Below are 72,089 nucleotides of genomic sequence, written 5' to 3' on the forward strand. Positions count from 1 at the left end.
ATAGGTGCTGTGGCACATGCTCACTTAGCCTTACACCTTCACACAGATTAATAATAAATTAAAAAATTTGAATTGATAAAAAACAAAAACTTGTACCACTGACTCAAGAAACATAAGTCCTTTTAGATTTTGATAGCACCTAACTCTGTGGCTGCCACCGCCAGGGCAGTGGCATGCCTTTGGGCTGCCTTTGGGAAGTGATTGAGTACAGCAGGGACATCACTGTGGCCCTTCCTGCCAATGATGCAACAAGGGTCGCCTGGTCAGAGCAGTTATCTGGGCCCGTTCTAGTCTCCTCCCCTCTCCTCACTTCTGTAACCCTAGCACATGGGAAGTGGAGAAAGTGGAGGCAGGAGCAGAAGTTCAAGACCATTCTTGACTACTACTAAATTCCAGGCCAGCCTCAGCTACGTGAGACCCTGTCTCAGAAAAAAAAAAATCAGCTAAGAACCCTCATAACATTTTACAACTGTCCCTCCAACCATAATCCCTATTCAGTTTATTGCTCTGGAATCAAGGTTGTCTCAATGTTGCTGATAGCAGGACATACAGTCAGCGTGAATGGCTGGCTCTGCTGCCCATTTGTTTTCAGAGATCTCCAGCCAGGTGAAGCTGTGATCTTTACTGACGAAGAAAAGATTTTCAGGAGGAATTGGTATCAAGCAAAGCTGGGACTTATTAGGCCAAGCATGAGTTTGTTGAGTAAAAACATTGTGTGGTTTATAAAGAAAAAGCACATACAGATTTCAGCCCAGAAGTTGCTGAAGAGTTGCCTAAGGAAAGGACAGCAGCACACACCCAAGATAAGGGGCGGGAGTGGGCTTCTCCAGAGAGATGCAGTCTTGAGTTTTCGGATAGCAAGACTGTGCAAAATGGAGCGGGTATTATTATTTATGTGTTAAAGAGGGGAAGAGGTGAGGAATTCTGGGAGTGCGATTTTCCCAGAATAGGGTTTCCTCAACTTTTCTATATTATGTTATTTTCTGGATGTATCCTGTCATCAGATACATGATGAGAGCAGGTGGTTCTGCCAGACTAATGCTGTGTAGATCATTATGAAACAAAGAACAGTGGTTGTGGTGGTTTGAATAAGAATGGCTCCCATAGGCTCATATTTTGAATGTTTAGTCACCAGGGAGGGGCTTAGAAGAGTTAGGAGGTGTGGCCTTATTGGAGGAAGTGTGTCACTGAGGTGCTTTGAGATTTCAAGACTCTGAGCCGGGAACAGTAGCTCTCCTCTTCCTGTTGCCTGTGGATCCAGATGTAGAACTTTCAGCTGTCTCTCCAGCACCATGTCTGCCTGCATGATGGCAATGAACTAAACCTCTGAAACTATAAACAAGTCCCAGTTAAATGCTTTCTTTTATAAGAGTTGCCATGGTCATAGTGTGTGGTGGTATTGTGTTCCCCAAAATATTGTGCATCCTAATAAACTTATCTGGGCTGTGCTAGAGGACAGAACCAGCCACTAGATACAAAGGCTTAGTAAACATGCGTGGCACTCACACCTTTTAATCCTTAGCATTTCCAGAGGTAGAAATCCATCTGTTCAAGGATACAGCCAAGCTTGGTGACTCGTGCCTTTAATCCCAGAAAGCGAGCCTTTAATCCCAGAAAGCGAGCCTTTAATCCCAGGGAGTGGTGGTAGAAAGCAGAAAGATATATAAGGCGTGAGGACCAGAAACTAGAAGCATTTGGCTGGTTAAGCATTTGGCTGGTTAAGCTTTCAGGCTTCTAGCAGCACAGTTCAGCTGAGAGCCATTTGGATATGAGGACACAGAGGCTTCCAGTCTGAGGAAACAAGACCAGCTGAGAAGTTGGCCAGGTGAGGTTAGTTGTGACTTGTTCTGTTTCTCTGATCTTCCAGTTCACCCCAATAACTGGCCTCGGGTTTGATTTTATTAATAAGACTCTATAAGATTCATGCTACAATAGTGTCTCTTCACAGCAACAGAACACTGACTAAGGCTCTGGTCTTCTGAGTTAGCTGCATTGGTCCCAGCTGGTTTGGGATGGTCTTTCTGTAATGTGACTCTGACATTGCATTAACCTGTTAAACTGGGGATATAGCTAAGCTGGTAGAGTGTTTACCTTACATTTTTGGGGCTCTGGGTTCTGCCCCCAGCACTGCAAAAACAAAACAAACTATATGTCAGACTACATGTAGATTGCCTCCTGTTCCTTACCAGCCTTATCAACAGCTCAAGGAAAGTAGCTGGTGGAATGAACTCAGCCTTACCTTTGGGTCATTCTTGGCAAATGACTGAGCAACTGCCACTACCTGTGCTCAGTTCCCCTCCTGCCCGCCCTGTGTCGGTGTGCTTCCTCACAGCATGGCATATGGCAACTTCTCTGTCATAAGCATATAGCTTGGGGGGGGGGTTGCACACCGTGGGTATTCAGTAAGAGTGACTGTAAATAATTGGATTGGATCAGATGCCCAGAAGAAAAACGCCCCTTGCTTTAGTGCTACCAACAATAAAACTCTTCATGCAAGCCAAAGCAGATGCGATGCATTGTTCAGTTATGGCTCAGGCCTTGGCAAGTATCTGAAGGTAAAGTCCATCCAAGAAATCTATGCTAGGGGTGGGGATTTAGCTCAGTGGTAGAGCACTTGCCTAGCAAGCACAAGGCCCTGGGTTCAGTCCTCAGCTCCGACAAAAAAAATAAAATAAAATAAAAAAAGAAAGAAATCTATGCTGGCAGCAATTATAGCAAAAGTGCAATTTTTCATCTTAAAAATCAATGTCCTTGGCTTGGAGGATGTAAATGAAACTTTTTTCTTTAAACACAAAAAACAAAGGCTATATTATCTCAGAGGGACTTTGTTATCAATCCATATCTAGGCTATTTAAAGTAACCTAATTGAACACTAGAAGTGATAGGACATTAGAGGCATATGACAATTTTATCTTCATTTTTGGGAATTTCTGTTTGGCCATGTTTGTCAAAGAGGCTGAAATTACAAAGTGTCACTGAGTTTACCTTTGGAGCAGATTCGAGGAGATGAGGAAGAATCCCCTCTACAGAGCACACTTCCCAGCTCTCCTCCTTCAGCAGGGCCTGAGAGACTGTCAGTAAAATGGACAGTTTGGTTGTGAAGTAAATATTTTGAAGTAAATATGCCTTTTGATTTGAGATGTTTCTTTCTTTCTTTTTTGTTTTTGTTTTTTGTTTTGTTTTTTGAGACAGGATTTCTCTGTGTAATTTTGGTGCCTGTCCTGGATCTCTCTCTGTATCTCTCTGTAGACCAGGCTGGCCTCAAACTCACAGAGATCCACCTGGCTCTGCCTCCTGAGTGCTGGGATTAAAGGTGTGTGCCACCACCGTCTTGCCGAGATGTTTCCTTTTTTTTAACTACATAAAATTAAGAACAATGTTAGCAAATAGCAAAATTTGTGTATTGTTTTCTTCTTTTCTTTCTTTCTAAACTTTATTTTAAATTATGTGTATTTGTGTTTGTCTTTGCATGGCTATGTGCATATGGGTGCAGATGCTTGTGGAGGCCAGGAGAGGGCGACAGATTCCCTGGAGCCCCTGACAGTTGTGTGCCACCTGACCAGGTGCTTCCCAAACAAGCTCTGGTCTCCGCCAGAGCAGCAAGTGCTCTTAACCATCGAGCATCTCTCTCCCTTTGTTTTTTAACTGGGGATTGAATGTAGAAGTTGGTGTGTGCAAGGCAAGTGTTTACTGCTGAGCTATGAGCCATGCTTTTTTTTGAATTTGTGATCCTCCTGACTCAGTTTACACACAAGTAGCTGGGGTTACAGGCCTGTACCAATAGGCCTGGCTACTGTTGGTATGTTTTTGTTGCTTGTTTGTTTGATTTTCTTTGTACGTTCTAGATTGGCCTATGTTCTGTGTAGCTTAATTGGTCTTGAACTTACCATAATTCTTTTGCCTCAGCCTCTCAAGTGCTGGGCTTACATGGGTGAACCACCAGACATGGTGTTTGGTGTTTTTAATTTTTCTGTCATCTATATATTCTCAGAGTGAAATGTCTGACCTTTTTCTTCTCCTCCTCCTCCTCTTCCTCCTCCTCTTCCCCCTCCCCCTTCTTCTTCTTCTTTTGTCAACTTTTGTCTTGGATTATAGCATTCATTTATTTATTTCAAGGAACAGGGACTTCCTGTGTAACCCAAGCTGGCCTGGTACTCTCTGTGTAGCCTAGGCTGGAACTCATAATCCTCTTGAGCCAGCCTCAAGAAGGAGGGCTTTTCTACTGAGCTGAGGCCAGCCCCCTGTCTTTCTCTCTCTCACTGTATTTTCTCCATCTAGGGCTTACCGTGATTCTTGGCTCTCAGTAATCCAGGCTTGTTCCCTAGGTAACTGGACGTCATGCAGGTTTATTTGATTATTATTCCTCAGAGAGATTTCCCCAACTTTTCTCTCATCCCAGCTTTTGCTTTACAGCACTTACATAATACAATGCATTACCTATCAATTTGTTTTTTGTTACTGCTTCTTCCAGTTTTCAACTCTACCAGAAGCCTGAAGCCAGCTTACTGCTTTATCTCCAGGGCCTAGTTAGCATTCAGTAAATAATTCGTTGCCTGACAAGATGAAGGGATGAATAACTGTAAACCTAAATGACAAATTTACTTCTTAACCAGGTGTTTATTATGACTTTGAGCGCCCCTTTTTGGGAAGCCAAGTTTGCTCAGGAACAAAGGTCGTGAATCAAAACCTTAGGATGGGAAATAGGAGGCGGCCATGAAGAGGCTGATGAAACCAGTGCAGGTGGTTAAATCCTGGAAAGCTTCTCCCTAGAACAAGAGCTTCCTGTGATTTCTATGGGTTAGGGGAGGGAAATAATTTGCACCTCATTCCGTGTGAGCTCTCTCTCTCTCTCTCTCTCTCTCTCTCTCTCTCTCTCTCTCTCTCTCTCTCTCTCTCAAATGGAGTCTTATATAACCTAGGCTGGACTTGAACTCCTGCCCTAACTTCCCAAATCCTGGAATTATTGGCATGTACAACCTCACCTGGCTTCCTCATGAGTTCTTAAATATCCACACAGCAACTTACCAATTGTTTTTAAATGAACATCTACTCAGAGCCCAAGCTGTCCTGGAACTCACTCTGGCCTTGAACTCACAGTGAACTGCCTGACTCTGTCTCTCGAGTGCTGGGATCAAAGGCATGTGTCACCACACTGGCCACAAATTTATATTTCTTTGACAACTTTAAATTTTGCTTTAAACCCAGTAGTAACTTTATTTATAGCAAGTCATATGAACAAAAGAAGGGGAACAGGTCAGTTCTCCGCTTCATGACCCTTGTTTCTCAGGCATCTGCTTTGCTTTAAAGCTCTAAGAGGCCTCCAGGAGCTCTGAGTTCCTGGGCTGAGAGATGAAAAGCACTGCAATGGTTTCTAACTATACCTTGTAGTGATGTGTGGTGTAGAGGAAGTCCCCACCAGGGTTGATCCAGCAGATGGGCAACTCCTATCAGCCTCCCACTTTCTGGTTGTAAGGATTTGTCCTGTGACTACCCTTCCCTTTCTCCAGTATTCTAAATTCCTGAGAAAAGCCAAACCTAAATGATTAAGATGCTAACTGATAATTTTTTTAAATAACCAATGAAATCCAGTATCTCTGGTGATGTCCTGCTAACATCAAAATGTGTCTAGCTCTGAATCAGCAAACACAAATCAAGCACATTGCTAAGAGGTTGAATGTATAGAAAAGTACCGTAGGGAGTCAAGGTTAATTGGAATGTTCCATCCCTGACTTCCCTAAGATAACCTTTATGTGGATGATACTCCTCCACCCCCAAGTTCTTTTTGTTTATTTTGTTTATTTATTTTTGTTTTTTTTTGAGACAGGATTTCTCTGTGTAACAGCCCTGGCTGTCCTTGAACTCACTCTGTAGACCAGGCTGGCCTCGAACTCAGAGATCCACTTGCTTCTGCCTTCCAAGTGCTGTGATTAAAGGCGTGTGCCACCACCGCCTGGCTCACCCCCGAGTTCTTACAGTGCTGACTCTCAAATATACTGGATTTCTTGCCCATTAACATTTGTCTCAGGGGTATTGACTTTCAAGTGGTAAGCAGATAGACTTGGGTCTGACAACAATTTTGGACAACATTCTTTAGAATTCCTAATACTGTATGGAAAGAAAGAGATGGGAAGGTGAGAGAGGGATAGGATAAATCTAGATGTTTTTACTTCCCTGAGTTGGCAGGTGGTTCTAAGAACTTATTCAATTCAGTGTATATTGAATTTTTATGTGCTCAGGGCTGAATGTAAGGTAAAGTGAATGTTTTTAAATGTACTTTGCAAACTGAAAGAAAAAGTATCAAACTTATCATACAATCATACAGTTGGTCTGGTTGAGAGCAGGGACCAAGTCATTCTCAAACCCATTCTTTTCCCAAAACACCAACTGCATGGCTGCCTGCATCCATAGCCCTGCCTGAAATGATTTGTAGGCTCCATACCAGCAGGGGCTTCCGATGTTTCTGGGCAAATTCCCTTTGCCCTCTTCCACCTCAAGGACTGTCCTGCTCCATGGTTCAATCAAGGCTGTTACTCCTCACACACCCCTACTGTTCCCAACCATAGCCAGACTAGCCTGTAGGCTCAGTTTCATGGGAGCTTGCATTCAGTACACACACACACACACACACACACACACACACACACACACACACACCACGCACACACACACACACACACACACACACGATTGTAGGATACACTGCTGGGACTTCTCAGTTGCCTCTCATCAATACTGAGGTCCTGTAATCTAAATACAAGGCTGGTTTGGGATAACTAAACATACTCGGCTTAGTCTAACTTGTTGCTTTAACAGAATGCCTGAGAATGGTTATTTTGTAAAGAAGGGTTTATTTGGCTTGCGGTTCTGAAGGCTGGGGAACCCCAGGCCATGGCACTGGCATCTGCTCAGCTTCTGGGGTATGTATATGTGTGTAAGTGCATATGCTCACGTACATATGTGTGGAGGCCAGAAGACAGTTCAGGTGGCTTTCCTCAGGTGCCCCCTACCTTTTGAGACAGGGTCCTTCACTGGCCTGGAACTTGTCAAGTAGGTTAGGCTGGCTTGCCATTGAGCGACAGGGATCCACCTGTCTCCACCTTCCTAGTGCTTGAATTATAGACATGTGCCACCCTGCCCAGCTTAAAAATCTCTTCTAGGTAAGTGCTAACTCTTGGAGAGACGGCTCAGCAGGTTAAAGCGCTGCTGTTCTTGAAGAGAACCCCGGTTTGTTCTCCAGCACCCGTAACAGCTGACAACCACCTGTAACTTCAGTTACAGGGGAGCTGACGCCCTCTTCTAACCTCCATAGACACCAGACATGCATTTAGACAAAACACTCATACACATAACATAAAAATCTGAAAAAAAGAAAAGAAAAAGCTAGACATGTGGCTATAATCCCAGCACTGGGGAGACAGAGCCAGGTGGATCTCTGTGGGTTCGAGGCCAGCCTGGTCTACAGAGAGAGATCCAGGACAGGCACCAAAACTACACGGAGAAACCCTGTCTCAAAAAACAAAAACCTGCATTTCTGGCCTGACTCACTCACTGCCACAGACCTCAAAATGGATGGCAGAATATAAGACTTTTTTTTTTTTTTCATGCTGTGCAGCCCAGGCTAGCCTTAACTCACAATTCTCCCTCAGTCTCCTAGTGTGGGATTACATGTGTGTACTACCACACCTGGCTAGGACTGATTATTTCAAACAACATATTTGCTTCCCACAGGGCATGGCGTCAGATGAGAGGGAGGAGGCTGCAGCAGAAAGCCTGATCTCCTATGTAGTGAATCCTTGGTAACAATGGAAAGGGAAACCACTTAGCCCATGTGGAGTTTGTCAAAACAGCTGTGAACAGGGAGCTCCATGGAAACGGCACAAACAGCAACAGCATTAATAACTGGATATGCATGTACTTTGTATATCTTTATTTAAAAAAGTATAGGAAATGAATAGATGTTATTTAAAATGTCTCTACATTAAATAAATTATTTTCATGTATGCATTGCAGATCCACAGAGACTGAGGTTATGGCTGATGGACTTTGGCTTGTCCCCATGAAGAGCCGACCCTTTTCTTTCATATGCAGCCACAGCCCAGCCAATGGGTGCAAAGGCTTCTTGGGCATCAGCAGAGCCAAGGTAGAAAGACACTGGGCTGACACACAGTAAGAACCAACATATGAGATTGATTGTCTCCCAAGGGGCATTTGAAAGTCAGTGGAGAGGAAGCACACAGGGCCCCCACCCAGGATAGTGATTCCAAGTGAGGGAAGGAACCACAGCTGCCCCTGGCCCTTCATGGAGGATGGTCAGCATCTTGAGTAGCTGGGTAGGAGTTAGCGGAAAGCTTTCAGAAAGGAAAGTGCAGGAGCAGCACCCTCCTTTCTGGAGAGAACTCAAGAGGTCTTGGAGTTCAAACCTTCCAGAAGATGCTGGTAGAGCTGTCTCAGAGGCTACGTGGGCAAGATGACGAGATGCTTTCTAAGGTCAACTCCCTGAACATAATGGAGCACATTCATTTCTTGAAGGTTTACCAGAGATCCTGAACTATACTACCACAGCTTTCTCTCTAGATCATGGCAGGAGGGATTTTCCACTACCTCCTCCCTCTGTAAATCATGGGAGCTCCACTCTTTGCTTTTCATACAATTCAATGTCAATTTACAGCCACAAGCACACAGCATCAAAGTACTGGCAACAGGGAAATTTTATATATATATATATATAGACAGGATTTCTCTATGTAGACCAGGCTGTCCTGGAACTCACAGAGATCCACCTGCCTCTGCCTCCTGAGTGCTGGGATTAAAGGCGTGCGCCACCACTGCCTGGCTTATTTATATATTTTTAAAGGATAAAATTATTCTCAAAATTTGTTTAAATGTCAAAGTACTGCTGCAACTGGGAGAGACACACACCACAGAGGAAATTTCTCTTATTTCTAAGAGTAAGGGATGAGAGGATCTGTGGTCAATTCTGCAGGGGGATAGCTGTATGCAGCAAAGGAGAACTGGGAAGTCTCTTACACATGCTCTCTTCTGGCTGGGTAGATCATCAATCATCCCCATAGGCGCACATTTATCTAGTGGTCTGCAGAAACTAAAACACAGCTGTCCAAACAAGTTAGCAAGAGATCAAACCACTACACTACATCAAAGGAGCTTAATTTATGGGGTTTTTGTTTTTTTGCTTTTTTTTTTCAAGACAAGAGTTTCTCCATGTAGTTTTGGTGCCTGTCCTGGATCTCGCTCTGTAGACCAGGCTGCTCTTGAACTCACAGAGATCCGCCTGGCCCTGCCTCCCAAGTGCTGGGATTAAAGGCATGTGCCACCGCTGCTGGCAGTTGGGATTCTGCTGTGATCCAGCTGCATGACCTCGGCTCAGGAGTTGGGCAGGGGGGCTTGTCTTGCATCGCGCTGGTCAGTGCATATGTGGTGTAGCTCTGTAGGCCCACCTGTGCATGTTCATCAGGAACCCTTGAAGGCTACACACAGACCCCATCCTCTTTCTGTTCTGCTCCCCCCTCACCATCTTTCTCTCTGCCCTCCACACGTGCTCTTTCCCAGGCCTGGTTCTTCTCCCCCTCCCCCTTTCCTAATAAAGCTTTCTGCTACCAGGTAGCGTGGCCGTGGCTCCTGACCTTTTTGAGTGGTAAGTGCCGTTTATCATTTATTTCGCCGGCCATTTATGTTCTTAAAAGAGGGTCTTATATAGATCAGAAGGGCCTCCAACTTACTACACACTTGATGATGACCTTGAAATTCTGGTCCTCCTGCCTCCACCTCCCTAGTGATAGGATTACAGGTATGCACCATCATGTCTGGTTTTAGGCTGTGCTGAGAATGGAACCCAGAGCTTTGTGCATGTTAGGCCAGTACTCTACCAACTGAGCTATACAACCAGCTCCACATTCAACTTTTTAAAACATAAAGGGCCACTAAATAAATACTACTACTATTACTACTACTAATAAAAAAGCATATTGTCATTTTCATCCAGAGGACTCCAGTGAGAGCAGAGACCTCAAGCAGAGCTCCTGGGAATCCGTTAAGTCTCTGCTTATTATTGAGAATCCAGGGCTCATTGTGGTACTGTCCGGGTGGACCATGTCTCTCTTCTGACACCGTGGCCAGCCCCAACACAACCTGAGTTCAGGAAGACCTGAGCTGTTAGGATGACATCCCCAACAGAAGCCACGATTTGCTCCTCACTGGAAGGAGTCCACCAGGAAATCAGGATTTGGTGGCACTTTGCAAAACCTACTGTTTCTTCTATTTGATTGCTCTCCCATCTGACTTCTATTTAGGACAGTTTTTCGTGTCTCAATGCCTGGAGTCAGGCATCTCAGCAAAGTCTTTGGAATGGGGCCAAATTATTCTTCCGTCTCCACTGGTCCCTGGGTGTTGAGTAAGGGGATGTCTGTCTCCCTGACACCTACCTCCCCCTTGTTGGGGTGTGAAAAAGTGTAGGGTTCACTCTCAGATTCAGGAGAGCTACTAGGAGCTGGCTCATCTGCAGTGAACTTTGCAGTCGGGGTCCTGGAGAATATAGGGGGTGGGGAGGGGGGGCAGTCCCCCATGGGGCCCTGGAAGGGCCGGTAGGTGTCCACCTCCGGCTGGATGAAGGATCCACCAGAGTCCTGCAGCAAGTGCCCATATACCATGGTATCGTCGATGACTGCATACACATGAGAGTCATTGTCCTTTCGTCTTTTCTGGAACTTTTGAGTCTGGGGCACTTGGGTATTGACATTGCCATTGTAGATACCCACAGCAGGGCCCTTGTTGACCTTCTTCCTGTTTGCAGAGAGTGACAACAACAGAATGAGAAAACTGTGTCAGATGAGTGACACATAGGACTCCGTGGGGTTCTAACCTTATCTCACCTGAGTCCTTGAAGCCTACTAGCATTTGAAACTGGAACTGTCCCAGGGACTACTCAGAAGCAGCCTTTGTCTCAGGTTTCCAAGGTGGAAATTGAAGGATCATAAATGGAAGAGGTGGTTTAAGTGAGTTTGTTTTGACTCTGATAGACTTCAGGGGAACCAACAATGGAGATACCTTGTAATTCCTCCCCTTCTTCTTCCCAGTAATAGGGATGCACAAGCCTTTCTAAACCACATTAGCTCAGCATGACCAGGCCAATCTTCTAGAACATACAGTACTACCCTCCCTGTACTGATGCTGCTGCTTCTGTTGCACAGAGCAAAGCTAATTAGCTAATTCCAGTTAATATCCAAGACTCGGGAGGAGAGAAGGGCACAAACTAGCTAATTTTCTGCTAGAGTTGAGGTCGGAACAGCTCATCCTTAGCTGAGTGGCTCTGTCCCTGTCCTATCAACAGCAACCACCAGGGAAAAAGCTAAAGTGCAGACAAAATCCACGATTCGGTGAACCATTAACTCGGGGTCTGTGGTGCTCTCTGGTCTTCAGATGTGGACAGTTGTTGGCATGTCTGCCCTGGGCACACAGCTTTGCCTTCAGTGAACAAAGCAGCAGGGATTTAGACAATAGCTGACTCCAGGAGGCGTCAGTCCAATTAGCAAAATGGGCTGCAGAATGCAAAGGCTGGCAGCTCACTAATCCTAGACTGCACTTCTGTGAGGTAAAAGGCCATCTGGTGTTGACCTGCGGCTCCCCAGGCTCTTGCATGAGGCCTTCAACAGATGTCCCTCCCTCATGTTCTCACAGTGCCTGGCTTTTCCCTCTACTCATGGATAGTAGAAAACACTGTCCCTGTTTTTTTCCCCCAGAACATTACCTGGGTCCTAGTGCCAAGGAAACCCTCTGAAAACACCTACAGCAGGAACAAGTTCAGTGCTACTCACTCCCCTTGTCCTTGCAGACCCTGCCCTCCTGCCTCCACTACACATACAATTTAGGGGCTTCACACAAGCGCATCAGACAGCAGCCTCATGCAGTTGAAGACCATAGGAAGACTTCCTGTGCTGGCAAGCATCAGGTCAATCTGGAACAGTTTGGAGAAGGAAGCATGATGGCTGGACTCTTGCTCTTAGCCAAATCCCTCTGCTGTGGGATGTCTTTCTGTATGCTGTGCTTATGTGTTGCTCTGATTGGTTAATAAATGAGCTGCTTTGGCCTGTGGCAAGGCAGCTTAGTGGCAGGTGGGAAATCCAAAGAGAGAGACAGAAAAGAGAAAGGCGGAGTGAGGGAGACACCAGATGCCATCCTAGGAACAACATGTAATGGGATGCAGGTAAAGCCGCGGAACACGTGGCAATATAGATTAATAGTTATGGGATCACTTGGGAGGCAGAGCCAGGTGGATCTCTGTGAGTTCGAGGCCAGCCTGGTCTACAAAGAGAGTTCCAGGAAAGGCACAAAACTACACAGAGAAGCCCTGTCTCGAAAAAACCAAAAAAAAAAAAAGTTATGGGTTGAGTTAAACTATAAGAGCTAGTGAGCAAGAGGCCCGCCATAGGCCATACAGTTAACAATTAATATTAGGCCTCTGAATGATTATTTTATAAGCAACTGAGGGACCTTGGGCTGGGCGGGACTGGAGGAACATGGGACTGTGGGGCAGGCAGGACCTGAGAAAACTTATGGCTACATTCCTCCTCTCCATAAGGCATCCGGGGAGTCAGTGTTAAACAAATGTGTCCCAACTGAGCAGGACATGCTGTGTACCCCAGACAAGAAAGCATCCTCCTTTCCTATGTAGTAATGTGTACTTCACAGGAAAAGGCTTCATGGACCAGGAAGGAGCTCATCATTCCTTAACAGTTGGACATTTCTAAGACAGTCAGTCCCACTGCACATCAGGAATTTGCTCAGAGCCATAGTGAATTGAAAGAAAAGTTTGGGGACCGAGGGGATAGTTGGTAAAGTGTCTGTGGTGCAAGCATGAAGACCTACGTCAGACCTCCAGCAACCATGTAAAAAGCTGGGTTTGGTGGCATGCATCCGTAATCCCAGGGGTGGGGAGGAGGAGACAGGCAGGCTCCATGCTGAGCAAGCCTGTTGAGTGATGAGTTTGATCCCAGGACTCACATGGTGAAAAGAGAGAACCAATTCTCACACACTGTCCTCTGGCCACCAAACATGGGTTGTGTCATGTGCCCATGAGCATGCACACACACACACACACACACACACACACACACACACACACACAAATAATAAAATGTAATAAAAATTATAAGAAATTTTTGTAAAATTGATTTTGAGGAATGACACCTGATATTCTCCTCTGGCCTCCAGAACATGCGTGTGTACCACACATACCTGCACACTCACACTCACTCACAAAAGTTTTTTTTTTCCTGGGGCTTATACAGGGACACTTGGCTCAGCCTGGGAGGAGGGGACTGGACCTGCCTGGACTGAATCTACCAGGTTGAACTCAATCCTTGGGGGAGTCTTTGCCCTGGAGGAGATGGGAATGGGGGGAAGGTGGGGGTGGGAGGGGGAGAACAAGGGAATCCGTGGCTGATATGTAAAATTAAATTTAATAAATAAATTTAAAAAATGAAAAAAAAAGTTTTTTTTTTCTAGAAGGTTCAAATCATGATAAAGTAAATGGAGATCTCTGATCTTCAGACGTAAGAGAATTGATGAAGTCTGATGTCAAATTGGACTTATTTAAAAAGTCATTTACCTTTCAAGCATCGGAAGCTGCAACGGAAGCTGTTTCCTCTTAACTCTAGGGCTACCTTTTGGCACTGGTCTTCAGCCCCCAGATAAGCACAAAACAGATAGCTTAAGAAACTACAGGAGAACAAACTAGGGCAAGAGGTTTGTTTTTTCTCCAAGTAGCAGAGGGTAGTGGGTCCCGCTAAGATCATTCCTGCTACCATCAGCTTAATGAGCAGACACAGGGGACTTAGTACTATGACCAGGACGTCACAGAGTGTGTGTGTGTGTGTGTGTGTGTGTGTGTGTGTGTGTGTGTGTTTTATTCCCCCAGATATGCCTCCCCACCCTCTGAAACCATAATTCACCCTTGGTAAGAATATTTAACATTGATCTTTTCGGGAACTGGGAAGCAAAAACCCCAATATCATTAACATGAATAAGATGGGTGTGGTGACACATGCCTATAATCTTAGTGCTCAAGGAGCTAGAAGAGAACCAGGAATTCAAGGCCAGGGATATATAAGACCCTGTATCCATCCACCCACCCATCCATCCACCCATCCATCCACCCATCCACCCACCCATCCACCCACCCATCCATCCACCCATCCATCCACCCATCCATCCATCCATCCATCTATCCATCCATCCATCCATCCATCATCCATCATCTATCCATCCATCATCCATCCATCATTATCTATCCATCCATCCATTATCCATCTACCATCTATCCATCCATCAATCATCCATCCATCCATCTTCCATTCATGCATCCATCCATCCATCCATTCATCATCCATCCATCAACTCATCCATCCATCCATCCATCCATCCATCCATCCATCCATCCAGTCAGTGTGTGTGATCCAAGGAGGCATCAAATCAGCCAAAGCCAGCTATAGAGATTTCACCTACTTCTTTTTCACAAAGCAGATGATGAGTCCCAGGGCAAACAGCAACAGGGCTCCACCTCCTACTGCACCAATGATAACAGCCAAATCTGTGAGCAGAGACAGAAACACAGAGGAAGAGAGAAGAGGGTTGGCATAAGGAAGAACTTGCTAAGTCTCCAGCTCCCAGATTCTTCCCTTCTGAGCAGAGAGGCTAGAAACTGAAGATGATTGGGTCCTTTCTGAGCCTGATCTTTTTTGGGGGTGGTGGTGGTTTTGAGATATGGTTTCTCTGTGTAGCCCTGGCTGTCCTGGAACCCCCACTGTAGATGGCGCTGGCCTCAAACTCACAGAGATCTGCTTGCCTCTGCCTGCTGAGTGCTGGGATTAAAGTCATGCACCACTACTGCTTGGCCAGAATCATTTTTTTTTTTTTCTCTCTTTGAGACAGGGTTTCTCTGTAAACTCACTCTGTGGACCAGGCTGGCTTCAAACTCACATAGATCAGCTTGCTTCTGCCTCCTGAGTTCTGGGATTAAAGGTGCTGAGATTGATCTTTAAGGGAACTGTCAGCTAGTATGTTCTCTATGAGAGGAAACCAGCCAGTGTACAAAACATCTCATGCAGAGTCTCCAAGGGTATAAAACTCAACTGAGCCAAGAGGGAAAACTAAAGCTCTAGATGCATGTCTCCAGTTGAACTATTCCATTTGAGCTGTTTGGTGCATGCATATGAACCACTGTGTTGTCTGAATTTCTGACTCAACTGTTTGTTATGAGCAAACAAAATAGTTACTGTCTAAGCCAGTGGCTCTCAACCCTCTTAATGCTGCAACCCTTTACAATTCCTCATGTTGGGGTGACTCCCAACCATAAAATTATTTTCATTGCTACTTTATATCTGTAATTTTGATTTTTTTTTTTTTTTTTTGGGTTTTTCAAGACAGGGTTTCTCTGTGTAGCTTTGTGCCTTTCCTGAAACTGTAATTTTGCTACTACATGAATCATAATGTAAATATCTGATATGCAGGATATCTAACACGTGATCCCTGTGGGGGTTGCAACCCACAGATTGAGAACCACTAGCCTAAGCCAGAGTTGTTTGTATGTAGATACATGAAACAGATATGTTTGTAGGGGATCACCTACTTTCCACCTATTGGCTACTCCTGGCTTCCACCAGGTGTGTTCCCGGTAACCAGGCTGTCTTAGAGAAGGAAGAGCAGAGGGGAGAGCACGGACTCAAATGTCAGGAGTGAAGGACAAGGTCATTTCATCCAAGTTGTCCTTTCCCATACTGCACAATGGAAAAAGAGCACCGATCTGAAAAGGAACTCCACACCAGACAGGGATTTAGGATTCCTTGCTTGCTCACCAAGAAACAAGGGTAAGATTCAGAGGACACAGAAAAAGTGACAGAAAAGGAAAGTAGGAAAGGAAGAAAGCCCAAGTGGTAACCTCAGACCTGGAGTTCTCAGTAGTGGCTTCTGGTGAGTTCTCTCTCTCTCTCTCTCTCTCTCTCTCTCTCTCTCTCTCTCTCTCCTTCTCCCTCCCTCCTTCTCTCCCTCCCTCTCCCTCCTTTTCAGGTCCTCATGTTTTAATCTTCATTATTGAATCCCTATGATTCTTCTTTTTCCTTCACTCTACAGGTGAAAATCATAGGAGTGAAGTGAATTCTATATATCATGGAGTCAAGAAAGAAGACTCGTAGCAAACTGACAAAAAGGATCCAGGTGAGTCAAAAGAATGTGGCAGAAGGGGTGGTGTGCATGTTCCTTCTATGCTTCCTTTGGTGTCTTGTGCCTTTCTCAACAGGACCAGCTATGCAGTAGATAGTCAAGAAAGCTCAGTTGTCTCAGATGATTTTGGTGGGGACTTTTGTTAATAACAGTATATAGCCAGGATCAGCAAAGTCTCATAACCAACCTGTACTGCCTGCAGATCAATGAGTGAGCCTGATAAGCCCAGCTCAGAACACACTTGCTCAGTCAATGTGTGAACAACAATAATAAATGCTATACCATAGCTGACTGATATACTAGTAGCCAGGACTCAATCTGTTTTTTTACTTGCCTCCAAACTTGCTCCCTGCCCCTCAAATGCCAATTTTCTTTCCTTCACCATCTCTGGGAGACTCTGAAAAGTCCTTACCCATAGTCCTTGGGGTGAGAGTCACCCAGAAGAGCAGATCTAGCTGCCTGCCATTCATGGGGCTGCAGTTGGAGATGTTAACCCAGAAGCTGTGATGATGGAAACTTGGCTTAGGCAGCACTTCCTCTTCTAGGCTGAAGATCTCCTCCGCCCGGGTCTGCTGCTCCTGGATGATCATGTATGCTCGCCCTGACTGGCAGACCACCCCAGAACGCTCTTTGAAGAAGGTCAGACAAGCCACTTGGTTGCTAGGCACACTGATGTTCCACGACACTGAGGAGAGGGCAGGCAGGCCATGGTCCCAGTTGGGGGTCCTTAGGTAGACCTTGTTTTTTGTGTCCGGGGTCACTGTGAAAATGCCTTCCTCTGTAGAAAAGGGTAGAGATTCAGACAAATGTTTGACTCAACAAAATGGAAAAAAAGGGGGACAATGTGGGGAATGCTTAACAGCCTATCCCAGCCCCATCCAACAGAACTTTCTGCCATAAATGGACATGTTTTTCGTTATGACTATTCAGTAGGCAGCTATTATTCACGTGCCTCTCTTGAGCACTTACTATGTGCCCAGTGTGACCAAGTGGCATAATCAGCATCTGAACTTTCTCCCATGTCAGTGTACTACAGGCTCAGTCATCAGTCCACAACACTACTGGGAGGTGATAGAAACTGTAAGGCATGCGCTACCACACCTGGCTTGGTGGTGGGACTTTTAAGGGGAGACATCAAATAGAAGGAAGTTAGGTCATGGTGGTGGAACCTTTAAGAGAGGAGGTCAAGTAGAAGGAAATTAGGTCCCTGGGGACACACCCTTAAAGGGGCTGTTGGGAATCTGTCCTTCACTCTCTTTTTACTTTCTGATGGCCATGAGGTGAGGAACTTCTCCCATTACACATTCCTACTGTGATGTACTGCTCTAACACAGATCCCAAAGTACCTGGTCCTACCAAGGATGGCCTTCAGTCTTAAACTATGAGCCAAAACAAACCCTTCCCGAATATAAGTTCATCATCTCACAGCAATGGAGAGCCAGGACAACAGAGACTCATATTTTTCATTTATTTAATATTGATTTTGGTTTACGTAATCACATGTGGTTATTGCACTGGTCAGTGAAAGACACATCTGTTAGACTAGGTGCCCAGGTTCTTTTCAAACAAACAAACAAACAAACAAACAAACAAACATCAGAACAGTTTGCCAAATGAGTGTTCTCAGTTTCCTTTCAGAAATGTTCCCAGTTCCCAACAAGGCAATCCCCCTACCCCACTCTGCCGTGGGAGTGGCATATATCTGTTTCTGCCTCAGAGAACAAAAAAGCTTAAGGTTTGGGAAGAAATCTAGAATTGCAAGGTTGAAAGAGCTTCCAACATGCCCACTGGTCCGCTGTGTGCTCCAGGTGAGATAAGACCCTACATTCTGTCCTGATGAAAATGACCCTGATTTTCAGACTTCCCAAAGGGGATTCCCTGGTAACCTTGGAAATGGCAGGCAGCCTGGGTTGACCTTATTCTATCTCCAAAGATCCATTTCTTTCCCACTATGCCACTGAAAGTCAACCTCAAATAAAAGTCTCAGCCAATTTTAAAATGACCTCTAATTCAACATAACCATTCTTTGAGCAACACACAATGGTGACTGTGACTTTTGCAATCAATTGCATACAGGTCACTCCAGAGCCACTTAGACCTCATTCTCTACCTCAGAGCACGGTAGACCTTGACCTCGCCTTTGCTGTGTGGAAGAACAGGACCCTTGTACTGCCACGTCCTCCCCAGTAATTCCTTTCTGTGCTCTCCATGGTACGTTCTTAACTGTAAAAGCGGAATCATAACAACCCAGGGCTGGGGAATTTCTCATTTCCCTCTGTCAGCTTCCAAAAAAAGACTAGAACCTGATTCTTTGCCTTGTTGCCTACCAGCCATTGCATCCCACTGTCAGAAACATTTTTTTTTTTTTTCAATTTCTAAGCTCTGGAATTTCCATGGGAGATTGATAAAAAGTCATTAGGACCCAATGTTCTGCAGCCTTCCGGTGTGAGGAACCACTGCAATAATCCCTTCTCTCTAAATTGGCAACTTTGCATGGTTTTAATGTGAAAAGTCCCCCGTAGGGCATGTGTTTGAAAGCTTGTTGTCTCCTGAGTGACGCTGTTCAGAAAGTCATAGAACCACAGGAAATAGAGACTTGCTGGAGGAACTGGGTCATTTGGGCCCTTAGGTCTTATAGCCCCACTTCCTGTCCACTCTCTGCTTCTTAAGTGCAGACACGAGGCTCGCACTGCTATGATTTCCTCACTGTGATGGACTGTTCCGGTAAGCTGTGAGCCAAAATAAGCCTTCCTTAAGCTTCTCTTCTTATGTATTTGGTCATGCAACAGAAAGTAACTAATATAGCATAAAACAAGATGCACTGAATATCTAACAAGAACAGCTAAGAGGGTCTAGCAGTGGGTGAGCAAGGGACCACATACCTTTGAAATACGGTATGAAGGACACTGTCAGGCCTTGCCTGGAGACCTCTTGTTGGAAGCTGGGGGCATATGTTCGAAGTGTCACAGAGCTGTTTTGCTTCACCTGGATCTTCTCAATAGAGCCTCCTGGACAGAAGGAGCCAAAGTACAGGCCCTGGCCAGGCGTGGTGCTGGCCATGAGGTAGCCGAAGCTGGTGTTGCAGGCCCTCTCACGTGTGTGCTGCTGTAGCTTCTGGCCTGGTACCAGCATAAGGCTGAGCTTGTCCTTGGGCACCAGCAGCTTCCAGGAGAAGTCGTGCAGCTGCACAGGCAGCTGGAGGATGTCTCTGGGCACCTGCAGGTGGAAGGACTTCCCGTAGCAGTAGCGGTGGTCCAGGCAGCCTGGAAGAGAGAGCTGGTAGTAATCATATGCAGGGAGGGGGGTAGGGAGCATGGAGTGTACCCTCTTTGGCACACAGGCTGGCCTGAGGCCAGAATCTGAAGCTGCCTGCTTTCCTTTCTACTTGTGACTCTTCACTAGCTTTCCTGTCCACTCTCCTCTTCTTGTCTATCAACCTTGCAGCCAAGCTCCTGTGAGTACTCAGGACAGAAACATTCTCTTCTTACTTGTATCTTCCTTTGGGATGCTACGACACAAATCTCTACCCCAACATGTTCCCACACTTCATTGTCAGGTTAGAGCTGTGAGTGACATCATGGCCATCTCGGCTTGCATTGTGCCCCATCACTTCTAATTGGGTGGCTTCATTCGAATTTAGCTCCTGTGACCCTCATGGATTCTCAGCTTTGTGTCAGAGATCATGGCGTCTCAGCAGGAGGTGACTGAGTTTTCTTTTTTTTCTTTGAGATAGGGTCTCTTTGTGTAGCCCTGGCTGTCCTGAAACTCTATGTAGACCAGGCTGGGCTCACAAAGGGCTGTGATTAAAGGGATACAATACTAAATCTGGTACAGGTTTTTTTTTTGTTTTTTTTTTTAAAGACAGGGTCTCATATAGATAGGCTGACCTGGAATTCTATGTAGCCAAAAAGGACCTTGAACTTCTGATCCTCCTACCTTCATTTGTCAAGTACTGAGAATACAAGGGTGTGAGCATAGTTCAAGCGCTGCTGGGGATAACTGAGGGCTTTGCAAATGCTAGGATATGACTGTACCAGCTGAACTTCATATCCAATCTTGAGTATGAGTTTTGCTGCATTTGTTAAAAGACTCACAAGTCACAGAAGGAGTCAGGCTAAGTCCATTTTGTTTGTTTTGTAATATAGGCTCTCATTTTTCCAAAGCTGAGTTTGAACTTGCATAGTCAAAGAGCAGTTGGTCTATGTTGTGTAAGGAATTAAAGCCAGGACCTAATGCACTCATTAGATGATATGCACTCATTAGAATGATATGCAATCATTCTACCAACTAAATTACATCTTCATGTTCCAGGAGGCTAAATTCTTGACTGAAAAAGAGGCAGGAAGTAGGTAAGTGGAGACATAGGGATGGGGCAGCTGAGCAAAGGAGAGGACTTCCCCAGGAAGAGGCTGGCAGGTTGGGCAGAGACAAGCAGGGACACTAGCCTGCTGTGACCTTCTGAGGGATGAATGGTCAGCAGACATTGGTCCTAACAAGGCCTGTCGACAATTGCTGCTTCTCTCTCTTGTTCCTGTTCACCTGGCCTCAGTGGTCATTTCAGACTATACCCTTTACAACCCATCTACTAAGCTCAACTAAGATAGGAAAGATGGGGCTGGAGAGATGGCTCAGAGGTTAAGAGCACTGACTGCTCTTCCAGAGGTCCTGAGTTCAATTCCCAGCAACCACATGGTGGCTCACAATCATCTGTAACGAGATCTGGTGCCCTCTTCTGGTCTGCAGTCATACATGCTGTATACATGATAAATAAATAAATCTTAAAAAAAAAAAAAAAAAAAGAGGAAAGATGAGGCCGGGTGAGGTGGCGCACACCTTTAATCTCAGCACTCAGGAGGCAGAGGCAGGCGGATCTCTGTGAGTTCGAGGCCAGCCTGGTCTACAAAGTGAGTTCCAAGACAGCCAGGGCTGTCACACAGAAAAAGCCTGTCTCTAATCCCTATCCCAACCCCCATCAGAAACCAAAAAGGACAGGAAAGATGGCTCAGTGGGTAAGGCACCTGCCACCACACCAGACAAACCAGACAAAGTTTGATCCCTGGAACCTACATGGCAGAAGGAGAAAACTGACTCCCATAAGTTGTCCTCTGACTCCTGCACACACACACACACACACACACACACACACACACACACACACACACAAACATTGAACACTGAATTTTTTTCTTTTTAAAGAATCTGAGGCAGGGGATGAGAGAACCTCTATATAGCCTGGACTTCTGGGTAAAATATGGTCAGGGATTTTGGGAAGGACATACTTAGGGTTTTCTCCACATTCACCCACAGGCGTGTCAAGTCATCGCACAGGAAGGAAATCTTGTGTTTGGAGCCAGCTGTCAGGGTGACATTGGTACTACAGGTCCGAGACTCTAGACACACAAAGCACCCAGGAACAAACCTGCGGCCATGTTTGACTGGCCGTGGCTCTATGGTGAGCGACATGGTTCGCTCTTGACTCAGGTCCACCATGTAGGTTTTATCTGAAATCACAAAGAGACAAGGTGTGAGGCATGGATAGGCAGCTACCAAGTGAGGTGCCAAAGTGACAAGTCACCTGTTGGGATGAGCTTATTCAGATGAACACACACACACACACACACACACACACACACACACACACACACACACACACTTTCTCAGCACTTCCTATGCTATTCTCTTCCTCTGGCAGGTTCTAGGTTCTGTGCTTGCTCTACTGCTGTTAAACTGTAAGACTCAAGGCTAGTTCCACATTCCTCTTAATCTTTTGGTTTGATTAGAATTAACTGTGGGAGCCCGTTCCCAGCAGGTCCGCATAGAGGATGATTAGGACACGGGCCTGAGTGCAGGTGTCTGAGATGGTCTGCACTTGGCTGTGCTGGGGGAGGAGGTCTTTTGCTCCACTCCTTGGCGTCTCTATAAAAACCCTGGGGCCGAGACAGTCAGGGCCCTTTGGAATAGGTTCCAGGCCCTCTCGAGGCTATTCTTTATTTTCTATCTGTTTATCTCCGCAATAAATCCTTCTATCTAATATTTCCTGCTGCTCACACTCAAGAAAACTCTGGGGAGCTATGGGGTTGGTGGGTAAATGGCCCACAATTAACTAAAACTACATAATGTTTGATATGTTTAGCACAGGGTTAAAAATGTAGTGAGTCCAAGGTAAGAGGATGTTCAGCCAAGAATCATGAGAGTTACTACCCCACTGTTATTGCTGATGATGCTAACTGACATTCTGGCTCCCACTGCAGGGTCAAGACAAGAGGTCTCACAAGGCAACTTTTCAATGTCCTCATTAAAAACAGACTAGCTGGGGCTAGAGAGATGGCCCAGTAATAAGAGCACTTGCTGTTCTTGCAGAGGTTCTGAGTTCCCAGCACCCACATCAGGTGGTTCAGAACTGCTATGAGGGCACCTGGACATACACGGCACACACACACACACACACACACACACACACACACACACACACACACACACACACACACACACATCTTTAAAAAACAACAACAAAAAACAAACCAGCCTAGGATCCTGTGCTTGCTTTTTACTGTGCTAACACTGAAGTGTCTACCAGTGAGCCTGTCTCCATGTCTAGCAACCCACTTCCTGAAACTCCTGCATTGTTCAGAGTCTATGAGTCCTGGTTGCTATACATGCAGAACAGGCAACCACCTCACCCAGGCAACACAGGAGGAGGGAGGGTATGGATTACTCACTGCTTTCATTCTGTGGACGTTGGACCAGAACTTGAAACTGGAGCCGAAGGATCCCTGGGCTCTGGGCATCCTGGTCACAGCCTTGCAGGGAGAGGTTGAAATTCCCAGCCATGTTCCCTGGCTGCTTATCCTCTAGTCTGAACACCTCCGGGTTGGTGGTGGATCCTGGGATGTAGTATTCAACACGCTCCTCCTTCCTCTCACAGTTGGAGACATTGAAATTGAGGAAGGAGACACTGGCCCTTAGGTGTGCAGGGACAACAAACTGCCAGGTCATAAGCTCATCCTCAGGGAAGCCTCCTGGGTAGTTGGCGGACATCAGGGTGGCTGAGCCTTCACCCTCAAATACTGACTCGATGATGCACAGGCCTGTTGAGACAGATCCAAAACAGAAAGAAAGGAGATGTCTACACCTGTCCTCATTGTCCATGGCTAAGGGCAGGATTACTGGGGAAAATGCAGTCCTCAAGAGTGGGGCTGCACGTGATATTCACACTGAGGGTGGGGATTAGGAATGAAGACCTATTAGCAGTGTATGAGCAAATGTTTAATACTGACTGAGTTGGAGAAAAGCCAGTTTGTTCAGTGTACCCATCTCCTTGAGGTTAATATAGTCCCTATGGCTTAATACAGCTCCCAACAGATCTGAATGTGGAGCTGGACTGTGTTCTGACATAATACACACAAACATATCATCGAGAGCACTAGGCCATAGCAGAATCACAAGGAAGTGATTAGCTTTGGGCTTTTCATTACCTTTTCCTCTTCTAAGATTATTCACTCAGCTAAAGTTTCTATAATCCTATTTTTTCGTAATGTTGAGCTGTTGAACTCCCACTCCTTCAAGATTTACTTGACCCTAGGGCAGCATGGGTGAGCAAATGGGCACAACAGTGACACACTGACATGCCTGGAGAAGACAGAAGTCAGGGTGACAAACAGATGTGCTCCATGACAGTGCATCTGTAAGATGAAGCCCAAGTCATGTTGTCGAAACAAACATTGTATGCAAAGAGGACAAAGAAGTTGGGCATGGTAGTGGACACTTGTAATATCAGCACTGGAGAAATGGAGGCAAGAAGATCGGGAGTTCGAGGCCAGCCTGGGCTACATGAGACTTTGTCTTAAAAAATAAATAGTTGCCAGGCAATGGTGGTGCATACTTTAAATCCCAGCACTCAGGAGGCCTAGGTGGATCTCTCTAGTTCAAGGTCAGCCTGGTCTACAGATCGAGTTTCAGGACAGCCAAAGATACACAGAGAAACTATGTCCCAGATAAATAAATAAATAGCTGACATTGCATCTGGAATACCCTGGAACATCCTGCATATGTCTGTCTGATTAATAGGGATAGGAGGTGCATGCTCACGTTTTATAGATGACCGGTTTGCGATACTGAAGCCTGAGATGTTCCTGGGTATGTTCCATGGCAGGTTTAAGGCCAATTTCACACCCTCTTGCATCTTGATCCGGGACACGGTGCCGTTACTGCAGAAGGTCCCAATCTTGACCTCAGTGGCATCAATACGACCACTGATGGAGTGAGTCACCCCATCGGCACAGCGCTCGCCTGGGCCAATCTGTCTCAGGCGAGGGGTTGAGAACTGCAGCTCCAGGCCAATGCTCTTATGAGCTCTGACGTCCCAGACGTAAGTTCTGTTGAGGGTGGGCAGCTCTGATGTGGATGGCTGAAGACGAACCTCCCCAAAAGGACATGGGCCTGACATGCAGTCTAAAACAGACACAAAAACAATTTTGAACACAGATACAAGACCACATGCTGCTCCTCTGCAGCCTCTAAAGTGTCCAGGTGGTTTTTACCACTCCTAATTGCGCACTGGTGGCCTTTTGCTGGTCAGTGCCAATATGGTGGTATTTTATTTGTACTGAAATGTGATTTTAATTGTATGTTAATAAATAAAGTTGCTTGGAGGTCAGAGCTAATAGCAAGCCATAGCAGAGCTGGGCATTCGTGGCACACGCCTTTAATCCCAGCACTTGGTAGAAGAGCTAGGTAGATCTCTGTGTGGTCAAGGATACAGCCAGCATTGGAGACACACGCCTTTAATCTCAATACCATAGAAGACCTGGAGGGCTGTACATACAGGCAGTGATGAGGCAATCATGTGTTTGGGTTTACAACCAATGAGAAGGCAGAACAGAAAGACTATATAAAGACAAACACACAGGAAGTAGGTCTCTTTTCGGAGAGGTAGGACCACCGCAAGAGGAAGGGTGAGGTTTTAGCTCTGAGCTCTCACCTCTTGGCTTTCTTCTTTGCATTGGTTCTGTGTTTCTTATTTAATAAGACGGTTGGTTACATCTACAGTGCCTCAGTTGGGGAGTTATTTTGGATCAGAGAAGACTAAGAGGAGGCTTGGCTATATTCTCATTCTGATTTGGGCTGCAGGACTGAGAAGGCCTGGCCCCACTGCTTCAGATGGCATAACCTGGCGCTGACACTGCATTACTTCAGTCCTGGAACATTGTATATGTTTACCCAGGAGAGGCTGGACTTTAGCAGAAACAGTCACTCCATGCTGTGCTCCTGGTCCCTCTTTTGCTTCTCTCTGGCTGGACTGCTTCTGGGAGCATTCCCTTGTGGTGGGTAATTTAGACTATCCACTTGACAGGATTTGGAATCACCATGGAAACAAACCTCTGGGCTTGTCTGTGAAAGATTTTCTAGATCAGATAGATTAAGGTGGGAAGACCCAACTTGAATGTGGGCAGCACCATCATCACCTGGGTCCTGAACTGAATGGAAAGGAGAAAGTGAGCTGAGCACCAGTGTTCATCTTTCTCTGCTTCCTGACTAGAGGGACAATGTGACCAGCCACCTCCTGCTGTCCAGTCTTCTCCATGATGACAGACAGGATCCCTTGAAATAATAAACCCAATATTCATCCAAAATAAACCCTCCTTCCTAAGTCACTTTTGCAGGGTATTTGATCACAATGAGATGAGTAATAATATGGACACACACACACACACACACACACACACACACACACACACACACACCTTTGGACTGAAGACACCTGACACTGTTTCCCAGGCACAGTGCCTGTTATCTGGTTAGTTGTCCCCAACTGGCCTTCTAAAGAACTACAGGGAGCCTGCACCTTGGGACAACTTCCTTCCTTTATTTAGAAATTAATTTCATGGTTTTGAGGGCACGCTGCCAGGCTCCACCTTTTAAACTTCCTTTTCCTTCTACATCTCATTAATATGCTGGGCACATTCAGCACACAGTTCCCCTGACTGGCTGATCCCAAGGCACAGTGAGCTTCCTGCACTGAGGCTCTCTTGACTCTATTAACACTGCAGAGGAATCATCTTAAAGCTAATAACTAATTACAACCTTTGATACATGTTGTTTCCTAAGCCTTTTAAAACAACATAATTACTATCAAGGAGGATTTATGTAAGACTGAAATAACAGAAAGCAGGCAAAGCCACTTAAGGATTTTTGTGCTGTACATAGAGGATAGAGGATGTGAAGGTACAATGGCCTTTGGTCTAGTGATCAGAATCTGTGGGTCCTTACTTGTGCTCCACTTGGGTGTTTGAAAGTGCTGTTGATGGGGTTGGGGAAAGTGCTTGTAAAGTGGAATGAGGACCTGAGTTCAAATTCCTAGGACCCCATAAAAAGCTGGGCATGGCAGTACATTCCTGTAACCTCAGCATTTAGGGGTAGAGAGACAAGTGGACCAGAGCTTTCTTTTTTTTTTTTTTTTTCTTTTCTTTTTTTTTTTTTTTTTTTGTTGTTGTTGTTGTTTTTTGTTTGTTTTGAGACAGGGTTTTTCTGTGCAACATCCCTAGCTGTCTTGGAACTAGCTCTGTAAACCAGGCTTGCCTTGAACTCTCAGAGATCCTCCTGCCTCTGCCTCCCAAATGCTGGGATTAAAGGCATGCGCCACCACCACCCAGCAGACCCAAGCTTTTAAAAGCTAAGTGAGAGATCCTGTTTCAAGGCAATAAGAGCAATGGAGGAAGACACCCAGTGTTCTGTTCTGGCCTCTGCATGTGCATGCATGGGTCTGTGTACCTGCACATTCATGTGCATATACCTCTTACCCACACACAAAAGCTGGGTGGGGCAATGCATGCCTGCAGTCATAGAGCTGAGAGGCAGAGACAGGGAGATCCTGGGGTGGCCAGCTAACCTAGCTAATTGATGAGTTCCAGGTTCAGTGAGAGATCCTATCTCAAGAAATACAGTGGAGGGCAGTAGAGAAAGACACTGGACATCGCTCTCTGGCTTTCACATGCATGGACATGGATGTGCCTGTACACACACACACACACACACACACACACACACACACACACACACACTGTCAACTCCAAATAGAATTAAGAGAACTCAAGAGCAGTCTAAGACCTCTGAGATCATCCACATCAAACCTCTCATTATTGCAAAGCAGCCTTCAGATGACTTGTATTTGGCCACTTGCAGATACAGCTGACCCAGCACTGAAGCTGGGCTGTCTGTGGTTAACCTGCATTCGTGTCGGGGCACTGAACAGCCAAACCAATAAAACAGGATCAGATAAAGTGGTGACTAATTTGGCTAAAATTAGACTGTGTGTTGATAAAGATCGTAGCTATTTTAGGAGTTCATAGAAACGTCACTGTGTGTATGGAGCAGCTCTTAGCTTCCCACTTACGTTTGTGTGTGTGTACATGTGTGTGTTTGTTGCTGGGCATATGGAAGTCAGAGGACCACTTATAGGAATCGATTCTCTCCTTCACCATGTGGGTTCCAGAAATCAAACTCAGGTCATCAGGCTTGGCAGCAAGCGTCTTTATCCACCGAGCCATCTTGCTGGCTCCCTGGTCATTTCCCACAGTGCCAGGGAAGCAGCTAGTTCTTTCCACTGTGGGATCTTAGTCCCTACCGAGGCATGGCTCCTACACTTACTCATAGCCTGGACTACTCAACAGTTCCTGGTTTGATTCTATATCAAGAACTCAGTCAAGAAGCCCAATCTCTAGCCTCAGCTCTGTTGCTAAACACAACACTGAGAGAGTCACCCATGTTTGCAACTGTCCTTTGTCACCAAAAGCCTCAGCCACAAAGATGGAAGTGGTTCGGTGACAGGCCTGGCTATAAATCTCCTGCATTCTGCCCAGTGCAAAAACTCAAGTAAGTCAAACACTTCCTCTCCAGAGAGGGACATGTCACTCAGAAGTGATTCATAGCTCATTTTTTCCCAGCAGAACTCTACCTTCATAAAATTTCATGGAACTGCTGTAGAATAAGAACTAAGATGTCAAACTCCACTAAAGCTTCCAGATGTTTGTTGGGAAAGGAGACGAGGAGCAGGCACACCACTGGACCCAATCCCAGGCCTGTATCTATTATTTTTAGAATTGACACTTTATCACCTTGACAAGTTGGAAGCATGCGTTTTCACTACCCACCAGATGACTCGGGCATCCTAGTACTGAAGGACTAAATGTACTCAAATACTTTACTTGTGAGATGGCTTCTTAGACCATTTTCAAAATTAAGGTCACTTTATTGACTTATTTGGTTATAAAGTAACACATGCTTTTAAAATGACAACAATAAAAAGGGCAGTAGAGACAAACAGAAAGGCAGGCCCAGGGCGTCACACTTACCTGCGACCTTCCAAGTCTTTGTCTTCCATTCTGCTGTAGTGGATGTTTGTGTACTCTCTAAGATCCACAGGTAAAAACCCAGTTCCAAGCATGGCAACATTAAGAGATGGTGCCAATGGGAGGTAATTAAGTCACAAAGTGGATGACATTAGTATCTTAACAAAAAGGCTCAAGTGGAAGGGATACTAGCTTTTGTGCCTGTGCCTTGGGCTTGCCAGTCTCTAAAACTGTGAGAAAAACACACATCTGGTCTTTATAAATACCCAGCTTCACGTATTGTGTTATAGCAGCAAAATGTCCTATAGTGAGCCCCTTGTTTTTTAGATCTTTCGAGCACATGAATCAAGAGCCTCACAGATCTATAGTTTGTGGGTCTCTCTTGTGTTCTGTGAAGAGATGGTGTGGCCAAGTGGTTAAGAACAAAAGACTAAAGTTGGGTGTGCACCTTTCCTCCCAGCATTTGGGAGGCAATGGCAGGTGGATCTCTGTAAGTTTCAGGCCAGCCTGGTCTACAGAGCGAACTCCAGAACAGCTAAAGGGTATGTAGAAAGATCTTGTCTCATAAAACCAGAAAGCAACAAGCAAGCAAGCAAGGACTACAGGCAGAGTCTCTTGCTCCTGTCCAACTCTGCTCCTCATGAGCTATGTTAGCCTAGACCAGTTCCTCTCTGGTCTGCCTGCGTTCTCTTGAAGATTAACCATGAGCCCATGGGAAGCATATGGGCCTATAAATGGCCATGTAAGAGTCAGGTTGGAGAGCTGAGATTTTAGAGTGGACCTCTGTCCAGCATCAGAGCCTGGCACAATCTGTGAAAGAGCAGTAGGGGCGGGGACCTAGACAGCAGCTCATGAGGGCTAACTCACCGATATTCTTCTCAATTCCCAACACAAAGTGCTTCTCCGGATTGATGCAGCTGAAGGTAAAAGACTTTCTTTCTCCAGGTTTGATAAACAACTCGGTCATATGCTGTCTAGAAATGATGATGTAGCAGGGTTTCACAGGCAGGGCTGGGCTCGCCAGCCTGATGTGCACTGTAATGCCACTTCCGTGGGGCAGAGTAATCTCAGATGCTTCTAAAGGAAGAAGCAAAAATGACATGAGCAAGGGATAAAGTCTGTAAACTTACCATGGTCCCCCTGGCCTGGGAAGGGGGACAGTATGAAGTGACAGAGTTGACTTTCCCAATGGCAAAAATCCTGGACCTGCTGTCTGGGTAGGAATACCACCTCTTGTTAAGTTAAAAAAGAAAGTTAACTTAAAAAAATTATCTTTATTTTCTGTGCATTGGTGTTTTGCCTGCATGTACATCTGTGTGAGGCTGTTGGATTCCCTGGAACAGGAGTTACAGACAGTTGTGAGCTGCCATGTGGGTGCTGGGAATTGAACCTGGGTCCTCTGTAAGGACAGGCCAATGCTCTTAACCACTGAGCTATATCTCTCCAGCCCTTGGGCTATTAACTTTAATAAAAAAAATAAAAGCCACGCTGCTGATCTCCTGGGTAGTGTGTTTTCAGATCCCTATACATGCAGCATTAATGACAAGCAGAGACACTGTCCTGTCTCTTTTCTTTATGACTTTGACTGCTGCGGGGCGGCGGTGGCAGTGGGGGTGGGGTGGGAGGGTGGGGGTGGGGAGTACTACACAGTTGCATCTGTCTGCAGAGACACTTGTTTGCAAAGAGCTGCTGCAGCTGCTTCTTGCCACAAATGCTTTACAGGCCAAGAGTATACATCTGTACCACAGAGGACAGGACATTTGCTAAAATTAGAGGTAAAATATACTGGCCTAGCCTAGTGGTGCAGGCTCATCATCTCAGCTCCTTAGTAAGCTGAGGCAGGAGGATCAATGTAACCAGCTACTTTATGCTTTTGCCTTTCCTACCACGGTGGGCTATATATCTCTTCTTCAACTGTAATCTCAGAAAAACTCTCCTTCCTCAAGACACTTCATGTCAGGTATTTGGTCATGGCAATGAGAAAAGTAACTAATAGAGTCTCATTCACACAGCAGCTCTCTCTGACCAACTTTCTGCAGTGCTCCTCCTCCCTCACCCAGACGTCCTGGGCTCCCTCTGTTCCTCTGGCTCTAGTCTCTAGCCTGAGGGCACCCTGCCATCTGCCCAAGTTGTCCCTCTCCCTACCAGCAGGCAAGGTCCCACAGGAGGACAGCAGAACTCACCATCTTGCTCAGCAGTAGTCTCAGGACACAGAAAACTTCAAGCCCCCAAATAATTCTATACATAGGTACAGTCTGGCCTTGTCTTTTCTTGCATTTGATTGCTCACAAATATATGACCACTCCCTTACTTCGGTGAGGGCCAGTTAATCTTCCCTGGGGTAAAAATGCTTCGTCTTGAAATAGTGTGACAATTGAACCTTCCAAGATTCAAAATCCAAGGAATTCTTTAAGACAGCAGATGGCGCTGAGACCCACATTCAGAATTGTGGTGTTCGGTTTTATGTCTGAGCTGTCTTATCACAGACCCTGTGTTGTTTCTGCAATTGTAAAACTGTCTTCCATACTGACTATAAAAGGCTTGCAGTAATCCTCTCTCTGGGTTTGGTTTCCACCCTTCACAACAGCCTCCAATCCTGGGTAGCCAAGTCCAGCTAATTCAACATCAAGGGCAGTCAGGTTGTGATGCTACCAATTTCCTTCATTCTTACTCCTGTTTTTTTCACCTTTTAGCCAAACCATAAATGAACATAATTACTATTGTTAATTAGTGTCTTTTGTTTCTTCTCCTCCTTCTCCTTCCCCTTTTGTTTTGTCTTGTTTTTTTCAAGACAGGGTTTCTCTGTGTATCCCTGGCTGTCCTGGAACTCACTCTGTAGACCAGGCTGGCCAGAACTCAGAGATTTGCCTGCCTCTGCCTCCGGAGTGCTGGGATTAAAAGCGTGAGCCACCACAGTCTGGCAATTAGTATCATTTTAATTGTTAGATACAAGGCAGCTAGATCAGCAGTTGTGGAGCTGGAGTAGGGAGAGGGAAGGAGGCCCAGAAGACTCTGAAGGATGCAGAAGTTGCTGCAGGTCTTGACTAGTGTGATGACGGCCTATGTTATACAGACGTCAATATCTATCAGTCCGTACCCCAGATTGTGATGGCATTTTATGTTATAGCTTAATACATTAAAAAACAAGTTCAATGTTATACCTTAATACATAAAAAAAAAATGAGTTCAAATGTCATACTTTAATATACAAAAATAAGTGTTCATAAAAAGTCACAAATACATCTAGAATACAGTTTAATGTTTTGTGGGGGCTATTCTTCCTCAAAGAGTACGTAAACATTTCAAATCTCTTGAATTTATAACTAGATTCAGAAGACCAAAGCAGAGTTTACCAAAATCTCCCTCTCAGGTTGCTCCTGTTTGCAAGCAGGCCAGGACCCAAAGTAATTTTGATAATTGTCATTCACTCTGTTATTAACAACAGCCAAAGAAAAACACGTGATGTCTTTTAGAAATTCAGGATTTTTAGAATCTTTGAAATCAGATATTTATTCAACAAACACTTTCTGGGTTTGTAATAGATTCCAAAGGCCACACTTGGTACAAATAATTTACTGACAGGCCAGGCATGGTAGCACAGTCTATAATCCCAGTACTTGGGAGGCACAGGCATGCTGATCTCTGTGAGTTCAAGACCAGCCTGGTCTACATAACAAGTTCAGGCCAACCAAGGCTATACAGTGAGACCTTGCTCTAAAAATTAATTAGTTAATTAACAGGAATATCCAGAGTCCCTGCTCCCAGGGAGCTAATAGTCTAATTTGTCAATTTAAAAAAATAACAAAATTCCCAGACCTGGTGGGTCTGACATAAAATCCATTTATCTGTACTGGAAGCACTTTTATTTCTTTTTATGAGTTGTCTGCTTGTATGTCTGTGCACTATGTGTGTGCCAGCAGAATCCAGAAGATGGCATCAGATCCACTCTGGACCTGGAGTTAGAGGCAGCTGAGAGCTGCCCTGTGGGTGCTGGGAACTAAATCTGGGTCCTCTAGAGAACAGCCAGTGCTCTTAACTACTAACCCATTGCTCTTGCCCCTGGAAGTTTGTTTTTTGGGTTTTGTTTTTGTTTTTGTTTTTTTCTAGCACTTTGACATTCACTTTCAGCTTTTTATTTTTCCATCATGAAGAGCCAACTATTCCCATCTAACTAGTGAGCACAGCAGTGGTTCCTCCACAGAGCAGAGTAGTCACTGTTGTGGACATACTCTCTATTTTGGGTCTAGACCACCCAGATTTTCATATGAATTCATTATGCTCTGACTCCCAATAGACAACTGAGTTCCACTCTCCGGTGCATGGTGCCGCCCAGCCACTGTGCCTTTGCTACAATTTGAATATGAAACGTTCCCAAAGGTCCATGTGGCTTGGTCCCTGATGGATACTATTTTGGAAGGTTTTGGAGACTAGGAAGTAGGACCTAGCTGGAGGAAGTGAGGGGTATCTTGTTCCTGGCCCCTTCCTGTCTCCATGTGCTTCCTGTCCACCATGAAGTGAAGAAGCCCTCACCACATCCTCCTGCTGCTGTGATGGTCTGCACACAGCCAAATACACACAGCCAAGCAGCCATGGCCTGACCCTCTGGGATTGAGTCAGAATAAATCTTTCTTCCCTTAAACCATTTTCTCAGTGTTTTAGCAGTGGGAAAGGTAACCAATATGTTATCCTCAGTGAACCAGATCATTAGCCCCTAGTAAGCTTAAAGGCTAGGTGACTCAGATTGTTAGCCTCTAGTGAGCCCACTAAGCTAGGTAATCAATACATTATCCTCAGTGACCCAGATAATTAGACCCTAGTGAGCCTACTAAGCTTCCAAAGGAAATACTGAGTTAAAGAGTTGTGTTCAGCATTCCCACCCACATTTGCAGCAGAAGGAGGGAGTTTAATTCACAGGCTGTTTTCCTGAGTCACAACCAAGGACTCTTCACTCACATGGTTGCCACATGTATCTGCCCGCCTCATTCTGAATGATATGTAAGACAACAGGAAGGGCAAAGAGGGAATGAGGAGGTAAGGATTCCACCTGGAGCTCCCTAGACCCACTTCAACGCTCTACTGCTTCACCATAGTGAGGGGTCATGGGGACAGTACTGCTGGCATAAAATAAATCAGAAGCTCATTTGATCACAGGTACTTGGAATTTGAGAACATTTTGTTTACATGGTTTTTCCTCATACCCACTCAACCATTTATCATACCTTGAAAGAGGAAAAACCAACACTTGGAAGTGAAACCTCAGCCTTCCCACCCATTCCTCTGTTGGGCCCTGGTACACCAGAGCCCTGAATGAAGTTTGGAGGAGAGGAAAGCATTTCTTTCATCTCTGCAAGAATTTCATACTTCATTGGTGGAAAGTTCAAAAGGTTTGTGACCCCAAGTCCAGAGAAATACAGAAAACACTTGCAATACTGGTATGATTTTGAGGTCTTCTGGGCTGAAAGAAATCCAAGTCAACCTTCTCGGGAAAAGGTGTGGGGCCCTGGGGAAAGGTTCTGAGGCCCCAGTTCAGCTCCTGAGTCACACACAGCTCTCTTCAGCTCCCCGCTGTCTTAATTCTCCTTATTAGGGCATCTTCACTCATCCCACCTTGCCTGTGCCTCTCAGGTGGGAATTCCAATGTGTCTAATCATTGTTCATTATTCATATCACAGGATACTCCACAGTTGTCTCTTGTTACTTCTTCCCCCACTGTCCTGTTTCTTACTCCAATTCTTTGTGATGGATTTGAAACGCTAAGGAGCCATTTCCTCCCATATCTGTCAAACAGTTTCTAAGACTGACACACACACACACACACACACACACACACACACACACACACACACACACACACATACACACACATACACACACACACACACACACACACACACACACACACACACACACACAATTTAAACACTTTTAGATGCCTCAGAACTAGTTGCCTTCATGCTTGGTATGGTTTCTTCTGGGACTCAGTTCATACTCACTTTCTCCGTCCAATCACAACGCACTAGGCAGCATCCCGTCAGGGACAAGGCTAAGCCTGGACACCCTCAGGCCTGGTGCCCTGGATGTCAAGGGAGACAGACACGGAGTGTTAAATGTGAATCAGCATGGGTGATCAGTCATGGCTTGTGTGGGAGTCAGAGTCCAAAGTGGTACATGAGAGGATGATGCTGATGAACGCTGCCCTCTCTTAGAAGATGTCACATTGTGCAGCGACCTCTTCACTTGATGGGCTCACCAGCTCATGTTTCCTGCTTCCATGCTTCAGATCCAAGTTTCTTGGTTGAATATCAGGTAAATGAGTGATTTGCTTCTAGGACTGGGTTTGCAAAACACAACTCATTAACTGATAGCTTGCTCAGAGGATGGGGTGCTCACACTAGGAGGGCCAGGGGAGTGGCACCACAAAGGAACACTCACACCCGATCAGCGACTTCTCCCACCTTCATCCCCTGTATCAAGGGATGATTCAGTGTGAGCTAACTATCAGACCTCATCAGAGTCAGTAAGCTGAGGCCACTAAGCAAGTTCAAAATACTCTGAAGACACTGGGGTTTAGCCATCAGTTATTGTCTGGAGGTGTATGGTGCTGGCCATGGAGTTTGGGCTTCCTTCACTTGTTGGGACCAGAATGTTTTCACAGCTGTGTGTTGGGGTAAATAGAGTAGATTTAGAATTGGGTTGCTGTGCTGCATGCTGCTGTGTCTGCTTGGACAAATTGCTTAGAGATAAAAATGTAACTATTTTGAAGTCTGAATGAGTTAAAGTATTCATAAAGCACTTAGGAGGGTTTGAGAGTCTATCAATATTTACCATGTTTACAATGGAACTTTTCACTGCTAGTGGTAGTGATGGTGACTAGGGAATAGTGTCCAGTATAGTCCAGTACAGTCCAGCATCACCAGCTTGCCTGAGCCCGGAGCCCAGAATCCTGGCTAGTGGGGCAGAGCCTGGTTGAGGCCAGGATAGCTCCTTCAGGACAAACGCCTAGCATACTCTCACTCTAAGGCTGTGCAGTGCAAGCAAAACCTCACATTCTGTCAGCCTTCCTGCTCTGTTCACTGACTGTAAAGGCTTTCCCATACTTGTTGACTCATGTGACTCCAGTACTCCTGGAGACTGAGACATGACATCACTTCCCTACTAGTATTGCACTCTGGAGTCAGTTGAAATAGCCTACCTACTCTGCTAAGGGACTACAAATGAGCTGTCCTCTGCATGCTACCAAGCTACCTAGCAAAGGGGTACTGCTGCCATTCTTAGAAAGTAAATAGAGTTGAGATATTGGCTGCTGCCAAGGGGTGGGGTTACCACCACCACCACCACCCACTCTGAGAGGGAGTGACTGTCCTGCCGGTCTCCAGCCTGAGGACTGAGGCTCAGACAAGTCAAGGAAGCCATCCAGGCTTCTCCTCTATGACTAAGAAGAGGCAAGGCCAGGCCAACACTAGAGAGGTCTGATACCGGAGCTCAGGGCATGCTGGGAGTACTCACAGATCTAATTCTGCTCTAGGAATTCCACCACAGCCAGGATGAGCTGATGAGAATGGTTTGTTCTCACTAACATGGTAAATCAAGGCAGAATGAAGCATTTCTGAGAACAGGAAAATTCTGCTAGTCCCTAGTCAACAGCTTCTCTCTCTCTCTCTTCTTGTTTTTTTAAGATGGGATGATCAACATTCAATCAGGCCTCTGGTGTGATCTGGCAGGAAATGCTTCTTCAGAGACCCCCATCTATCCTGGGCCTCTGGACCATGAAACCACTTATTCACTGGGTGGAGGTCCAGTAGGACCTGGCAAGCCATATAACCACTCTGCCCTGATCCTTCCCACCTTATTCCCTGGAGCCGCTTGGGAAAAGCAGGGCAAATTCTCATTCTCCTTAAAAAACCACATCAGGTGGAGAAAAGAGGTCAAAGCAGATAGCTGAAGTTAAAAGAAAGGGTTGGATAATAGGACCAGGAACATGGGGATGGCAGGTTAAAAAACTACTTAAGTCATCTCAGCATTCCAAGAATCATATTCAAAGACCTTGGGGCTTAAGGGACATGAAGTGCCTGAAGAGACCCACAGTCCTATCCTGTCTTCTCAGAACACAGATCCACAGTTGTCTCTAAAATAACCTACTATTTCCATAACCCTTAGAGCAATGACAGAGGAGAGTAAGATAAAGTTCCATAAGCGGGGTTAAGATCCCATGTGTAAGCCTACTCAATCCAACCCAGTGAGACAGCTGATCAAGACTGTCAGGGGCATCTATTTACTCCTCTCTTCATTCCTGAGCTCTTAACAAAGGAAATGATATTCAATGATGCAAATTATCTATCTTACAAAGTTACAAAACCATTTCCAAAAGCAGTACTAGTGGCCAGCTATGAAAGGGCTTGCGATTTAATCCATCTCTCAAAGTGGTGACAGGTTTATGTGGAGTCATCCAAACCCTTCTGTAGTATTTATGCCCAAAGACACAGGGCACATAGTACATGGTGATACATGTACTATGATGAAGGCTGAACGAGCCTGCAACAAATGGACACACAGCCCAGCCAAGACATCACCATGACTCCAGATGGAATCAAACCATATCAGGTGGAGAAGAGAGCTCAAAGAGGATAATGAAGTTAAAAAGCTATGTAATAAAAGGACAAGAACATGGGGGCTACAGAAACAACAGCTTCTGACCACTGTACGTAATTCGTGATGACGAGGCATGCTACAGGACTACTTCAAGTCATGGCAACATTCTATGAAATGTTAGAAAGATTGGTTCTGTCATACCTCAAAGTGTGGGTCATAAAAGTCACTGAAAACCACAAGGTTAAGCAGGAAGAATCACAATATGGTTCAAACAACTCGCCAGTTGTTTGACACACATGGATGGTGTGTTGAACACACCCGAGGTGTCCCTTCCCCAACTGCTTGGATGTTTACAGGCTTCTGGGTTTCCTGTTCCCCTACTTTTCTTCTCTTCTTGTTTTCCTTTGTTTTCTTGAAACAGGGTCTTGTGATCAACTCAAGCTGACCCTGAACTTGGTCTACTGGACTTTGGACCACCAGACCTGGCAGAAGGTAGCCTTTTAAACATCAAACACTTTAGGACTACTGGTGATTAATAACAGAGCTATCCTATAGTTAATCTCAGGGTATTTTTAATGGTTTCCTTTAGGCCTCAGACATCAGAATACCTTGTCTTCCCTTTTTTTTTTCAAGATCACATTTTTAAAAAATTATGCGTGTATATATGTGCATGTGGGTTTGTATATGTGTGTATGTGCGAGTGTGTCTGTATAATATGTGCACATGAGTGCAAGTGCTTGAGGAGTCCAGAGAAGATATCTGTCTCCTGGAGATAACTATGGGCAGTTGTAAGCTACCTGATGTGGGTGCTGGGAATTGAACTCAGGTAATCTAAAAGAGTAGTGCATGCTCTTAACAGTTGAGCCATCTCTCCATCTGATAACTGGTACTCTTAAACACATATCTTTTGCTATACTTACAACACTGGACAGAGTCACAAGCTCAAATATAAAAGGCATAGTAGGGAGGAAGTATACTTGTTGAACAGACAGTGCATGCTCTATGAGGTAATTTGCAATCCTGATTTTTTTTTTCCCTAAAACACATCAATAGTCCCTAACCTCTCCCCTCCCCCAATTGATAGCCACTGGTTATCTTTTTAGAGCTATCTGGATGGTGAATTGTGGAAGGCAAGAGGCCAGAGCACACAGAGAACCTCCAGTCTGTAAGCTGAAGGGACCTTGTTACCAAAATGACCTGGGACTGGGCTGGATCTTTTCAAGACTTTCCAAACAAGATCAAACTCATTGAGTTGGCTCAGTGCTAGGCCTTATAAAAGCCGATAAAAGCTAAAACCAAAACCAAATGATATTCATCAAGTTGTTCTTCAGAGAAAATTGCTCTGAGGAGTAAGGCATGCATGGCCATCCTTTCTCAAATTCTAGTAATTTAACACTATCCTTTCTACACAACCAAATTCTTTTTTACTTGTTAGTTTATTTTTTGAGACAGGGTCTATGTTGCCCAGGCTGTCCTTGACTCTGGATCCTCCTTTCTGCCTCAAGAGGGCTGAAATTATAGGCACTGCACCATCACAATACTGGGATCCACAACCAAACATACATCTATCCATCTATCCATCTATCTATCTATCTATCTATCTATCTATCTATCTATCTATCTATCTATCTATCTATCTATCCATCCATCCATCCATCCATCCATCCATCCATCCATCTATCTATTTGGGTTTTTGGAGGCAGGGTTTCTCTGTGTAGCCAAATATTTATTTATTTATTTATTTAGGTTTTTGGAGACAGGGTTTCTCTGTGTAGCCCTGGCTGTCCTGGAACTCACCCTGTAGCCCAGGCTAGCCTCAGACTCACAGAGATCTGCCTGCCTCTGCCTCCCGAGTGCTGGGATTAAAAACCACTGCCTGGCTTGTTTTGTTTTTTTGAGACAAGGTCTCTCTATGTAGCCCTAGCTGACCTGGAACTTGATGCAATGGGTAGACCAAGCTGACTTTGAACTCACAGAGATATACCTGCCTCTGCCTCTACACCTGCACTCTACAAATAAATTCTTGAAGAAAGCAATCTCAGACTTTTTTGAAGATAAGGCTATACTTCAGAAATTCATTTTAATGTAACAAAGCTACTGACTGCTACTGACTCTCAGCTTTTAATTTTTTTTTTAATTTAAAAATATTTTAGCTGTAGTCCCAGCACTTGGAAGGTAGAGGCAAGAATTCAAGGCCAGCCTTGCCTATAACAAGTTTGATACCAGCCTTGGCTACTTGGCTACATGAGACCCCATCTCAATATTGTTGTTGCATTAAAAGTGAAAGTCTGGTAATAGAAGACAAATCAGTGGTTGCCAAACAGGAACTGATTGTAAAGGGGTCAGGAAGAACTTTCTGGGGAGTTTTTCAGTGTTATACACACTCAGCAGGACCTGGACAAACAAGCCATTGAGATTGGTGAATTTTATGGCCTTATGCCTCAGTAGAGTTAAAAACAACAAAAAGCATCTTTTACATTTAGATAAATAAAGCATAAAGTAGAAGGCTTGACCATTAAACATCCCTTTCTTATTCTTGAATCTGCTTCTTTTCCCAGAGGCAACCACCACAGCCAGGTATGGTCTTCCTGAGCTAATCTACAGCTATGTGTGTTCACCTATACCACCTCCATTTCCTTTCTATTGCCAGAGGCTGCATGTCATAGCTGCTTTTTGGACCTTTGTTTCCTGCCTGGGCATCAGTCCACAGCAGTTTACACAAGTGTCACCTCATTTTTTTAAAGGCTGCCTGGCACTGCACTGGATATAGCAGAACAGAATCCAGCTACTTCCCTCCTAATAATGGACCTGGAGGCTGTTTCTAATCTCCAGGCACTGGGCAAGGATAAGATGCCTACTTAGAGTTGAAAGGTTCCAATGGGACACACTTCTGCCAGCTTCCCTGGCTCATTGCTGAAAGGAGCTGCAACAGAGCAGAAGCCTGTGTCTAGAAAATGTTAACTCAAGGGGGTAGGGATGTAGATCAATTGGGAGAGTACTGACCTAACACACAAGAAGCCAAGAGTTCATTCTCCAGCACTGCACAAAGCAGGGGTAGTGGCACATGTCTTTCACCTTAGCATTTCGGAGGTAGAGGCAGGAGGATCCAACGTTCGAGGTCATTTTCAGCTATAAAGAGAATTTGAGACCAACTTCAGCTGCAAGAGACCCTACCCCGAGTAAACAACAACTTCCACCCCTCAACAGCATCCTACATGCACACAACCACAAAAATCAAAGGATGGAACCCAGGTCTTCATGCACGCTAGGCAAGGGGCTATTCCTAGCCCCTGTGCAGGCTTCTGCAAGATGACCCTAGTACTGTTCACTATATAAATCATGTCTTCTTGTTCTGACAAGATAAGAGCTTGCTCCTGAAATTTAATCCAAGAGCTAAAGTGTCTGATAAGACTGTCAGCATTCTAGGCCAGTTCTGGACTAATACCCCATCTCTCAGCAGGGAGGGATTAGAGGCCAGGGCTCCAAGGGACAGCCAGCTCTGGTTTCACATGCAGCTTGCTCAGCTCAGCTTGAGTGTGTAGTACTTGGTCATAAGGAAAGCTGCAGTCCTGAGAGAATGGTGTGGCATTTCAATTGAGTGTGCTGACTGAGCTATACAGAACCTGCCTGGTCAGTTCCTTGGCTAACAGGAAATTCTTGCGTGAGTAGACACTAACAGTGTTTAAGAATGTGTTCTGAGTGTCATGGGAAACAACTTAGAGCTTCTAATTTAGCAAGTTCACTTCTAGGAATTTCCCCTGGGAGCCCTCACACATGCTCAAAGTGAGCTCTAGTGGGCTGAAGCACATGTTACCACACTGAATCTCACAAGATAAACTATGATGAAATGAACGGTCACAGTTCTGAGCAGTGGAGGGACCTGCTCTAGGTCAGCAGGGCTGAGTGATTTACACACACCCTCCCAATGGGACCTTGGCCAGCTTCCAGGTATTGCTATTTCTATGTTGTACCTGAGGTCAGTCTTAGGTTAGGTAACCTGTCCAGATGACCTAGTTAATAAGCAGTGGTGTCATGATTTGAACCCTATGTTACCCAGTTACTGTGTAGATGAGACCTTCTGTCCTGGAGTGAAGACCCAAGAAATCTTACTAGTCTCCAGAAACTCTGGAAGTTACAACTTTCACGAGCCCTCACCCTAAGGTTGTAAGGCACTAAACATTGCGTAGAGAAAACTCTTCAGTGTCCCTACAATTGTAGAGAGAGCTCCATTGATACAGCTTTCATGAGCCATTTCCCATGCTGGAGTGGGCTTTCCAGTGATGCAACTGCCTATTTGTTCCTGTAAGTAACCCCAATAAACTCACTGGCTCATTAAACTATACTTAGGTGGAATCAATTCTTTGGTCTATTACTGATATACTATCTGGGGTGAAGAGACATTTGTTCACATCTTCAACTCCAAAGCTAAGTGGCTGAGCAAAATGGTTTCCAGGAAGAGAGTCAGGCCCTTGCCACCATGAGGGACATTGTCCAGGGATATGGGGACTACAGCAGTGAGCAAGACCCAGAAGCAAATACCAAAGTGACTGAGAAAGGCTGGTCATATGTATCCTTTGTGATGCTGAGCTAGGCTTGTCAACTGGACCATGGAGAGCAGATGGCCTATTGCCTCAGACTGAACCCTCCCAAGACAGTCTCCAGCAGGACAGACAGAATTCCAGCATGCACAGAGGTTGTGAGGCTCTTGAAGAGCAGCTCTCTACTCTGACTGTTAGGCCAGTTTGCCAGGAGTCCAGGACTTTGCCTACTCCATAGGCTCATAGTCCTTCCAATGCAGGGGTAGTTCAATTAAAATTTAAAGCTGACTTTGGAGTTGGAGAATGGCTCTCTCCTTCTTTAAACTCAAGCAGGTTGTTAAAAGGAAAATGCAAACTCCCTGTATCATGCCAGAAGAAAAGAGCCATCTTCTGCTATGGGACAGGAGAAAAACAAATTAATTAAGGGACTATTCTACTACTAATCTCAACTCTTTGATTCTATTCTGATTCTTTAAACTTTTCTTAAAGTATGAATTTTATATCAAAATTTACAATTATGTATTAATTGATTAATATATATAGATATACATTTTAAACTTTGTTAAGATATGAATGGTCATATAGAGTACTAACTAATTCTAGAAAAAAGGCTTCAATTAGCTGCATATATATGTCTTTGTGTTCTCTTATCAGTTTTCTGCAGGAAATCACAGCCAGGCATAACATCAACTGAAGTCTCCAGGAAGAAGATGGGGGCCCATAACAACAACAATTCCACGTGGACAATAATAATATAACTAAGCTGACAAACATCATCTACATATCAGCTTTGAGCTACAAAGTGCTCAGAGCAGTTTTGAGAGGGCTAGCTGAGATGATCCAGTTTCAAAGACTACTTGAATAAGGACTTGAGATAAACCCTGAACTTTGGCATTATACACAGACTGGATAATGAAGGATATAGTCTCCTAGAATTTGACAGTTAACCAACGCCCACATTCCCAAAGAAGTGGTGTGGGGAGGGTGGTTTTTTTTGGTCTTTTAATGGGTTTTGGGTCTGGGATAATTTTCATTGTTTAGGGGGATTGGTTACAAGTTGTTGTCAAGGGTTAGGAAAAGGGCTAAGCAAAGGAGATTAGATTTAAGATTCTTGTTTTTTAAAAAAAAAGAAAGAAAGAAAAGAAAAAGACAATTACTAGTTTTAAATACTTTACATTGGATTGGATTGTTTTATATTATATACAAATTATATATATTGAAATGGATATTGTTAGAAAATGCTATATGTATATTTCTAATTGTACTTGTACTGTTCATTTAACAATGTAATTTTCTGATCCTTGAATGTTATTATTACCAACTATTAGGATATAAAGAAATGAAAGTTAGTAGTTAGACATTATAATAGAACTTGTAGTCATATTAGTATGTTTTCAAGATTGAGCAGATATAGTTTAGATAGACAGGTCATCTTCAAACCCTTCAGAGATCTACAGAATATGGCATTTAAAATGTTTTAATAACTTAGAAAATTTTTCTTTTTGTTATGACTATAAGACATGTTGGCTCCTGGCAGTACCAATCTACTTCAGAGAAAATATGGGCATTGAAGAAACTGCATATGGAGTTAACTTTCATTGTGGCAAAAGTTAGCCACTGGACAACAAAGTATCCTCGAATCAACTGCTCACAAACAGGACGGACAGGACATGAAACAAAGGACTACCGATTCTTGCCAAAACAAGTGTGGTTATAGCTTTATCAAAAGGCATCTTCTGAGGCCAGGACAGTATGGCACCATCCCTGAAGTGGCCTTCGCAATCCGGAAAAGGTACAGTGCCCTTTTCTTTGAAGGCAGCTGAACAGGCAGTGGGCCGATGGCTTCTAATGTGCAATGGGACAGCAGCTGAAACAGTTATTCTTGAAGAGTAACTAAGCTCGCACCTCTCAATAGTAGACTGGCATTTGATAGAGGGATGTGGAGAAGAAGGGGATGCTGAGATGAAGCCACACACACACATAGCCAAGAAGAATGGACAGCTGAATTCAAAAACCATCAACAATTTCCAGAATTTAAAATCCTGAATCATGACATGACACTAGTGGAATTCAGGTGTTTCTGGTACATGGACTGCTCTCACCCAATGTGAGATCGAACTATTGACCTTGTGCACATCCTACTTCACAAATGAGTCTGTCAGATACGCTAAGCCTATATGTTGAAGATGATGCCCCAACACTGCGGAGAAACCTCAGGTGACTGTCCAGGCAGCTGGCTGTTTCTGTCAACTCACATTATTTTTGGAAGCTGCTTGCATGCACTTCCTGTTTTTATTTTTTATTAGGTAATATTATTTTCCTTCTTGGATCTCTGAGGGAGTTGAAGATTAGTTAGTTATAGTTGAAGGTTAGTTAGGACAGAAAGTGAATTAGGTACATTTTGGACTTACCAAAATAGGATAGATAATGGAATTATTTTCTCTGAATTTGTCAAATACAAATGGACTAGACATTGTTTAGGTATTTATTACTTGTATATATCGGATATAGTTATTGTACTTTTGTATATAGTTTCTCTTATGTTAGTTATAACCTTTTTCCCTTTTTCTTTTTATTAAAATAGAAAAGGGGAAATATGGTGATATTTTATTTGTACTGAAATGTGATTTTATTTGTATGTTAATAAATAAAGTTGCCTGGGGGGTCAGAGCTAATAGCAAGCCATCGCAAAAGCTAGACGGTGGTGGTACACGCCTTTAATCCCAGATCTTGGGAGGCAGAGCTAGGCGGATCTCTGTGTGTTTAAGGATACAGCCAGCATGGAGACACATGCCTTTAATCTCAATACCAACCATAGAAGACCTGGAGGTCTGTACAGACAGGCAGTGATGTGGTGGTCATGTGGTTGGGTTTACAACCAATGAGAAGGCAGAACAGAAAGTCTATATAAAGACAAACACACAGGAAGTAGTTCTCTTGGCTGAAGAGGATAGCTGCAGCAGTGAAGGGTAGGGCTCTTAGCTCTGACCTCTTGGGCTTTCATCTTTGCATTGGCTCTGTGTTTCTTATTTAATAAGACGGTTACTTCTACAGGGGTTCCATCTCCTGGAAGGTGCATACCATGGTGGCTTGGGAACAAGTGTGTATAAGCTATTCTGGAGCTACATGTTTTCAGAGTTGCAATAGGCTGATATTTGCACCTCGAGATGAGTAAATTGTCCTTTTCAGATGAATGCAGTTCATGCCTGGACCTATCCTACCCTGTTAACAGCTCCCAATAAGAGCACATGGTTCCGAGAACCAGAGACACACTTTCACAGCCCCAGGGTTTTGTGATGTGGCAGATGGGTAGGCAGTGGACAGATCCTTCCTGATGCTTGAAGAGGATGAACACAGAAACCATATGCTGAAGATGGGTGAGCCAGAAAGTGGAAGAGGCCTGGGTCCCCTTATCTTGCCTAGAGGAAAGCCTGTTTTGTATTTTCTGTGAGCAAAAAATAAATATCCTTGTCTGGTGAAATAGCTCAGAAAGTAAAATGCTTGCCTTGCATGCATGAGGACCCGAGTTTGATTCTCCAGAACTCACATAAAGAAAAGAAAGAAAGAGAAAAAGAAAAAAGCCAAGCATGGTGCCAACACTGGGGAGCAGAGACGGGTATTGATCCCTGGGACTTGCTGGCCAGCCAAACTTGCCTACTTGGTGAGTTCCAGGTCAGTAAGAGACCCTGTCTCAAAAACATGGCAGATGACTCCTAAGGAATGACACCTAAGGTTGACCTCTGGTCTCCACACACATGTGCACAAATGCAAACTATGCCTGCAGAAACATACATACCCCCATTCACAAAGAAAGAAATGTGTGAGCTAGGATGCATATTTGGTATTGTGAGTTTCAGCAGTTCAGGATGTGCTTTACCTGAACCATCAGACTTAGCTCAAAACTAACTGTGCATGGATGGAAATTCTAAGCTGCTAGAGCCCCAGGCCTGAGCACAGTCTCCCAATACACAGTGATATTCTGAAATGGTCCAGAGAGATGAAGAACACACAAAGTGTGCTCATGAAGGACAAGGCACACAGAAGAAGCCAGGGAATGAAGACCAAGCTCAAACACTATTTTTAGACACTTGTTAGGAGAATGAGAAGAGGTTAACACACAGGGACACCAGTCCACTGGTGTTAGTGTAACAAGAGAAGCGATCAGAAAGCAAACAGCCAGGGCATGGGGTGAATGTGACGTTACGGTCCACAGTTAAAGGTGCTATTTGGGAAGCTTATGGAACCTTTAGGAAGTAGAGCCTTGCTGGAGGAAATGAATCACTTGGGGGCGGGCTTTGAGGATTTATATCCTGGACACACTCCCTGTTCTGTCTCTCTGCTTCCTATGTGTGGATGAAAATGTGACCAGCCAGTTTCCTGTTCCTGCCACTGTATTTCCCTGCCCTTTGCCATGCTTTCCCTGCTACAGTGAGATTGAGCTCTTCTACCCCTATTTTGCACTGTGGTCACATGTCACTTAGTAGGATACATCTGGAAAATGTGACATTGGCCATTTCACAATGTGGCGCAAATGTCATTGAAAGTATCAACCCAGACCTAGAAGGTACAGAGCCACTGCTAGACCTGGTTCTTGATGAAAGCAAGCGGCATGATAACAGGGGTAACTGATGGTATAACATGGAATACTGCTGTGCAGGAAAATGAACACTCTAAAGTAACAACAGATGTATGATAAACACACAAGTTCTTGCCTCTTTGTTTACCACTACATTCATCTTCTAGGCTACCCACACTATATATTTATACAATGGCATGTAAGTTAACTTTACCAAGTTAGCACAAACATGAGTGACATACCTTGCACTCCATGTGGGGACAGCTATGCAATAGAAATTTTTGTTTGATTTGTTTGAGACAGGGGCTTGCACTCAGACTCTCCTGCCTCTACTTTCTGAGTGACAGTAGCAACTTCATCTGCACTGTGATCTCAGGAGCTGGCTACTGTTCACATGGCTGGTTGTTGAACCAACCCTGTTTCTAAATCCTTGAATATGAACAAAAAAAGAACACCCCCAACACACACACACCCAGACACAACTAGGTATAGTGTCACACATTTGTAATCCTAGTACTCAGAGGCAGAATCAGAAAGCTCACTGCAAGTTTGGTGCCAGCTTGGGCTACATAGGAGTTCTAGGTCAGCCAGAAATACATAGTGAGATCCAGTCTCAAAAAACCACCTCCAATAACACAATACATACAAGCTCACCCACTGGCAGGTGGCTAGAAGGCTGTGCACTAGGAGAGATGGGGAAATTGCATATTTCCATCACGGTGGCTTCTGTTTCGGCTTAGCCCTTCAATCTAGTGTTTCTGAAGTACGAATAGCAACACAGATCACCATGGTTCTTAAAGCAATGGAATAAATTGTGTTTCAAGAAAATCACCTAGAAATGTTCCTGCCTCCAGGGCTTTTCTGACATGCTTAGGAAACCTGGTGGGATTTAGAGAAGTTCTGCTGGGAAGGTAAGACAAGGGTGACTCACAAATCAGTCACCTCAGCTAAGCACGGCAGTGCACACCTGTAATCCTATAATTGGGAGATAATAGCACACACCTTTAATCTTAGCATTCAGGAGGCAGAAGCAGATGGATCTCTGTGAGTTTGAGGCCAGCCTGGTCCAATGGTAAGTTCTAGGACAGCAAGGACTATGTACAGAGACCCTGTCTCAAAAACTAAAAAAGATAAATTAAAATAAAAATAAAAGAATTCTTAATGGGGGGGGGGAGAGAGAGAGCACATTCCTAGAATAAATGCAAACACAGTACTAAGTCCTATGTGGGTCTTTTTTTGTTGTTTTTAAATCAAGGGCAGTTTCTAGGATGCAGACAATACCTCAAAGCTGACCAAAAGTTCCGAGTATCATCTCAGTGTCCCTGTAACCCACCTGGGTTATCTCAGGCAAGTTACTTCAGCTCTTTGTGCCTACCTCTTTGCTTGGGAATATGAAGGCCCATTCATGCCTGCCCTGTCTATATTTTCTCAGGACAAAAAGGGCCTAATTTTTAATTGTTCAAAGATTATGACTTCTATTTCCTCCATCAAAGTTACTCTGACCAATGTCTATTTTGGAAACATATGTTTATAGCTCCAAACAACACTTAAAAAGATGTACTGAGAGTCTCTGCTTGTGTTCCATGTGCCAAGAACTGAAGAGATCAAGTGCTGGTAGAGACCCTGGAGTGTCCGCAGAGGGAGGTAAAGTGGGTTACCCTGTGCCAAGAGACCATCTGTGATAAATTACATATATGGCCTGGCAGTCTCCAGTCAATGCTATATGGACTTCACATTTAATAACATTGGTTGATAATTACATGTGTGTATCTATCTGTGTTTCACTACGCATTCTGAACCTGCTGGGAGTACTGCTTGGCCAAGCAAAAGGTTAATAATTGTCCCCACCATGAAATAATGAGACTTAGGACATCACGGTGATTGGCTTTCAGGAAGGGATTATTGATGTTAAGTAGGATACCAAACACAAAATAGTAGCTTTCACAGAAAATGTTTCATATGCTTTGGCAGCTTGAAGGAGTAGCAATAGCTAGAAATTGTAAAAACTACAAACAAGGGATCTGCTTAACGATCGTAGGACCTCAGAGCAATGCTGATAATTAAACCTTATTTAAAAACAAAACCAAAAAAACTACCAAATACAAACAAAAGGTTGTGAAGGGATGAGGTGGGGCTGGGTTCTTCTTGTCAGGTTGTCTAGTGTTTTCAGTCTCTCAGAAGAAGGTAATGGGCTAATTACAAGGTTGTGGTAAGTGGCTTGAATTAATTTGATTGGGAGAGAATTTTTATAGTTGGAGTTACAATTAAAGGGTGTGAACTTTTCTTAATTAACAAAGCTGAAGGCCTTAGCCACAAGTCCCCCCATCAGGAGTCTAGGTACTCTCCACTACCTCACACAGTGACCTCACCCTTCCTTCCCATCCCCATTAGCACTGCTGGGTAGAAATGAGTTGAGGTTGTGCCATAAGCGAGGGTGTGTGTGTGTGTGTGTGTGTGTGTGTGTGTGTGTGTGTGTGTGTGTAAGTCAGAGGGCAACTTGACAACTTGGGGAGTAGCTTTTTTACTACTATGTGGGTTCTGGGTATTGAACTCAAGCTGTTAGGTTTGGTTACAAATGCCTTATTAGCCCACAGACTCATTTTTCTTGCCCTGTGCTATTTAATTCTTAACGCCCGTCCACTAAACAGAACTATCCGAATGAAATTGTGGTGTGCCCATTCATTCATGTAGCCCAGTAACCTGGGACATCTCCCAAGTGCTGGGATTATATTTGTGCAACACCATGCCTGTTTATTCAGTGCTGAGGATTAAACCCAGGGCTTTGATGAGCAGGATGGTGGTGGCACATACACACTTTTAATTCCAGCCCTCAGGAGACAGAGGCAGACAGATCTCTGTGAGCTAATTCTAGGACAGCCAAAGCTACACAAAGAAACCCTGTCTCAAAAAACCAAAACCAAACAAACAAAAAAACAAAACAGGGCTTTGTACATGCCAGGCAAGAGCTCTGCCAATTGAGCTACATTCCCCAGCTCTAAAAAATGTTTAAAGTATTATAATTATTCTAGAAAAATTTGCAATATATATCCAAGTGGAACAAAACATTATCTGTGAGCAAAGGTGAACTCTGAGCAGAGCCTGTGGATGGCATGAAATCCTGAATGTCTCCTGTGACTCACCCCAGGGCAATTTCTGGGCTGTGGGGAAGGGCCGTGGAACTCCACCTCCTACTAGTAACACCTCCAGACAACAGTCAGAGACCTCAACTGAATCTGTGTCATTTCCAGTTTTGGAAGAACAATGGCAGCAAGACAATGGGGTCACTGACATGGACCCTGGTATCTGGTAGCTCTTGGAAGCAAGCAGCATGGTGTTTTCAAAGGTTTTCATTCTAATCCAACCAGCGCTTCCCTTCTGGCCAGGAAGGAGCTGGTGGAATACCAAGTATGCTTCCTCCAATCTCAAGCTTTCCTTTACTCTCCATCTCTACAGTGACACTGAGTTTACTCCCACTCTTTGTTGAGGTGTGTCAGGTCCTTAGAGGCCTCCACCAGTTGAGACAGAGCCTGACTTCAGGAAAACTGGGCACTGCTGAGTCAACCTGTTACGTGACCTCATGGGGCCCTGCTCCTGAGGTCACAGAAGAAGAAAGTGAATTGGTAAAATTCCTGGTATTTATACAACTCAGCTAGCCCAGACCTTCCTGGAAGGAAGGACTTGAGTGGAGTTTCTGGAACTAAATGCAGCCTCCTCCGGTCTGGATGAGTGAGACATGTGACATGTGAAGTGAGGTGCTTTGAAGACCTACATCTATGCTGAAGATCTGCAGACTGGCAGGCTCATTTGAACTTCCTAACTATGGAGAGTTGGAATGTTGCAGATTGAGAGTTAAAATTATTTTGGACAATCTATAGTCCCCTAAATAGGCATTTACCACCCACCTCTGTATATGATTTAATGTTTTTCTTACTGTAAGGTATTACCTTAACTTAGGAAATCTTTAGCTTCTGTGACCCCCACAGCCAAGAATGTCATCAGACATCATCTGAGACTAGCCCAGGGACTTCACCACTTGAAGTAACCCACCAATTGATGTCCCCACCAAAGTGTTTAGAAAATGCCTTGATTTATAAGTTTCTTTTGTTCTGTGACTATAAAAGTTCATGTAACCACCTCAAAAATCCGTGTTCCCAGGCTATGGGTCTAAGAATAAACTCGTGGTGTAGATAGACAGCAACCAGTTCAAAGCAAACTGCAGATCTTGTATTCAGTGATGACTGGACTTATACATATCACATTCTTACTAGAGAAGTTTTCGACTATTATCTTAGAAAGTCAGAAACATCTCAAAACAACCTGTAGCGTGTCGCCTGCCTCCAACAGTGCTGGCACACACCACACCACCCCTCTCTCATGCACACATATCTTCCCTCCCTATTTTTTTTAATTCTTAAAATGTATTTTTAAGACAATATTTCATACAGCCCAGGCCTGCCAAGAACCCACTATGTAGCTGAGGATGACCTTGAATTCCTGATTCTCCTGCCTCCACCTCCAGAATGCTTGGATCACAAGCCACCATGCTCAGTTTATGAAGCACTGGGAATTGAACCCAAGGCTCTGTACATGCGAGGCAGGCACTCCACACACTGGACTAGATACTCTGCCCTTTAAACTGATTGAAAATATAGTCCTAAGCAAGTACACTGGCTGTCCACATCTGTAAAATGAACTAGCACTCTCGAGGTGGAGGCATGAAACTCAGTGTGTTCAAGGCCAGCTTGGGCTACACGGGAACCCGGCCTCAGAAAAAACACAAACCAAACTCTAGCAATAACAAAATATATACCACTGTGTGTGTAATTTTAAATGAGGTCTTACACTTTTCTATCTACCATGCAGTAATATATTACCTAATGGAAAAAGAAACCAGGAAGTTTTCCTGAGGTTTACGCCCAAGTTCACCCCACCATTTCATTTTTATTATTTAATTTATGCTAATTTATATACCTGTCAAACACAAATACCCCCTGGGCATTGCAAAAGATATCACAGACCTCAATCACGATTTGGACAGCACTATTTTTCTTTTTAAACAAAAAAAACTTGTATGAGTCTGAGAAAGAGCCTCACATCAAGTTCCTGGAGCAGATCTCTGGGTCAGGGCAGCCTCGGCTCCCAACACAAACCACTTGAAACCCACAGGCTCAATGGAACAACTGTCCAGCCTTCCACCAAGGAAGGGGCGGGGCACCAGTGGGGCTCCACACCTAGACGCCCGCTGCTGTCCACTCCGCCCGTGACTGTCCACTTAGAGTTTTCCTTTCGAGTTAATGCTCCTGGTCCTCAGGAACATGGGGCGCGCGGACAGGTAAAGAGGTACCTCAGTGGGACCTCAACCCACGGTCTTTTAGCACTTCTCTAGCCCAGGTGGAGGATGGGTCTGGAGAGGAAAGCTCTCCCATGCCTTAATCGGGAGTCTCCAAGAGTCTCAGTAAACTCCCCAGGACACAATGCGCCGCCACCTTGAGTGCATCCTCCTAAGGCTTGTTTCGCGAGCGTATTCGATCCTGGGCCCGAGCGGAGCTCACCCAGGTACAGTACTCTCCCACGTGCGGCGGTCTGCGCTCAGAGCCAGTCGTCCCAGGACCCTCGCGCCGCCAAAACTCTCCGACCGTACTACGGGGACTGGATCGCACGCGCCATGTCCAGGCGCCTCCCTGGCCATAGCTTGCTCTTACCTGTCCTGTGCAGCAGGCGTGCTGTACCCAGCAGCAGGGCGCCCAGCAGTGCGACTGAGAACCCGCAGGCCGAGCGGGCCATGACTCTAGGGGCGCCTCGGCCTCTGTAGGGCACGACTGTGGCCTGTGTCTGCTAGAGGCCTCAGCGGCGCCGGGGCACCGAAACGCAGCTGCGCCCCGCCCTGCCCCGCCGCTCACCTGCACGCAGGACCCCGCCCCGCCGGCTCAGCGGGAGCGAGGGTGACCCAGGCTTCCTCTCTGGCCTCCTCCTCTTCCTGCTTCTGCTCAGGTACTACCCTCCCATGCCTGGTAGCCTTGAGGCGAATTTGTCCCCGCCTCCTCGACTTCAGTTCCTTTCTCAAAGTCCAAAGGACCTTGGTGACAACCAGCTCCTCCTCACTTCGCTGTCCAGGTGTGCCTGTTTAGAAGGTGAATCTTCCTGTGGGTCACTGATCCCCAGCCTTTCAGCTTTCTCTGCAGCTCGACTTAGGACAGATGTAGTGACTCAGGGTGGGTTCTACCCAGTTGGTATGTTGTTCTTTATTGAAGCTGGGGCCTCATAGATGCTGGCCAAGGTTGCTTGTACTGAAATACTCCAGAGACCCTACGTTGAATGGGTGGGTGAAGACTAATTTGGGTGAGTGCATGAGGCTGCAAAGACCCAAGAGAAGAAACCCAAGCAGATCCACAAGGCCCCTTTAATTGAGCAGCGTGCACAGTGCTGTTGAGCTGTGAGTGAGTGTGAAGTTTTCAAATCAGAAGTTGATCTTTCCTACAGTGTTGCTGGCATCCAGTCCCTTCTCAGATGCAGCTGGCCACCTACCTCTGGTTTCATAGATCCTGTGGGGTCTCCTGTCCTCTAGGCCAGTGGTTTTCAACCGTCCTAATGCTGTGACCCTTTAATACAGTTCTTCATGTTGTAGTGAACCAACCATAAAATTATTTTGCTGCTACTTTATAACTAATTTTGATACTGTTATGAATCAGAATGTAAATATCTATGCTTTTCAGTAGTCTTAGACGACCGCTATGAAAGGTCGTTAGACCCCTCCCCAAAGGGGTTGAACCTAGGCCATCCCATGACCTGGATCACAGAGAGTGATAGTAGATGGCTTAGGAGCTCTTGGCTGGCAGGCCAGGATTCAGCCTGTAGTGGGTAGCCATTCCAGCTTGGATCTGGAAGTTCCAACCCCCATTGAGACTCTGGCAACTGTCACGCCTACACTTACGAGGCGCTCTGGAGCGCTTGCCCATCCCGCTCTTGGGTCTCCAGGCGCCTCCCCTGGCCCCGCCTCGTAGGCATGACAGTTGCCAGAGTCTCAATGGAGGTTGGAACTTCCAGATCCAAGCTGGAATGGCTACCCACTACACAACCCAAAGTACTCCATGGCCCTATGGGTCCACTGTGCCCATGGGCCAAGGTCACTCAGACCTCTCAAGGAACCTAGGACAGGAAAAGACACCCATGCCTCAGCATCAAAGTGTCACCCCAACTTCTCTTTAGTTCCTGGAGAAGCTGAGCCTGTCATACCTCCCCCATCTCGGCCGGTCATCCGCAGTGATGAGAAGTCTCTGGAGCTTCATCTACCTTCCCCGTTTCTCAGTTTCCACTGAAGAATAAAGCAAGTGCTCTCCACCTCTGAGCGAGAGCAGCTGAGGCAGGACCTCATCACAGCTCCGCCTACAGAAGGGCCCATAAACTCCGGGAAAGAACCATCAAAAATGCTACTTGACAAGTTGAGCCTAAGGAACAAATTATTTTATTTACAACTCAATTCTCCAACATTTGGTTAACTGACTTCATGGTTGGAACAGTTGATACTGACTTTCTGAAAATGAGTCATTCCCAGATGTGAAGAGTAACGATGGTCCAGACAACAGCAGCAAAGATGAGATGAGGAAAGCAAAGAGAACTTTGGTGACCAGACTGTACCACTGGTCAAGACGTCCTGGGATGACATTTTGGTTCTTGCGGGGGGGGGAGTACTAACCAGATAAGAGCTCTGTCTTCTTCACATGGCTGAATGGGAGGAGTCAGGGAAATTCAGGCAGCTAAATCTCCTTGCTGCATGAGAGAAATGGCAGACTGAGAGGTAAGTTCTAAAATAAATCCTGTGGGGCCAGCAAGACAGTTTAGCAGGTCAAGGCACTTGGCACCAGGCCTGATGATAAGAGTTTGATCCCCAGCCCCACATGATGGAGAGAGAGAACTGATCCCTGCAAGCTGTCCTCCGATCTCCTTATGTGTAGCGTGACATGTGTGCCTTACAAAATAAATAAATAAATATATGTATAATTAAAAAAATTTAAAATAGACCCTGTGTCTGGCTGACTCATGCTGAGACTGATAAAGGAGGATCACAGGTTTGAGGCTAGTCTGGACTATATATAGAGAGACTCTGTCTCAAATAACAACAAAAGAAACAAAGTGATAGAACAGACTATTGTTCTGTTTCAAACCTGGACTAACTAACTAACTAACTTAGGCTGAGGTGCTTATTTAACATACCAAAGCAGACCTGGCTGCTAGGTTCTCTTAGCATCCCTCAGTTTCTACCTGTTACAGGGTGTGGATCTCAGTATACCCCACACTCTACCCAGAACTCTCCAGCCCAAGGGCTGGGCATCCCTTTCCCCAGAGGCTCTTCCCTATATAATCCAGACATTATGGTTACCCACTCTTTTTGGACCTTTGACCTGGCTGCTGCACCTGGTTCCCCTCTCTTCTCTGTTCCCCACCTTTTTCACATGGCCCGGCTCAGCCTGGTCATGTCCACTCGACTTGCCCAGATATATCTGCTTCTACCTAAGCTCCCCATTTTATCTGCAATAAACTTTCTCCTCCACAATACCTAGGAGCAGTCATGTCCTTTCCTTTCCTTTTTTATTTCTTTTTCATTCAACTATCCCACCTCATTTTGACTTCTCTTAAAACTCTTTTACAAAGGCTAAAAGCACCGAAGTTTACACAGATGTGGAGGAGAAAAGACAGCAGCAAAACCGATGCCGTGGCTGGAAAGAGAACAGGCTATAAACGCCGACGGAGCCAAGAGAAAGTAGAACCTTGGTCTAGCAAGGCAGAGGTTGTTAACAGGATTTACACTGTGAAATCCTCAAAAGAAAAGAATCCATAGCACTCAGGAAATGGCAGCTCCAATTCCAAAACTGGGGGTGAGGGGGTGTTTTTAGCTGGAGCTGCTAAAACAAGGAAGGCTGGGAGAGGGCTGCAGAGAAGTCCTATAGTTAGCTCTAGGAGCCGCTTCCTGCCTTCCTGTCTGAGCAACTGCTTCTGGAAACACAGAATCCTAGAGATCTGTGCTCAGGGCTGCTGGCATAGCTGAGGGCCTGGGAAGTATTCTAAAGATAGATTCAGAAAATGTATGCATCCAGAATACTGAGGGTCCATGGCCTACCAACTGTTCATCCTCCCTGCTAGATGTGAAAGGGTCTTCCAGGAATCTGAGCAGTCCAAAGATGCCTACTGACCCCTCAATGACTGGCCAGCTCCTCCCATGAGGTTCCTTGTAGTGGGTAGCCATTCCAGCTTTGATCTGGAAGTTCCAACCCCCATTGAGGCTTCGACAACTGTCACACCTACAAGGCAGGGCCAAGGGAGGTGCCTGGAGACCTGAGATCTGGATGGGCCAGCGAGCTCTCTCTGTTCCCCAACCCTGGACAGTGGAGGTAGACCGAGCAGAGCTCCAGACAACACCGCTGGACTTCGATACACCTTCCCCAGACCCCGCAACCTACCTATCCCTTCATTTGTAAGTTACCCACTAAATAAATCTTCCTTTTAACTATGTGGAGTGGCCTTAATAATTTCATCAATAGTTCCTAGCTTGTAAGTCTAGTTAGAAGTAATAGCCCACAATGCAGCTCTCACTTCTAAGGGAAACTTTGAAAACTGACTTACCAAACAAGAAAAAGTAACATGGTGGGAAAAGACTGTCCAGGAGAAGATGAAAGCAAAGCCAGACAAAAATATTTGTCTTAATTTAAGTTCCTTAGAGAGATGTAGGCACAGGATGGGCAGATACAGGTAGATCTCTGAGTTAGAGGCCAGCCTAGTTTACAGAGTGAGTTCCAGGACAGCCAGCGCTACACAGAAAAACGCTATCTCGAAAAACAAAAACAAAACTTGGGGAAAAAAATCAACAGTAGTAGATACTTTTAAAAAAAAGCAGAGAGTCTGGTAAAGGGCCTGCTGAGCACACACAAGACCCCAAGGGAAGAATATCGAGCTGCAAGTCATGAACTTCAGTAGGTTCTCTGGAAAAGGCAGATAAAACACCGACATCATTCAATCCCACCCAGGTAAGAGTGACATGAGTCTCCATATTTGACATCCTATGGGGTGTCCTGAACAAGTGTCATGGACTCTCATCATTGCGGTGAGATTTCAGAAACCTCTGACAAACAGATTCTATAACTTCCAGAGGCAAGAAATGGGCCTTAACAAAAAGAACAGTCATGAAGATGGCTTGGATTTATTTTTTGAGAGCAACTCTGGAAGCTGGAAGACAGTACTTTAAAAAACTTGAAGGAAGTTAACTTCTAAAAATTATAGGCCCAGCAAAACTTCCAGAAGTGGTAAGACAGGAAAAGGACAGGGAGGGAGTCTCTCTCACACACCTTTCCATAGGAACATACTGGGGGATACTTTCCATTAAAATACGAAATACATAAGGGCTGGCAAGACAGCCCAGTGAGTGAAGGTGCTTGTTGCCAAGTCACAGTCTGAGTTGGCTCTCTAGGCCCCACATGGTGGAGGGAGAGAATCAACTCCCCAAAGTTGTCCTCTTACCTCCCCATGGTCTACTTGTACCTGCACACACACACACACACACACACACACACACACACACACACACACACTCAAATAAATAAGTGGAATAAATTTCCTTTAAAAGAAAGAGATGGAGCCAGGCAGTGGTGGCAGACGCCTTTAATCCCAGCACTCAGGAGGCAGAGGAAGGTGAATTTCTGGGTCCGAGGCCATCCTGGTCTACAGAGCTAGTTCTGGACATCAAAGGCTACACAAACAAACCCTGTTTTGAAAAACCAAGAGAAGAAAAAAATACACGAAACATAGGCAGGATGGACATAAGTTTCTAGAAGTTAAAACTGACATGAAAAACCAGAAAACCGACAACAAACAAAAAACCTGACCAGCTTAAGAAAAAGAATATAAAGTTACAAATTTTAAAATCAGGTATTAAAAGTAATTATTTAGAATAAGGAAAGAAATTGCCACAAATTACAAACTTGAAAAAAATTTAAAAAGATCACAAATGTCTCCAAATCCAGAAAAGTAATATAATATCTTTATCATACCTGCTGTTATGTCATTTTTTAGGTCATTTTGCAAGGTACATCTTATAAGAGGCCATTGATTTGTTGAGGTACACAAAATATGACTTTACCCATAGATGTACTTGTGATTCATAACCATTATATTTATGGGCCTTACAAATTTAAGAATTCTGACAAATTCCATTTCTGTGATTCCTGTTAAATATAAATATCAAAGCTTGATGGTGCATACCCGAATCCCAGTGCTCGGGCAGTGAACACAGTAGGATCACCAATTTAAGGTCAGACTCAGTTCTACAGTGAGTTTGAAGACAGCCTGTATTACATGAGACCCCGTGCGTGTGTGTGTGTGTGTGTGTGTGTGTGTGTGTGTGTGTGTGTGTGTGTACTAAAGTAGTGTGGTATATTTATAACTATCTATGTTGTAATGATCTGGAGATTATTGGTTTATTTCTGATAGAAAAACTCTTTGATAAGGCATAGTGAGAACTGAGTCTAGTATTATGTTTAGGTTTTTACTGTTTATTTTTTAACAGTTATTTAATTTGTATGTGGACATGCCCATGACAAAGTTTGCAAGTCAGAGGATAATTGGTTTCTCTTACGACCATATGGGTCCTAGGGATTAAACTCAGGCTGTCAGATTTGGGGGTAGCAGCCTTTTCCCACTGAGGCACTTTACTGGCTATTTATTTTTCTAGAAGGGTCTCACTATGCAGTCTTGATTGTCCTGGGACTTCCTATGTAGACCAGACTGGCCTCAAACTCACCTCGTGAGTACTTCCAATTAACCATGTTTTAATTGGGAAAAAACAAAACCTCATGGACTGGCTGTTTCTGGCTCTGCCCACTTTGAGTTGTGTTCATCTTCTGGAACTACCCACATACTTCCAATATTGGCCAGGGCTGGGCAGGATTCATAAGGGGATGCTGCTCTGGGCTTGTCCCCGTGACTCAGCCAGAGGTTGGATGGAGGACTCATTGAGGCTATTACCACAATAGTAGGCCAAATGACAACAACTGTTACGTGGCTGTGAATTAGGTAAATGTGTCTTGCTGAACTCAGTGAAATGTATCTTCAGGAATTCAACATTCCCTCAGTCAGGTTCTGAAGTTCCTGAAGCCACTCCATGATATTGTATTCCATATGGAACTGTGTGATGGTGCAGAGGGGGAGGAGGGAAGGAGAGAGAGGGAGATTAAAATATGTTCCTTTTCAAGTGTTACAGAGGTATATAGCCAGGGGCACCCAGCCTGTGGAAGGTACTGCCCAGTAATGCTTTTCTAGTTTTAAGGTAGATGTACCTCTAGAAAGGGAGCAGATGCCCCACCCAAGGGAGAGGGAAGGGGTTCCCAGGATGACAGAGTTGAGTTGTAAAACAGAGGGACAATGCTAGTGGGCACCCTAAATTCTGTATCTACTCTTCCCTGTGAGTGCCCAGAGTGGAAAGAACGGAATAAAATCGTATAGAGTGGTTATTCTAATGATAAACCTTAAATGATAATGGTGCTTGGATGAAACAAGCATGCTCATAACCCAAGATCCTGGTGCTCTCCAGACACAGTTGAGCTTCCCAGAGGAAGAGCCAGCATTGAGTGTACCAGGCTTTTTCTTTTGGGCACACTAGGTCCCAAATCATGACACAGAGACAATATTAGTTATGAATACTTTAGCCTTATCTTATGCTTGTTTCTTGCTAGTTCTTATAACTTAACCTGTTTCTCTTTATCTACATTTTGCCTCAGGCCTTTTTACCTTTTCTTTCTATATATCTTACTTTCCTGCTGTCTCTGTGTCTGGCTTCTGGCCCCAGCACCTCCCTTATTCTCTCCTCCCATCTCTCCTTTCCTCATTTCTAGATTTTTCCTCCTATTTATTCTCTCTGCCGAGCAGCCCCACCTATCCCTCACCTGCCTAGCTATTGGCCGTTCAGCTTTTTATTAGACCAATCAGGTGCCTTAGACAGGCAAGGTGAAACAAATGAAACTTATCTTTACATAATTAAACACAATCCTTACATTGTTAAACAAATGCAGCATAAACAAATGTAACACATCTTTACACAGTTAAAGTAATATTCCACAGCATAAACAAGTGTAACACATCTTTACATACTTAAATATTCCACAACAATTGAGGCTGCTCAGCATAACAACCTGAATATTATGTGAGAAAGCAATACCTGCCATGTGTTTGTGTATGTGTGTATGTATGTATGCATGTTTGCATGCATGTATAGAATCCTGAAGACAACCCTGGCTGTGATTCCTTAGGTGTTTTCCTTGCCTTGTCTTAATCTTTTTTTCCTTTGCCCCCCCCCATTCTCTTCCCTTTCCTCCCCTTCCTTTTCTTTCCCTTCCCTTCCTCCTCCATTTGACAGGGTCTCTCACTGGCTTGAAACCCTTCAAGTAGGTTGGGCTGGCTGGCAATGAGCCCCAGAGATCTGCTTGTCTTTGCCTCTCCAGCACTGGGATTTCACACAGGCACCACCATGCCTGGTTTTTATTTAGTTTTGCCTGGGTTCTGGGGATGGAACTCGAGTCTTTGTGCTTGCAAGGTAAGTGCTTTATTGACTGAACTATCTCCTTTAAAGGCTTGGGTCTCTTTTTAAAAATATATTTATTTTATTTAACTTTATGTGTGCCTGAGTGTATGTCTGTACACCGTATGTATACAGAAGCCTGCTATCAGAAGAGGTGTCATCCCCTGAAACTGGAGGTACAGATGCTGTGAGTCACCATGTGGATGCTGGGAACTGAACCCTGGTGCTCTGCAAAAGTGGTAAGTGATTTTAAGCACTGACCCATCTCTCCAGCTCACCTACCTCCTTACATCTCCTTAAAAACTTAGTCATTTAGAATTAAGCCTCATCTTAAGACAAGCATAGGAGATGCTGCTGGTGTTCGGAGAACAGACCCCAGTCATCACATTGGGAAAGAATTTGAGAGACATGAGATGGATGACTCAGCAGCTGGATGTTCCAGGTGGGTTCTTGCATTTAGAGGCTGGATCTGCAACTTCTTGGTTGTGTGAACTCCTTCATCCATATGTCTCAGTTTTCTTCATTTATGAGCTCAGACTATGAGAGGATGCCCTTTGCAGGGTGCTAGAAGGATGAATTCAATTAGTGTATGTCCCTTACTTGATGCAGTATTTGGTGAGAAGGCACACGGTGCAGCTGGCTGAGGTTTCTGTTGCCATGGTAGCTTCATATATGTGGATATGGAAGCTAGGGGTGTGGGACTTGGAAAAAGAGCTCTGTTCCCCTCACCCCTTTGGGTTTTTTGAGACACTGTAGCTTAGACTGGATTCACTAAGCCTCAAACTCCTACAGTTCTCCTACCTCAGCCTCCTCCTAAGTACTGGACTTACACGTGTGTGCGATACAGCTAGGTTGGGAAGAGAACCTTGGAGACAGACTTCTTTAAGGTTTCATTCACACCTGGAAGTGTCAGCTATCAGACAGGAAGCTGTCTTTCTCTTATTCGTCTTTATGTTCCTGGGCTTAAAACTGTGCTTGGTAATAATAGTGCTTAACAAACAGAACCAACCCGGCCAAGAATGTGTGGATCGCCCTGCTATCCCACTACTGCCCTCAGGAGCTGTTTGAACTTTGCAACCCTGAAAGAGCGAACACAGCTTTCATTTTTAAAGAGGATCAGGGCTGGGGCTGGAGAGATGGCTCTGTGTTAAGAGCACTTGCTGTTCCTCTAGAAGACTGAAGTTCAGTTCCCAGCACTCATATTGGACAGCTCACAACTACCTGTAACTCCAGCTTCAGGGGATCTGACACCCTGGTTTATTTAGGCTCCTACGCGTGCATGTGTACACACGTACACACGTACACACGTGTACACACACACACACACACACACACACACACAATCTGGAATTTAGTCAGTAGAGACACTGGATTGTTCTCTGTATCTCCTCTCCCCAAGGAAAGAAAAGAAGGGTAATAGAGCCCCTAGCTTCCACAACAAGGCTCTGGATCCTGACCTGTTGGATTGGTTGGAGGCAGCTAGGCTGGGACTTAATCCAATTGGTAGAAAGAGGAGAGGGTCCATCAGTCTGAGTCAGGAAGCTTCTCTGAGTGAAGTCGTTCAATCTGGTTAGCTGAGGGAGATTCTGTCAGGACACAAATAGTTCTTAATTCTGCAAATGCACAGTGCATTTTGAGAGGGATGGGTCAGTTTGGATGAGGGCTCCTTTGTGAACCTGATGCAGAGGAATTTGTTGCATCTCAGGATGAGATAGGAGGTTCATGACATTAACTTTGCAAGTAATTTGCCCCAGAGGAACCACCTGGTGCAATTTTAGTCTTAGGATGAGTAAGCCAGGTTAAGGAAAATTTTTCCTGAGCTTTAAATGCACTGTCATGGGCTAGGGGCTGAGTGAACTCATCCATGTGACTAAAGAACTCAGCAGCAGGCAGGGTGTGCCTTCTGTGGTCATCTCAGAGTAGCCCAAAGACCAGAGGTGCACACTACTCCCTGAATTGCACCATCCAAGAGGTCAGTGTTCCAGCTAGAGTTAGAACAGGGAGCACAGAGCTGGAGAATGCTCCTTCCTAAGCTTGTGCAACCGGCTCTCTCAGTCACCTGCCCGTGGGGGAGAGGGAATCAGGCCTGTTAGTTCTGGAGACCACAACGCCCTCAGATATGATCTATATAGCCTTGTCAAGTCCCAGCCTGCCAAACTCACTAGGTCTTTGCTGATGTTCCTATGAGTTTGCAAGGAAGATAACTTCTGAGTGAGTGTGTCGGACTTTCAGGGATTTTCCTCCTGGTAGAGAGCAAGTTAAGTACTGTAACTACAGGGCTCGGGTCTTACCTGGTTGTCACCTTCCTGATGGACATGGCTCTGGAGAAGGTATGTGGCAGAGTAGAACCCAGATGTTCCCCTGTAGAACCCAGGTGTTCCTCCATAGAACCCAGATGTTCCTCCAGTAGCCCACGAGCTTTCTTTCCTAAAACAGCCTGGTCCCAACTCAGCTGGCACATCTGGCCGGCCACACCCTGTGCCCTCTCCATTCTCTTATCTCCTGCTTCCACTGACAGCACTGTACACCTTGGCTTCTAAACACAGCTCTGCTTCAACTTTTCTCCCCAGACTGGCCAGAGACCCTCCTTGCCTTAGTTACCGTGGTGTGGAGGCTGGTGACAAGGTAACATCAAAGTTGAGGAGGGCAATGGGAGAAGATGGGAGGGTGAGGTGGTGAGACTTCCTTCCGGGAACTGGAAAGGGTGGGGTTGAGGGCAGAGGGGATGGACACAGACAAGGCTGCCTTTGCCTGGAATGGCCTCCTACCCCACAGCCACTTACTGAACCCCAGTCTATGTCTTTGGATGGTTTGGATGTGTTCCTCTGGGAAGCCTCTGCTCTGTCTCATGCACACCTCTGTCCTGCCGTGGGGCTAACAGCATGGCGACCACCACCTTTATCTTTACAGCCCTAACAATGGAGGACAATACAATCTTATACACCATCTAGGTCTGATCATTCCCCTGTCACTTTTTTTTCTCAACAAAAACCATGCATAGGTGTGTCTCTATGTTTTATATTCTGTTTGTTTTAAATCTTGTTATGTGTGTGACTTGCAGGCAAACTTGGCTGTGAGTAATTAATTGTCTACTCTAAACTTCTAGTTTGGGTGGAGGGATAGCTTAGCTGAATTTGTGTGTGTGTGTGTGTGTGTGTGTGTGTGTGTGTGTGTGTGTGTGTGGTGGGGGGTGAGAGCTAGACTATCAAGCTCTAAAAGAGGTTCAGTGTTTTTTGTTTATATGTATTTGGACCTAATCTGACTCAAAGTATTTTTATTTTGAAAATGAACCCTCAGATCTTTCCTTATTTTTTTTCTTTTTTAGACAAGCTTTCACTATGTAGCCTTGGCTGGTCTGAAACTCAATATGTTGATCAAGCTGGGTGTAAACTCACGGAGATCTGCCTGCCTCTGCCTCCTGAGTGCCCCTGACACCACACACACACACACACACACACACACACACACACCACAAATTTTTTTTTTGAGACAGGATCTCACCTTGTAGTCTCATGCAGTCTTGGCTGTCTGGGTGCTGGACATGTAGACCAGGCTGGCCTTGAACTCATGGAGAACTTCTGTCTCTGGCTTCTCTGCTGATATTAAAGGCCTCCCCACAAATCTTATTTCTAATTCAATATCATAGCTAATCTAGAGAAATTTAGTATAGAAAAGGAAGCACACAGGACAAATGTGGACACTGTGCCACTTAACAGGAGGGACTTGGGCACCAACTGATTTTGGATCCATAGAACTCCTATAAACAGTGTCCCTCGGATGCTGAGGGATGTATGCTGTTGTGGGAAGGAAGCCAGCAGGCAGTCATGGGTATCTGTGAACATTTACCAGGGGCATCGTCTGACAGGTAAGTATTTAAGAACTCAAAGCACTCTCCTTCTCGTCAGATGTTAGTTTTCCTTCCTCAACCACAGCTCTGTAATTCTGAGAGGAGATCTGCTCCTCTCAATGGTTTCTGTCTCTGTTTTACTTTTCCATTTGAACAGTGAAAATCTCCAACTGTCTGTCCTAGGTTTTCTATGAATCCTCATTTGTAATGCTTTTGTTCTGGGGGGCACCTGTATAATTTTGGGGTCACATAGTGGTTGCCTTCAATCCATTGTTCTCTGTGGACTTCTGACGGCTCAGAGGTTTTACCTGAACCACAGAGGCCTGTATCAGGAGGGGGGCTTCCCAGCCATGTTCAAATTGTACTGTCATTTCTTCCTCCCCTATGAGGTAAATGATCTTCTCTTTAGATTTTTTTCTTTTGCTTCTATTTAATAGTAGACTTTGTTTTCAGAACAGTTTTATATTCACAGAAAAATTGATAGCTAGAAATTTCTCATATTCCCCCTCCCCCTGATTTCCTTATCATCAACATCTCATTTTAAAACATTGGTACACTGGTTTCAATTAATGATTCAACATTATTATTATTATTATTATTATTGTTGTTGTTATTGTTAAGGAAAGACTACATTCATTCCAAGTTTTGACCTGATGTCCAGTCTCTGTTTGGTATCATGTTGAAGATATCAAATTACCTTCAACTGCTATCTCTTCTGAAGCTCTTCCCAGCCTGGGGCAGACTTACTTTGAATTTTTGAAACAGGTTTTATCTGTGTAACAGCCCTGGCTGTTCTGGAAATTGCTTTGTAGACCAAGCTGGGCTTGATATCTCAGAGATTCTCCTGCCTCTGCCTCCTGAGTACTGGGATTAAAGAGATGTGCCACCATCGCCTGGGGAGCACTGGCTGGGTATGTTTTTGGATGCTTTCCATGCAGCCCTGACTACATAGACCTACCTACCTCAGCCTCCCCGAAGCTGGCTAGCTGGTGTTTTCCTCTTGGCTAGGCTAGGGTCACTGACTTTGGGCCAGGAAGACGGTAGAGGTCAAATGACATTTTCAGCTCATTTTACCAGTGCACAAGCTATTAACATGGCATTGCCACCCAAGATGGTGTTTACTGGGAATCTCTTGCCTTTCCCATGGCAGTTTTGGGAGGAATTTGCCACACCTCTCTCCTGCTGGATTCCTTTTCTTTTTATAACTGAAAGAAAGAGTATAGGGGAGAACATAGAGCATGTAGGAAATACCTTGTCTTTATTTTCATGTTTCTTTTCTAAAACTAATTTTGTTAGCATAAAATAATGGGTTTCCTTATGACATTCTCTCTCTTTTTCCTTGAAAACTAAAAAAAAAAAGACATTTTGTTTATTTTCTGTCTGTGTGCATGGGCATGCATATGCCCTGGAGCACGTGTGGCGGTCGGAGGACAGCCTGTGGACGTGGTCTGGGTTTGAACTCGGGCTGTTGGACTTGGCAGCAGACCCCTTTGCCCACCACCACCTTCATCATGGTGTCTTGCTCATGTTCTTCTCTCTTGTCCTTCTTCTCAGTTTCTTCCTGGTTCCTTTACCCCGAGTAGCCCCCTCCTGCTTCCGTGTCCTGCACATACTGCTCTGAAAAGCTGCGTTATCTTTGTTCTCCCTTCCCCTCAGACCTCCCACCACCTAGATTCCCCCATGTACTTCCATGTTCTGCATATGTACATCTGTATTTATAGTTAAATCTAGATTTCACAAGGGAGAAAAAAGCTTTAAATGAAGATGGGAGGAGGGGTAACTCCTCATTAATTCAGCAAGAAGCCAGTGTCGTTGGTGGAACTAGAAGCTGTGTTGTGACTGGTGCAAATTCAAGCCTTTATTTGCATGCCATTCTCACACCTTCCCAGGTGTTCAACTCACTTTCTGAAACAGCTGTGCTGCCGATGGACCAGCCCGCCTCCATCTTAGGCTTAAAGCCATCTTATAGTAAAGAAAAACTAAATTCATTCCTGTTTATGATTAAACCTGTTTCTCAAGGGTTGGTTACCACCTGTAACCTTAACTACAACTGGTTCTGTACTGCCTGTTCCAGGAAATGGCAACCATGCCTTTGTTTCGGAGAGTTATTATAACCATCTTGAAACCCTACCTTTGTTTCAAAAGGTTGTCATTACCACCTTGTTGTGTTCTGCTTCTGTAATCCCACCTATTTTGCTCACCAAATCCCCTATTTGGAAACCCCCGACCCCTGAGCTATAAACCCTTGTCTTCTTCAAGTCCGATGCGGACCTCTTGAACCCTGCATTAGGAGGAGGCAGTCTGTGTACACAAAAAAGCTAGCTTTAATTGCCTGCCTTGATTAATCTGGCCATGATGATTTGGGTTGGTGGTCTTTCTCCTTGAATCTTTGGGATTAACATTGTCCCTTGCCTCTGAATCACTGGACCCAATAAGGTGTCTCCTGAATGGTCTTTTCTTGCCTGCTTGAGATCTTCATCACAAGTGGAGTTGGTTGAGCTGGTAATGTGAAGAGGACACAATGGTGGTAGAGACAACTGTGGAAACTGCAGTAGAGGCTCTGAAGAATTCCAGAGAGTGACTGGAGGCAGAAATGGGGAGGCTGCTGAGATAAGGAGGAAGAGCAGAAGAAGAAGGCAAGAGGAGGTGGGGAGCTATGACTGAGGAATGTGGAAGGTTGTGAGGAGCCAAAGACTGGTGTGGGGAGCTGAGGAAGCCCTGGATGAATGTGTATTACTGACATAGGCACAGCCATGTCCTGAGAAGGCTTTGTCATTTTCCAGTCAGTCTGAGGCTAGGTCCCTCAGATGTTGATAGTGTGAGCAAAAACTGTGCCGTAGTTTTTCTCCTCCCAGATATTTATGGTCTAAAGATGGCTCCCCTACAGGGACTGCTCCTACTGAGATTAGTTAAACCTGTCTCCTTGATCCAGCTGTGTGCCTGACCCCTGCCACCTTGTTTATCTGTATTTAATAACCCCACTTTCTTGTTCAGCTGTATGCAATTACCCTGCCTCTCTCAACTGTATATAATAAACATGCTGAGCTTCCGCACCCACTTGACCCCAGCTGTTTCTGTGTGCATGTGCCTGTCTTGTCTTAGTTCCCTTGCTACCCGCTAGGAGCTGAGAGTCCTGATACCCAAGGACCAAGTGCCGTTAGCACTGGCTGCTGTTAGAGTCCCTACACCCAGTCTATGAGAACCATGATGCTGGCCATTGCCTGATATCACCAAGGCCAGCGCCTGTCACAAGTTCTGGATAGATGGTTGCTTTGTGTGGGGACACCAGCAGCTGTGGCCCAGAGCTGAAAGTCTCTGAGCCTGTTAGTCTAGCCTGTGGGCCCTCAGCACTAAAATGTCTGTAACTGTCAATCAAGGAAGCTATTTCCACCCAGATGGAGCAAAAGAATCACAACCCATGGCTTGGAAAAAAAATTAGGCCCCAGAGACTGACTGGCCTTTGAGGCTGTGTTTCTCCTATCATGCCACTGAGCAGGATTTTCTGTCCACTGATGGTCTCCCCACAGCTCTCTCCTTTTTATTCAGAACATCTCCTTCATCTTTTTTTCTTCTGAGTGTTCTGGCTAGTATAAAAGTTCTGTCACCAAAAGTGAATCCTGATAGGAAAAGTGACACCTGGAAACTATGAACCTGCCAGGTCTAATCTTCCCTCAGACACTGAGGGTCTCTGCTCCAAGGCCTGGCCAGGACCTGAGCCCCACACCCCAGGAGGTGAATTAGGGAGGCTCTTATTGCAGAGTTCAGCTCAAGCCTTGGGGTCTCAGGACCTGTACTCAAGCAAGCCCAGCAAGAGGCCGCCAGGCTGCAGTACGAAGTCAGGATATAGCCATCGAAGTCAGAAGAAGGTTCTGAAAATCAGGCTGCCTTAGCAAAAAAAAAAAAAAAAAAAAAAAAAAAAAAAAAAAATCTTAAGTGAGACATTAAAATGACACCCCAAGATTTTTCTGGGTGTTCCAGAGATGGCTGGCTTCCCTCTCCCTTGTGTTCCTATGCCTTCCCCTTCTCCTACTCTTCTCCGGCCTTCTTTCAAGTGTGAGTTTCTGAGTAAGTTCAGCAGCCCTTGGTGGGTGGTCTAGACCAGATGGAATTAGAAGTCAATGTCAAATCCCTGGCTACTCTGGGGGCTTGGAAGGCGATGTTGGGGGCAGCTGGCTTTCTTTCTCCTGAAACTTCTACCCCTGTCTCTCCAAAACCCATCAAGGTCTAATATTTCCTTTATTCCTGGGATTTTATTCTTGCATTTTCTCTGCAGAGGCTCCTCTGGCTTAACTCACATCCCTCTCAAGACAATCCTTTCTTCATGTCTCTCTTATTCTCACTCCTAATGAAGCTCCTCTCTAGATTTTTTTTTTTTTTTTTTTTTTGAGCTGAGGATCAAACCCAGGGCCTTGTGCTTGCTAGGCAAGTGCTCTACCACTGAGCTAAATCCCCAACCCTGCTCCTCTCTATATTTTAAAGTAAGTCTCTCCTTCCCTGTAAGTCAGGTGTGACTTGTGTGTTATCATTTTTCATCCGATGTTCTCCCCTCCCACCTTGAGGTCTGATTATGGTTTTGAAATCCTTTCTCCTAATAAACCTCATTTTTAAAGAGAAAGTGTCAGCTTTGCTGCTCTTCTGTGTTACGATAATACCACCCAGCCTGTATCATTTACCTGCTGACAACAGTGCGCAAAACCGAAGCATGTGATTGCCCACAGTGACCTTCGATGCTTTTCCCAAACCTGAGTTTTCTTTATCCATCCCTCATCCACTCACCCTTCCTTTTTCTTTTGATGTTTGTGGTTTGGGCTTTCTATTCTATCACACAAATGACAACACAGGACTTCCTTTTGCCCTCAGGGTACTTTGTTTGTTTGTTTGGTGGTGGTTTTGTTTTTCAGTATAGGAAGCCTGCATTTATCTTTGCGTGACTGCGCCTAGGAAGCAGCACCACCTGTTTTGATCAGCTCCTTAGGGGAAGCACCCTGTCAGCTGCTCTGCACACCCCAGATGCCTCAAGAAGAATTTGTGAGTCCAGGTGGGGCAACTAGCAGGTGGCAATTTAAGAGAGACTTGTGAGGAGCGTATTGAGAAATCTGTTCACAGGGTGTGGGCAGGTGGAAAGGAAATAGCCAGGAGGCCTGTTGTGCCAGGGCTACACCATCTAGTTTGAAACTTTTGTCACTTGAGACCTCCTTTTCACCAGGGTCCTATTAAACATTAAATCTTTACATAGTAATGAGGTGGGTGTGTTTGTTTATCTCACAAAATACAACCTCTAAGATTATATTAATTGATACTCACATGCTGAGGAATAAAAGCAGGAAAGTATTAAGTCTTTGTTTTCCATAATTAAATCAGATGGCCTGCTTACTTCGAAGTGTGCACTTTGTGTGTCCAGAACCAAGGCTGCAATAAAGTTTTGAAAGTCAATCTTGGTGGGTGCCACCAGAATCCCTTAGTTTCATGACCTGTATGTTTTTAAATTAACTTTTGTCCATTTTATGTTCAGAAATGTTTTGGTGTTGCCAGCCCCCCCCCTCCACACACACTGTTCCTTTACCCTATGTGTGGGTCACAACCTGTAGTTTAAAAAGCTTTGATCTAGGCTGTGTGACTTGCCTGAGGCCACACAGTAAAAGTCAAAGTTCTCTCAAGCAGTGAGCCAGGTGCCAGAGCTCCTGGCTAGGATTCTCTCTGGGTTTCCTCTAGTTATCAAAAAATTCACGGAAGCAAAACCCACACCCAGTTATTGCCATTCTACTCATGAATCTAGGAAAGACTTGAAATTAGTCTTTTGCACAGGCAACGCATCCAGAGTTTTCATTTCTGAATGAGTGAGAGTGGTACATGACTTTAATCCCAGCACTAGGAAGACAGAGGCAGGGTGGATCTCTGAGTTCAAGGCCAGCTTGGTCTATTACAGATCAAGTTCCAGGACAGTCAGAGCCACACAGAGAAACCCTATCTTTAAAAAAAAAAAAAAAATCATTTCTGTTTACTCAAAGCACAAATTGCTTTTTAAGCCCTGACTTCCAACTACGTTCATGGCAGGCCTTTTTAAAAGCAAAAGTTTGGAATCTGTTTAAGTCTCTTCAGATAGGATAATGGGAAACTAAGTGATAAAGCATTTACTCAAAGGAAATTGTGATCTTCTTGATCCAGTATTTATGAAACCACTTAGCTGCTACATGCAGACAAAAGGTGATCTCTAATTTACTTAGAATATTATCATAATTACTTTAATTCACATATGTACTAAAACTAACATACAAAATCTCCTAATACTCAAAGAAAAACTGAATGGAAAGGAAATAACATGTGTGTGTTGCTGACAACCTCTGAGTGGGTGAAATCTGGGTGATTTTTACTTCTTTCTTACAACATTCCTAAAATCTGATGCTTCCCTAACAATAACAGCATATTCTCCAACAATGACAATTCACAGTTTAAGGAAAAAAAAAATCACTGTAAGGGCTGGAAAGATGACTCAGTGGTTAAGAACACTGACTGTTTTTCCAGAGGACCTGGGTTCAATTCTCAGCACCTACATGGCAACTCACAGCTGTCTGTAACTCCAGTTTGCGAGGATTGGACACCCTCACATGCAGGCAAAACTCCAATGCACATAAGATAAAAAACTAGAACATTTTTTTTTTAAGTCACTGTGAGCTCTTCCTACACACGTTGCTTCAGACTCATTATTTCTCTTAGGAATCTATCCCAAGGAAGTAATTCTATTCTCAGAAAAAAACCCTGCAGGCAGGAAGATGTTTCCTGCAAGGAAAAACGAAACCACTTCAGTGTTTAACAGTTAAGTGACTCAACATTCAAAAGATGTAGCCCAGTTGGTACAGTGCTTGCCTAGATTCCAGAAGCCCTGGGTTTCCTCTCTAATGTCACTTAAACTGGGCATGGTGAATACATCTGTAATCCCAGCCCTTAAGAGGTGGAGACAGGAGGATCAGATGTTCAGGGTTATCTTTGCTATATAGTGAGTTTGTAGACCAACCTGAGTCACATGAGACCCTGTCTCAATAAAAAGATTAAATGAAAAGTGTTTCAGCGAGTCAGTGCTACCATGTAGTCACTCAGAAAGAAAACTTGGACAAAGTGTACTAAATAGAAAACTCATTTTCCACAACTGACTATAAAGTACTACTAAAACTGGGTTTCAAACCCTGTGATGGGTTTTGGTGGGGGGAAATGATGAGCAAAAAGATTATTATGGGCAGGTGGGATTGTAAGTTTTTTCTTGATTTTTAAAAAAGCAGACAATTTAACTCTTACATTTTTGGTCCTGTTTTACTTCATTTTGTTATTGCAAGAGTATCATTTTATAGCCCACATTGGCCTCTAACTCCTGCTCCTCCTGCCTCAGCCTTCTTAGTACTGGGATGACAGGATTCTATCGCCATGCCTGGTCTGTATTTATATTTATTTATTAGGTTCTTGATTATTTATTATTTATTTATTATCTTATTTATTTATTGCTACTGACTGGCCTGGTGCTTTCTACATAGCTCAAGCTGTTCCTGAATTTGTAGCAATCCTTCTGCCTACGACTTGACTTGCGTTTAATAGTGATGGCTTAGGAGGAAGTTGTTTCTAAGTCATAGTGCAGCAGGGAAGGTTGATGTTGGTAGCCACCAAGAAGGAAGGTTTGTGTTATTTCCTGTTTTCGTTGCTGTGGCGAAATACCTGTCAAACAGCTTAAGAAACGAAGTGGTTGTCTTGGCTTCAGTCTGAGGGGGTCTGTGACAGGGAAGGGGTGGGATGGGGGTGGGGGGAGTGTGAGGCAGTTGTTCACATTGTGTCTATGGTCAGCAGAGAGAGATGAAACATGGTGTTTAGCTTGCTTTCTCCTTTTATTCAGTCCAAGACCCCAACTCATGGTGTGGTACTACCCACATTTAAGGTGAATCTTCCCATCTCAACCAAGCTCATCAATATGATCCCTCACAGGGATGCCCAAAGACCAACCTAATTTAGATCATTTCTCATAGGTATATCCAAAGCCTTATCTCCTAGGTGATTTTAGATCCTGTCAAATTGATAGCATTAACTATCATACCGAAAATTGTTATTTTTCATTTATTCACCCAACAACCTTTACTTTGTGCTGGACTCCCGGGTAGCTATGATTGCTATGGGGTGAAACTGCCATAGACTGAGACCTGGTTGTTTCAGTATGGATGGATAAACAGGTAGGTAGGTAGATAAACAATAAGAAGGTAGATAGGTAGTAATTGATAATAGATAGATAGATGATAGATGGATGGATAGATTAGTAGGTATGTAAATAAAAAACACATAGATATATAGATGGATGGACAGGTAGAAAAGTAGGTAGATGATAGATGATGTATTATGTATATATAGGCTGGTAGGTGGGTAGATA

General features: G+C 44.7%; 1 protein-coding gene across 1 annotated transcript; it reads right to left on the minus strand.

Annotated features, from left to right (window-relative positions):
• Positions 1 to 9,895: 9,895 nt before the first annotated feature.
• Positions 9,896 to 52,177, minus strand: Cdcp1 (CUB domain containing protein 1). The gene is made up of 9 exons (XM_028890484.2): positions 51,983 to 52,177; positions 29,445 to 29,654; positions 24,319 to 24,681; positions 22,950 to 23,318; positions 21,510 to 21,731; positions 19,113 to 19,493; positions 16,643 to 17,008; positions 14,518 to 14,602; positions 9,896 to 10,797 (listed from the first exon to the last, which is right to left on the minus strand). The coding sequence occupies exons 1-9, from the start codon at positions 52,062 to 52,064 to the stop codon at positions 10,374 to 10,376; spliced, it is 2,502 nt and encodes an 833-aa protein (XP_028746317.1). The 5' UTR covers positions 52,065 to 52,177; the 3' UTR covers positions 9,896 to 10,373.
• Positions 52,178 to 72,089: the final 19,912 nt, after the last annotated feature.

Source organism: Peromyscus leucopus, chromosome 7, assembly GCF_004664715.2.
Source record: "Peromyscus leucopus breed LL Stock chromosome 7, UCI_PerLeu_2.1, whole genome shotgun sequence".
NCBI lineage: Eukaryota > Metazoa > Chordata > Mammalia > Rodentia > Cricetidae > Peromyscus > Peromyscus leucopus.

Excerpts from the sequence above, each read along its gene's own strand:
- Cdcp1 (XM_028890484.2), bottom strand. The coding sequence starts at position 52,064 with ATGGCCCGCTCGGCCTGCGGGTTCTCAGTCGCACTGCTGGGCGCCCTG. Across the intron at positions 24,682-29,444 it reads GGGAATTGAGAAGAATATCG|ACTGCATGTCAGGCCCATGT; the intron begins GTGAGTTAGCCC and ends TGTCTGTTTTAG. Across the intron at positions 10,798-14,517 it reads ATCTGCTTTGTGAAAAAGAA|GAAGAAGGTCAACAAGGGCC; the intron begins GTAGGTGAAATC and ends CTCTGCAAACAG.